The 72,089-nt window shown below is 44.7% G+C and overlaps 1 long non-coding RNA gene across 2 annotated transcripts; it reads left to right on the top strand.

Moving 5' to 3' along the window:
* Window positions 1–23,679: 23,679 nt before the first annotated feature.
* On the top strand, window positions 23,680–60,958 carry LOC137519686 (uncharacterized). 2 transcript variants are annotated; one of them, XR_011021082.1, is made up of 4 exons: window positions 23,680–23,736; window positions 35,567–35,800; window positions 38,717–38,803; window positions 60,742–60,958. It is a non-coding gene; the product is annotated as an uncharacterized lncRNA (long non-coding RNA). The 2 variants fall into 2 exon arrangements; XR_011021083.1 differs by lacking the exon at window positions 60,742–60,958 and adding an exon at window positions 49,885–50,154.
* The last annotated feature ends 11,131 nt before the right edge of the window (window positions 60,959–72,089 follow it).

Here is a 72,089-nt window from a genome sequence, read left to right as displayed (position 1 = left end):
CGTCAGATGAAGCGGAGATGCCGGCCAGAGCGGAGGGGGGCGCCGATCGTCGCTGGAACGGCAGGGAGGTGAGTGGATCCTCTTCTTTCCCCCCCTGCCGCCGCAGCTGTCAAACAGATCACTACGATCCGACGGCGATCGTAGTGATCGTGTGATCAGCAGCCATACGCGATGGCTGCTGATCACTCGGGGGAGATGTCGGCTGTCATATGACAGCTTAATCTCCCCCTCCGGGTGCGCACGATCGCGTCGGGAGCGGAAATTGCGGGCCGGCGTAGATCCTACGCCGCATCAGGCTAGAACAGCCACAAGTGCGGCGTAGGATCTCATTCACATGGTCCCGAAAAGGTTAAACACACACGTTATAGTGAAAACAAAAACACAAATGCGCTCGACACCCGGATATACCGGCTTAGCTCCCCCAGTAGTAGGAATAAACCAAAGTAAATGCTCAATACCTGGTTCGCCTCCTCTCCTTAGCAAACAAACAAAAACACAGAGGTGGCGCACTCAGGTATTGCGTGATGAATACAAATTAATTTGTATAAGATTTGTATATATCAAAATGTTGTATAGGTTGAACCCTCATAAACCTCAAACACTCTAAAATACTGTTTCAATCACAAAGTCCATATAGTGTATACACAGTCCACAATAGTGTCAGATTGGGCACTCTTCATTCCTTCCAAGTAAATGCTGAACAAGCTTTTCTGTTACCCTGTGCAAGAACGTACATCCAATTGCGTGGGCCAACTCCTGCAGGAAAGGCAGGTTGATAGTTTAGATCCTGCATATTCTGGTAGGCAAATGCATTATGCAAACGCTTTGCCATTTTAATTAGTCAGCAGACTTGAGGCAGCCAGTAATAAAGTCAGGAGTTGACTGGTCTGAGCACACATCCCTTTTTCTTTTGTGTAGCAAACACTGATTCTGCACTGAGGCCTTATACAGGGGGCAGTAGTGTATACTAGATGCCAGTAGTGGTGTGAAGGATTATTGGGTTATGGTTGGTGCACTACTAGGACCAGCAGACCTGTCTCCAACAGCTAACTTGTGCACTGGACACAGAGCAGCAACACAATAGCAAGAAAAACTATTTACTAGCCCTAAGAAGGACTTAGCAGTTGAGGAGAATGTGATAGCAGCAAGAATCTGCATGGAGGACACAGGCCTACCTAAAGGTGCGTACACGCATGCGACTATAGTCGTTTGAAACGATCGTTCCCTGATCGTTTCAAACGACGATCGTTTAAAAAAAGCAACCAACGATCATTAAGTCTAACGACGGACGAGCTAGATCGTTAAAGGGACTCCGAGCTCTGAAAAAAAAGGAAAGTTGTACTCACCAGGGGCTTTTTCCAGCCCAGTGCTGGTCAGGAGGTCCCATGCCGGCGTCCTGGCTCCTCTCCTTCTCCCCGCTCCGGAATGGCTGGCAGGCCGCAGCCCGGGCGACACTCTCCCGAGTGTCGGGCTGCTTCTTCCGCATATGACGCAGATTACGTCACACGCCGGCGCCTCGCGTCATCACGACGGCCGGTGTGAAAGTACTGCGCATGCGCGAACAACGCGCGCATGCGCAGTACTTTCACGCCGGCCGCCGTGATGACGCGAGGCGGCCGACGTGTGACGCAATCAGCGTCATATGCGGAAGAAGCAGCCCGACACTCGGGAGAGTGTCGCCCGGGCTGCGGCCTGCCAGCCATTCCGGAGCGGGGAGAAGGAGAGGAGCCAGGACGCCGGCGTGGGACCTCCCGACCAGCACTGAGCTGGAAAAAGCCCCTGGTGAGTACAACTTTCCTTTTTTTTCAGAGCTCGGAGTCCCTTTAAAAACGAACGATCGAGCTTGGCGGATTTTTACCAACGACGATTGTTTGCAAAAGTAGTACATCATTGGAAACGGTCGTTCGTACGAGGCTTGACATGCGCATTTCGCTATTTCTCCATGGAACTTCTCATTTTTATGCACAAGCGCAATAGTTGCTTTACATGATGTAACGTTCGTTCTAACAATCAGATCATTACACACAATTTAAAACTTAACTTTACTTAGATCGTTCTTTCATCAATTAAAAGTTCGTTCGTCGTTCTCACGAACGATCGTTGTCGCATGTGTGTACGTAGCATAACTCTCTCACTGTCAGTAGCACACTCTCCCTAATCTGCCCAGTACAGAAGCCTGCAAAATTGCTGCTGTGCTAGCTTTCTGATAGGTTTTGTGGGTGGGGGGCGGGCTGTCAAGGTGGGAGGGATAGCTGATTGGCTCCCATATGTCTGCTGTCTCTGGGGTGAGGGGTCAAAATTTGGCTCCATTGTAATGTATAGGGGCGAATGAAACACCCCGCGTGTTCGCCTGCAGGGGCGATCGCGAACACCCTTTGTTCACCGCAAACTATTCGGGCCATCTCTAGTTAACATAGCATTATATATCTAAAGACAGTATGCAGCCAGATTCTTGGTTAAGCATGAACCAGGAAGTCATTATATGTTTATGGTCAGTATACGGCCACCCAGCTGCAGTTGTGTTTAGAGGAGTAGGTTACCATGTGTCTCTCACCAGTATGTATCCTGACACCCCTGGCTGACTGTGGGTTAGTAAGTCATCATGTCTATGGTTTGTATGCAATCAAAACATTCTGACCAGTTATATCGGATCAGAATGACATCATGCATCTATTGTCAGTATACAGGTTAGGGTGGGGACCCCGAGAGAAGGCTGCACGCTGCGTCCCTGCTAACATGCTTCGCAGCGTGGAACCGATGTCTCTCTCAATAAGATAAGGGTAAGGTCCCCTAAAATAAGTTGAATAATGTGTAATGCATAGGTTTGCTTCCATTATTTGTATTGTGAGGTACATTAGTTCTTAATGTACCTGTTCTACTGCAATGAGCACAGTTGTGCCTTTGTGAGGCTTATTAGCCCTATGCAGTGAGTGTTTATCATTTTCAATATTTTTTATTGGAATTTCCAAAAAATTTTAACAATATGCCAAGACATATTAAAACAATATAAAAATAAACTTACTTTTTACATTACAGCAGTCCAATGAGAAATATACTGTTGATTTTTCAAATATACATTCAGTTTCAGTTATACATAAACAGTGTATAATAACTTTCCCTTATAAATCAATGGCTAGTATCTCTTAAGATGATTGCTGAGTTTAGTATACTTGTTGCTATTTAGTTCTTAAAAGGTTAAATATGTGCATCTCTACACGCAAGAATACGCATAAAAATACACGAGTGCAACCCAATGAGGTTTTACGCATAATAACGCGTAAGCGCGTAAAAAACGCGTCAAACGCCACTTAAACGCGCAAAAATCGCTAAACGCGCAGAAAACGCCTAGTAAACGCGTAAAAACCACGTAAATAGCGCGTAAATATGCAAATAGTGCAAATTTCAAGAAAAAAATGTTTAAATCAATTTTAAACCATAAATTTTTAAAGAAAGGATTGTTTATCTTTGTAGGCCTAATAGCACCTATCTTTCCAAAATAACCTAAATATCATTTTTGTTATTTTAAACAGTGATCCTGTTAGTTACATTCTAACGAATTCCTAAAATGTATTGTTAATTAAGGTTTAGTAGGAGCAGTACCTCTGGAGAATGGGGGTCTTAAATCCTCCCTACAGAGACTCCAGAGGACGCATCCTGTGAGTGTTTATCAGGTGCATCTTGGTTAGATGTGCGACCATTTCATTTTATCTCTTGTTGCATAATATTGTCAGTATACAGCCAGGCAATCCCTGGACAGCAAATCTTAGGGAAAATAATTATTTTGCAATATGGATTTTCTCAGCCAAATTCCACTGCTCTCTGCAAACAAAGCTGGCACCAGGCATATCTGCTCAATGCATAAATATGATCGCTGAACTGGAATAGGTTTGCTTATTTATGTCACAATCATTCTAAAGAACAAATGTGCATCTGTCACATCATCCAACTGCCATCCCATTTCTCAGGGTAGCGGTTGGGGATGGCCAACTAAAACGGTCTCCGGGGTGCCATAAACTTAAAACACAAGCTCATATGTGTAAAGAAGTTTCCATTTAATTTTCATCTAAGTCTATTAATGTTCCAATAACAGTGGAGAAAAGTAGACAATTAAGAGAGTTATGCAAAAGGATACATTTATGGAGGAAAATATCTTCCCTTACTAGACTTAATTCATACCATCTAAAATCTTTTATTAAGCAATCTTCTTAAAAGTTACAACATGTTAAAAGTCCACATGTGGGTGTGCACCATAGGATGACGCACAGGCGTTTCGGGCCGTCCTTGGTCCTTTCTCAAATCCTGACAGACCCACACTAACACAAGACTGCTAGTTACACTTATATAAAGTCCAAAGGAGGACCACATAGAGAACTGCTGCTTAGCATATATGCATATTCATAAGGTGTAAACCCACCAATCAGAGACCAAGTCCCATATATCGATGGTAAATATTCCTCATAGTGACCATAATGTTCACCCATAGTGTAAATATAGAAACCTATATAACCCGGACACTCACCAATAACATCCCACTTGTATGAAAATACCAGGGAAAATAGTTAATCTACGGCTCACCGTGTCCACGTCCTTTTAGCGCAATGCAGACAAAAATGACCAATCCAAATTCAGCCTACACACGTGATCCTTGCCCTAAGACTGCAGGCTCGGCGGACGCCGTCAGCGCTGTTCCTATTGGTGCCCCCGATTACCAGCGTAGGCCTTAGTTGAGTGGCCCCTGGGCGAATTTTTGCCTATAGGCGTGTCCAATGGGGACGCGGGGGGTGCAGATGGGTTCTCCCGATTAGCCATTATTAAGATCAGTCCTTGCACGGACGTTGTAGGCTGAATTTGGATTGGTCATTTTTGTCTGCATTGCGCTAAAAGGACGTGGACACGGTGAGCCGTAGATTCTATTTCCCTGGTATTTTCATACAAGTGGGATGTTATTGGTGAGTGTCCGGGTTATATAGGTTTCTATATTTACACTATGGGTGAACATTATGGTCACTATGAGGAATATTTACCATCGATATATGGGACTTGGTCTCTGATTGGTGGGTTTACACCTTATGAATATGCATATATGCTAAGCAGCAGTTCTCTATGTGGTCCTCCTTTGGACTTTATATAAGTGTAACTAGCAGTCTTGTGTTAGTGTGGGTCTGTCAGGATTTGAGAAAGGACCAAGGACGGCCCGAAACGCCTGTGCGTCATCCTATGGTGCACACCCACATGTGGACTTTTAACATGTTGTAACTTTTAAGAAGATTGCTTAATAAAAGATTTTAGATGGTGCGAATCTGATGGAGTAATTGAACAGAACACTTGTGACTCCAAAGGCGATTGCAGCACATCGACTTACCACCGGTGCAGTTACAATTACGCTATAAATAGACTTAATTCATATGCATTCAATTTTGATTACCTTCCAAAACTGTTTTGTCGTTGTTGTCATCATCATCAATTAACGTAGTAGCCATCACGCTACTTCACATTGTGCAGCAATGACAAGTAGCGCACGCTACGCAACAGGAGTGCGCGTAGCTTGGGTGGGCTGAATTTTATCTCACGCTGCAGCTTTATGGCAATTTGTGAATCAATTTAAAGGACTTCAAACAATTGCTGTATGGAGCAGTGGTAACCTTCCCCCATTTCATGTACAATGTACAAACTGCTCACCTTCAGCCAGTCAGCTGTCCTCCATTCCTCCTCACTCAGGACAGCAATGCCACCTCCTCCTTTCTGCTGTGCAAGTCAAGTGGCACCTTGCTGCTCTCCTGCCTCCCCCCTCACTTCCAAACTCCTCACACAGCATAACGAGCTGCTTTTCTTAATGATGACCTCTTCTTAGGCCTCTTTTCCATGGACTGTTGAACTGTGTGCTCAGCAAGCAGTGAGCAGTTATCAGGCAGAAACAAGCAGTTACCAGACAGCAGTGAGAGTTTGAGAGGCATTTCACTGCCTATCAACAGTCCGTGGAAAAGAGGCCTTACTCTGACTGCATGCTGTAAGTTTAAACACACAGTACAAACATGTCACCCCTATAATCTCTGCGCCTGACGCAAATGTTTCACCTTGCTTCAGGAGAGAACCGGCCCTGGATATGTGGAGAACTTTCCACTGACTGTGATGCTAAATACTGTATATCAATACATTTTATACATGAGCAGATAATACTCACATTCAATTCATCCAGTGATAGCTAATCAATTAGCTGACGACAAATTAATTAACTAGCGGTAGAGTACTAAAGGTTTTAATTGACTGGGATTCTGATCCAGGGATTCTGATTCTTGGCAGATCTTTGTAAGGCCTCTTTTCCACGGACAATTGAACTGTGTGCTCAGCAAGCAGTTACCAGGCAGCAGTGAGCAGTTACCAGGCAGTGACCAGCAGTTTCCAGGCAGTTGTGAGAGTTTGAGAGGCATTTCACTGCCTATCAACAGTCCGTGGAAAAGAGGCCTAAAGAAGAAGGAAGTAAATGGACCACAAAAGCATTTCTTTTGCATGAATTGCTTGTTTTCATGTGTACAGCATCATTAGAACGGTTCGTTATTCAAACCTTCCTGCAAAACCTATACAGCAGATTGGTTCCTTATCTCCCAACAATTTACTCTATGGCTCTGTTCACAGTTGTCAGTTGCATTGCAGAATAATTCTGCATGTCAACTCACTGCCCATACAATCCTATGGGCCTGTTCACAGTACTGCGTTGTAACTGATCACGTTATTCTACTGTAACTCACTGCATGCAGGCTTTGTATTAAAGTCTATGTTTAGTCTCCATTGCAGTTCACAGTCTTTATAACGCGTGCGTTTTTCAATTGACTACTGTGAACCTAGCCTATATCTGATGTGCGTACGCAGCTGAAAGCTGGATTCACAATATGCACATTGCATAACGCATGCGTTATAATATGTGAGACTGCAATGGACACTGTGCATTATACCATTCAAAGCCTGCCTGCAGTGAATAATGCAATCCATTACAACGCGATCCATTACAACGCAGAGATGTAAACAGCCCCATAGAATTTTAGAGACTGAAAACTAGCGTGCTACACCCCGCCAAGCCTGACACAAGTCCTGGTGCCTCTGATGAAGTGGGCGTGGCCCAAGACACGCGTCAGGCTCGGCAGGGTGTAGTGCGCTAGTTTGCGATCTCCATCCAGGTAGTATACCTTCCCCACAGCGTCTCATTCTTTACGGATAGAATATTATTTCCTTTTCACATGCTACTTGCTTTCTTCACCTCTTTCTATTTGTGGATGTCACTTCTCTATCTTATGCTTTCCCTTACTGGGGCGACTTTTCTATTCGCACTGTGCTCAGTGCGATACATTCCCTCCTATATCTTTGGTAGTTCTCTCTGCACAGCACTTTTATACATGCGCTGGTGCAGGCGCAGTTGGTTTTCACTATTGCTCCACTGCGCAGAGTAATATATGTATAATTGCACTTTTGCTATTTCTCTCTTCATTGAACACACGTACTATTCTGTGATTGTATATTCTAAAATGTTATTTTAATTTATGGTTGGTGTATCATGGGATTATTTATGAGATGTAATTCTATTAGAAGCAATTATTGTCATTATTACCCATATATCCTTGATGGTAGACACAAACCTATGCAATTATTGTGGCACTATACATTTATTATTGCGGCCATACCCCGCCCACTTTTACTTTTACAATTTTAAATAAAGATAACCTATTATTAGCATATCCTGGTGTGACCTTTTGGTCTTTCTCCTTTTGTTCAATTTGTCTATATTGACCTGTTGCACAGGATATTGTGGTATTTTACAATATAGTTCTGCATTAACGTTTGGTAGTGCTCACCTTTAGCTTATTGTTTGCCTAAAAGGCATTTTATGGATTATTGGCCGAATGGCTGTATACAATTAACTTTTTCTCCTGAGTTTTCTCCTTGGAGATAATTTTTCAACTTCAAATTCATCACTTTTTAGTGTAAAAAGTACCAAAAAGTAGGAGAAAAAAGTACTATCAAAATTATTTTGAGTATTTTTTTGCTTGGTGGTGGTTTAACCACTTCACCACTGAGGGCCTGTTTCCACTACACGCAGAATCTGCATGCAGAAAACTGACTCCAATGAATGCCTATGGGAAATCTGCATCAGAAAAATTGTGTTCAGTGGATACAGGCCCATAGGCATTCATTGGAGTCAGTTTTCTGCATGCAGATTCTGCGTGTAGTGGAAACAGGCCCTGAGGGGTTTTACCCCCTGAGCACCAGAGCAATTTTCACCTTTCAGCGCTCCTTCCATTCATTCGTCTATAACTTTCTTATTACTTATCGCAATGAAATGAACTATATCTTGTTTTTTTCCGCCACCAATTAGGCTTTCTTTAGGTGGGACATTATGCCAAGAAATATTTTATTCTAAATGTGTTTTAATGGGAAAATAGGAAAAATGTGGGGAAAAAAATTATTATTTTTCAGGTTTCGGCCATTATAGTTTTTAAATAATGCATGCTACTGTAATTAAAACCCATGAAATGTATTTGCCCTTTTGTCCCGGTTATAAAACCGTTTAAATTATGTCCCTATCACAATGTTTGGCGCCAATATTTTATTTGGAAATAAAGGTGCATTTTTTTCAATTTTCCGTCCATCCCTAATTACAAGCCCATAGTTTATAAAGTAACAGTGTTATACCCTCTTGACATAAATATTTAAAAAGTTCAGCCCCTAAGGTAACTATTTATGTATTTTTTTTAATTGTAAATTTTTTAATTTTTTTTTAATTACAAAAAAAAAAAAATGGGGAGTGTGGGAGGTAATGAGTTAATTTTTTGTGTAACACTCATTTATTTCTATGTGAAAAATGCTTAGGGTGTAGTATTACTATTTGGCCACAAGATGGCAACAGTAACTTTTTGTGTATTGCGACCTGCGAGCGTCCGCTCGCAGGAAGTAGTAGAAGGCTGTGAGTGTTTGTTTTTTCTCACAATGATCGCGCTGCCCATCGGAGAGCAGCGGATCATTGTGGGGCTTAGATCAACGAACGGGAATGGATTTCCCTGTTCATTGATCTCCGAGCGGGCGGCGGCGTGTTTACTAGCGGCAGGCGGCGTGTTTACGAGCGGGAGCGCGGGCAGCGGCGGGAACGCGGAAAGTACGGATTTCTCCGTCCCTGGGGGTTAAAGAATGGAAAAAGGGACGGAGAAATTCGTACGGGCGGGGGTAAAGTGGTTAAAAGGTATTCTAATAACAAGTTTGAAAATATCACCTAGGAGAAAAGTCAGGAGAAAAAGTTAATTGCATATGGGCGTTTGAAGAGAAAAGCGATATTGATCGGGCCCATAGTATGAATTGATCCTAAGGGTCTGTAATTGCTTATTGGATCAAAAATGTAAGGTCAGGCTGAGTTCACACAGAATAGATTGAGATTTGTATGCAAATTCCACAACCAGCATCTTTCAGTAACGCATCCTCCGCAATGCATGGTACCTCATGGCCAATCATTTGTAGTGTAGGGGCAATGTGCACGGTGTCCAGCAATGCACAGCTTGGTTTGCTGTCCACTGCGGACACAGCATGATGCTTTGACTAGACCCATTGAAGCATGTTGTTGTTCAATTTTAACTTACATTACAAGGCACCACAACTCGCCTAGAGTGAACCCTGAGGCTGCGTGCACACATAGCAGAAACGCTAGCGTAGTGGGAAACGCTGCTTTTATGCAGCAATGTTAGTCTATGGGACGCAGAAGAAGCTGCGTTTCACTGCTTTTGAATAGTATGCAATTCACAAACGCTGGTAGCGTTGCATAGTATGCAGGCTGGCTGCCAGAACGCACATAATGAAAGTCTATGGTAACACATATGCATTCTGTTTTTTAATGCGTTTTTTAATGCCTTTTTAATTAAAAAGTAAAGATCTCTGATGTGTTTCTGCTTCCTGTTGTCTTCCTAGTGATTTGCATACATAAAAAAAAGTGTACAAAACGCATATGCGTTTTCCATTAGCGAACCGGAAACGCATTAAAACGCACGCAAAATGCATGAAAATGCATCTGCATAAAAAAAAGCAAATGCAAAATGCTGCAAAAAAATCGCAAACGCACCATCCTAAAACGCTACTTTTTCCCGCTATGTCATATGTCAGCCCAGCCTTAATCTTATTCCACAAAAAGAGTAGTATGTGAGAAGTTTTATTTCTAAGGTATTAGGTGGTAGATTTAGATCTGAGCTTGCAGATGAAGGCATGGTGTTCAAAGTGCAGCAGTGCAGCTCAAACAAAACAAAGTAAACCAACCAAACTCATTTTTTACCGATGACATTGATAAATGTCTAAATGAATGGTTATTTTGCATAATACCTGGCAATTTGTCACACTGTTGTTTACAAATTGATTGTTACTATTTTCCCATAGAAAAGCATATACTGTGAATACTGCTTCTTGCTTTACTATCCTTTTTTACTGGCAAAAATATATACACTTATTGCCCCTCGAGTGAGCTGAGCATATTTATGGTACAGTAGATAAGATGTTTTACGTTGAATAAAGGTGGCCATACACTGGCAGATGGCCACCTGACGTGCACAAAAGATAGATCCCGCTCTGCTCGAAATCTAATCAGAGAGGGATCTATTCCTGCCACACACTGCAAATAGATATTTATTAGATTTCAGCTTGAAATCTTTAAAAAAAAAAATCTATGGAACTGTCACAGCAAGGATGCCTGAAGGGCCCCTCAGGTCTTCCCCATCTAATATTGTTCCCCAGGGCCCCTGCAGAGTGTTCACTGCGGAGTGTATAATCACTGGTGCACTCCCTCTTGTATCCTTCCACCTTCATCCCAGCCAGGGAGCCTGTTCTCTGTGACCCAGTGCATGAATGTAGTCATGTAACATGCTGCTAGGTCATATGAAATAGGCTGTCTGTGGGAATGAAGACAAAAAGACACAGGAAGGAGTTCGCTGGCAGACAGGAGAGTGTGCTCCCCTTTCTATGTTGTAAAAGGACCAGTTATGGATGAGGTACCACAGCAAACTTCTTCTTCTAAAGCAAAACTTGTACAAACTTTATTGATTAAAATCAGTGAATAATGGCGCACAGTGCCTATGCATAGAAATGGCGCCGCATTAAAAAGATACGCTTATCGCTATTTATCGTTAGTACTGCATAATAATGGCGCACAGGGAAAAAAAGAAGAAAAACGGCACACAGTAACGTTATTTATCAATAGTGGCACACACTAACGTTATTTATCAATAGTGGCACACACTAACGTTATTTATCAATAGCGCCCTACATAAGCCAAACTGCAGAAGTTATTTAACTGCAAAACGATGAATGGATTTAATGTAACACTGGCAAGGTTAGGGTTAGGCACCACCAGGGAGGTCTTAGGGTTAGGCATCACCAGGGGGGTGATTAGGGTTAGGCACCACCAGGGGGGTGGTTAGGGTTAGGCACCACCAGGGGGTTTAGGGGTTAGGGATAGGTACAGAGAGGGTTCTGTGTGTTAATGCTAAATAACAATAAGGCTTTAACGATAAATAACAATAAGGCTTTAACGATAAATAGCGATAAGCGGCAAACGGATTAGCGGCGACACCGTGCGCCATTATTCGCAGATGCCATTTTCAGATGGATGCCAAAAATATGTCAAAAATAGTGCTTCCATAAAGGTTTATCTTGAAAGGTTCAACCCTCATAAACAACAGAAAGGTTAAAGGACTCCATGAGATCAGGTTAATAATTTGGCTTGACGTTAGTGAGCAATAACATTATAGGCAGCAACATATGTTCATTTCGGGCAAGTCATGCCCTTCATCAGGCTTCTGTATTCATAAATATGTAAAATCAAAACCAACAAAATACAGATTAAACTATATTCTCAAGGGTAAGAAAAAAAGAAGGGAAGAAAGAACCAAGAACTCCAAGAAGAAAATGGAACACCAAGAATTGTAGATAAAGGTTGGTATGGACTGCACAAGGCTCCAAAAATCCTAGAAGCCTACATCCCAACTGATAAAAATAGTGTCAGTAAAGGTGTAGAGGAATGAAGCTGAGTATGGAAGGCTCACATGGGTCCACAATCATGGAACCTCCATTCCAGAAGAAAAGCTTCCCTGCCAACACTCATCAGAGTCCCCAGAGAAGCACCATTATATGGGGGGAAACCTGGGGGGTCCATCAGCCATCTGTCAATTTATCACTATCCTCTTTTGAGTGAGATGTTTCCTTCTGGAGCGGTCAATATTTTTTGGATGGAAATCGGTCAAAATGATTATCGGTCGGCCATGTTGATTCTGATTCTATTGTGGCATCGAACTCCGGCATATTGGATCATGGTGATTAAATTTGCCGGGAAAATCAATGTAATCAGTGTATGGGCACCTTGGGATTGACACATTGGGCTCTATTGGCAAAACTTCTTATAAATGACTTATCACCTAATAGATAGAAATAACCTTTCAGCACATTTACAAGCAAAATAATCACTCAGGGTAAGTTGTTCCTGATTAACTTCATTTCAATATTACTTTTTTTTTGCCTTAATTATATCATATTTTTGCTCTTTGGAAGCTTAAAAATGTAACATAGACAAGGTGAAAACTGGAAAACAGGTGAAAAAGCTTTGTGAATCATGCCCATTTAAAGTAGACCCAAATTAAAAATACAAGATTTCAGATATAAAATCTGCTATTTTATAAATTATAATAATAAATAGCAGCCTTTTTTCAGCTGCATGGTGACAAATATAAAATGTTTTACATTTATTGAAGGAACTCCTCCCTTCCTTTCATATTGCCGCGACAGAATCGGGCAGAATGGTGGAGTAGGTGTCGTCTGGCAAAGGAGGAATTGCTAATGGCTGCCACCTGTATAACCCTAGTTATGAAAAGAGAAGGGTGAAAAGCATGCACCGAAATGCTCATACGCTTGAAGGAGTGTTTATTTATCTTTGTATGTGGTGCAACTAAATATTTTGAATTAAAAAAATGTTTGGTTTGGGTCCGCTTTAAGAAAACTTAAAGAGACTCAGAAATGAGTCAAGTGGACATTTTTTTTTACTTACCCAGGGCTTCCTCCAGCCCCATAAGCATGGATGTGTCCCTTGTCGTCCTCCTGAGTGCCTCTGTTAGGGATCAATCTTCTCTGGTATACGGCTCAGTGACTTCAGCGGGGGCCCTTATGCGCATGTGCAGACCTTCTGCGTAAGCGCAGAAGACCCCGACTGACGTATCTCAGTCAGACTGAGCCGAGTACAGGGGGTTGATTTCAGCTGAACGGAGGATTCTGGGAGGACGGCAAGGGACGCATCCATGTTTATGGGTCTGGAGGAAGCCCTGGGTAAGTAAAAAAACGGCCACTTGACTCATCTCTGAGTTTCTTTAAGCTACGTATCCAAGTCACGACTTTTCAAAGGATATGTCTTGTGACTGGCAACAGGCGATCATTTCCGTGATCTTGTGACATGGGTACGTGAGTGCGATTACATGAACACATTTTTCGATGCACGCCGATTACCACCGTCACGGCTGATCAGATCTATAAGATCCCCGACGACTCCGCACAAAGCGCCACAATTGTTATAACTCTTGTTCAAGCACATTGTGCAACGTTGTGTTTTCCCACAGGTAGAAAGATGGATCAGGGAACGCTCGTTCATCACGTTGCTGGGTGTTCCCCGATCCATCTCAAGGTGAGTACAGGTCTGTACATCCAGCACCATGTAGGGATGGAAGTAAGTATGAGTGCGATTCATCAGGTTATTTATCATTACGCCTGATAAAGGAGCTCGCTGTATTCCCAACAGGTGTGACTGTAGTACCTACAGAAGCAAATACATCTTTATTCGGCTTTATAAGTTCTGCTGCAAGAATCTTATTTTCCTGGAGTACTTCAGCTGGCGCACATCCTCCTTTCCCTGTTTGTAGTAATTGTCCAGAGAGGCAATATACTGCTGGAATGCTTTCTTTTCCACCGACTTTCACATTATGCGCTTTGTTTGAGATTTTGGTTAAACAAATTACATTTTCTTATGTAGAGATAATCGTATTTCACAGGAGATTTTTCTCCGGCAAGGAAAAGTAGAAGCAAATGCTTTATTTTCTCGACGCTTTATTTAATTCTCGGTGAACAAAATCTCTTTTCTATTTTTTCCTCTGGAATTTGTATGCATGCAAGCTATACAAGAGAATGTACTGTATGCCTGAATTTCATACGCATTCTGGGAGAATTTTGACGTTAAAATGAATACAACTTTCAATATTGCTGAAAGGTATAACGTAACGCTAACTAAACTGGAAACGCGATCGCAGGGACATCAGAAAGTGCATAGAATGCACTCTCTGATGTTTCCATACATGTGCTGCGATTCACCACTGAATCGCAGCACACGGTTGCACGCATTTTGGGACGATTGCGCCCACTATCCCATTCATTATAATTATTGCAAGGATTACAAGTGCCTCCCCCAGGAGAATGACAATCGTGAAGAGGGTTCCACACACAGGCTGTATTCAGGACTATGCAATTTTTATTCTCCAGTCACACACAATAAACAGCATCTGACCGTTATCGCCATGGCAATAAAAATTGCATAGTCCTGAACACAGCCTGTGTGCGGAACCTTCTTCACGATTGTCTGATACTACTGCCATTAAGTTCCAGCACCAGCAATAGCTCTATTAGACCAGTCTGCAATTCTTTCGATTGGCCCCCAGGAGAATCACGTGCACGGCGCACGGCTCCTACGTTGCATAATGCAAACTAGCCCTTAGGCAGGGAACACACTTGACTGTTTTCGTATGCGTTTTCTGCACTGAAAAACTGAGAACTCATGTTAATCAATGGGCTAGTTCACACTTAGCCACTTAAGGGCCAGGCCAATTCTGGCAGATCTGTGCTGGGTGGGCTCTCCAGCCCCCAGCACAGATCCTGTTGCAGGCAGGGCGATTAGACTTCCCCCCTTTTTTCCCCACTAGGGGGATGTCCTGCTGGGGGGGGTCTGATCACCGCCGGCTACCTGCGTTTAGCGGGGGGGGGCTCCTCAAAGCCCCCCTCCGCAGCGATTCCCAGCCTCCTTTTCTTTCCCTCTCTCCCCTCCTCTCTCTGGGTGGCACAAGACTGCGATCCGTCCTGCGCCGCCTATGATAGGCTTCAGCCTATCAGATGCCGGTGATCCCCGCCCAATCAGAGGCCGGGGATCGCCAATCTCCTTTACGCCGCTGCTGCACAGCAGCGCCGTAGGATGTAAACACCGGGGATTTCTTCCCTGCGTGTTTACATTTCTCCTGCGAGCCGAGATCGGAGGCTCGCAGGCTGTTCATGGAGACATCCTCCGTGAACTGACATGGAAAGGCCGCTCGAACGAGCGGCCATTTCCATGTAATTCCACTTACAACCTGCCGCAGCCTATTGGCGTTAGGTGGTTGTTAAGTGTATTTTTTGTGCGCAGAAAAAAACATTCTGCATGATGACTGCACATTTTGTCAGTAAAAATGCCCCAACCCACAGCCTCTATTTTTAAAAAATGTAAGCAAAACTGTGGCAAACACTGATTCCCCCTCCCCCCCTCCTCCTCTGGTTAAAAGTACTCCATGCCCCCGCCCCCCCCCCCCCTTCCCCCAGCAGCCTCTAAAAGTAAAAGTGCTGTAACCTAGAGTGACCAGATTTTTGTGGGTCCAACCTGGGACAGGGAGGGGAGACGCGGTGAGGGGGGGGGTGGCAAAAAGTGGGGAGGACTGAGGAGCGCGCAGCGATGAAGACTGGGGGGGCGCGCCGCTGCGAAAAATGGGCGTGGCCACAACATTGTATGGGCGGAGCTAACATAATGATGTAACAGCGAGGCATAAGAAAGCAGTGTTTGCGCCATGATGTGGACAAACGAGACTTTGCATCATGGGTGTGCAGAAACTGTGTGATGCTAATAGTATACCGTAACCACAAAGCAGCAAACCTAGCCGTCTATGACCATTAAATAATAAATGCAGTAACAGTTACCCCGGACACCAGAAAATAAACGCTATGGGCAACATGTCAGCACAAAATAAACGCAATGCAGGCAACATGTCAGTATAAAATAAATGCAATGCGGGCAACATGTCAGTACAAAATAAACGCAATGCGGGCAAACATGTCAGTACAAAAAAAAAGCAATGCGGGCAACATGTCAGTACAAAATAAACGCAATGCGGGCAAACGTGTCAGTACAAAATAAACGCAATGCGGGCAAACATGTCAGTACAAAATAAACGCAATGCGGGCAACATGTCAGTATAAAATAAACGCAATGCGGGCAAACATGTCAGTACAAAATAAACGCAATGCGGGCAACATGTCAGTACAAAATAAACGCAATGTGGGCAAACATGTCAGTACAAAATAAACGCAATGCGGGCAACATGTCAGTACAAAATAAACGCAATGCGGGCAAACATTTTCACCAGAAAATTAACACAATGCGGGCAAACATTTCACCAGAAAATTAACGCAAAGCGGGCAAACATTTCACCAGAAAATAAACGCAATGCGGGCAAACATTTCACCAGAAAATAAAAGCAATGCGGGCAAACATTTCCCCAGAAAAGAAACGCAATGCGGGCAAACGTTTTACCAGAAAAGAAACGCAATGTGGGCAAACATTTCACCAGAAAATTAACACAATGCGGGCAAACATTTCCCCAGAAAAGAAACGCAATGCGGGCAAACATTTCACCAGAAAAGAAACGCAATGCTGACAAACATTTCACCAGAAAAGAAACGCAATGCGGGCAAACATTTCACCAGAAAAGAAACACAATGCGGGCAAACATTTCCCCAGAAAAGAAACGCAATGCGGGCAAACATTTCACCAGAAAAGAAACGCAATGCGGGCAAACATTTCACCAGAAAAGAAACATAATGGGAGCAAATTTCACCTGGAAAAGAAAGCATTTACTCACCTGGCAGAAGTCTCCGGCCTCTGGCGCGCTGCTCCCGGGACCACCTTCCTCCTGCTCGTCTCCCGCGCTGACAGAGCTACGGCAAGATGGCGCCCGAAGCCCTGTACTGGAGACACAAATAGTCTCCAGTACAGGGCTTCGGCAGCCATCTTGCCATAGCCCTGCTCGCCTGCCGGTGTCGGAACAGACACTGGAAGAAGGAGACTGGAGCGGGGCTGCGGGCAATGAACTGGCACGGCGTCTATAGACGCCGGTGCCAGTTCATGAGGATAGAGTGACCAGAGTCCCGAGGCCGGGACGTCCCGCTGCTGAAAGCGGGACGTTTCCTGGGACCTCATGCAGCCTGGGACAGCGGACCCCGAATCCGTGACGCGTCCCGGGCAATCCGGGACGTCTGGTCACTCTATGTAACCCCCCTTCCAGACCCCCAGCCTCTAAAAGTAAAAGTACTCACACCCCCAGTCTCTAAAAATGCTGACCCCTCCCCCAGCCTCTAAAAGTGCTCTGACCCCCCCCCCTCCCCCCAGCCTCTAAAAGTGCTCCTCCCCCCCCCCCCCTACCCCCAGCCTCTAAAGGTAAATGAGCTGGATTATTATTATTTTTTTTATAATGGATGCCTATAAATTTACTTTTCATAGGTTGCTACATAATCAAATACACCTTCCCTCCTCAAAAAAAAAAAAAAAAAAAGACTATCCTAACTTATGGAAGACAATTAAAGACTATTACTTATTTGCTGCAGACTTACCACTGAAATACTTCATGTTTTACCTCACTCTATGCATTTACCTCATGTTTTACCTCATGTTCGGAAATGGAGAAAAATCTTTCAGAATTGATAAAAGAAGAGGAAAATACCTCATGGGGGGCCCTATGCAATTCACTTTTTAACCCGAGTTTTCTCCTAGGAGATAATTTTTCATTTTGTATTTAAAATAACTTTCCAGTACTTTTTAACTAAAAAAGTGCTAAAAAGTAAATGAAAAAGTACTAACAAAATTATTTTTAGTCTTTTCTGGCTTTCTGGTGGTTTAAAATGCATTTTATTGACACATTTAAAAATATCACCTAGAAGAAAATTCAGGAGAAAAAGTTAATTGCATCTGGGCCGAGGTATTTTACCTACAAAAAAAATATTTACCTCACATAGCTACCAGAATTGAGCCCAATAGGCTCAATTCTGGTAGCTGTGCGAGGCGAAGTAATTAGCAGTCGGGAAAATACCTCACTCGTTATTTTTTTTTGCTTTGCCTAATTCTGGTACATTTTCCCACCTGCTGCTTATGGTCGCTAAATTACCGACATGCAGGCGGAAAACAGTGAGGTATTTTCCCGACTGCTGGAAGCCCCGGCCAGCCCGCCTCCTGAGGGTCCCAGAGCTGAGGAGGGGGGAACAGCGCAGGAAGGGGGGAAATTGTGCACAGAGCAGCGGGGAGGGGCGAAGCTTCCCCCCCTCCCTAACCTAGGGCCCCCCCCTTCCGCGCTCCCCCCCTCCCTCCAAATGTGCAGACAGCCAGCGGCAGCAGCGAGAAATCAATTACCAGCATGATCAGGGCAATAGCGCTGCGTGCCGCTGGGCTGGTCTCCGTCTCCTGCACTGACCTATCACGCTCTCGCAGGAAGTACTGCGAGAGCGTGATTGGTCAGTGGAGGAGACAGAGACAAGCCCAGCCCAGCGGCACGCAGCGCTATTGCTCTGATCATGCTGGTAAGGGATTTCTCGCTGCTGCCTCTGGCTGGCTGCACTTTTGGAGGGAGGGGCAAGCGCGGAAGGGGGGGCCCCTAGGTGAGGGAGGGGGGGGAGGCTTCCCCCTCCCCGCTCCTCTGTGCACAATTTCCCCCCTTCCTGCGCTGTGCCCCCCTCCTCAGTTCTGGGACCCCCACTAACTGGGGACCTGCCTTTGTAGGGAAATCTGCTGCCAATCTCGTCGCATTTGTGGGGAAATCTGCTGCCAATGAGATTGTATTTGTGGGAAAATCTGCTGCCAATCTCGTCGCATTTGTGGGGAAATCTGCTGCCAATAAGATTGTATTTGTGGGGATATCTGCTGCCAATCTCGTTGCATATGTGGGGAAATCTGCTGCCAATCTCATCGCATTTGTGGGGAAATCTGCTGCCAATAAGATTGTATTTGTGGGGATATCTGCTGCCAATATGATTGCATTTGTTGGAGAATCTGCTATCACTCTAATTGCATTTTGTGGTGAAACTGCTGCTAATTTTTTTTTTCTTGGGGTGGGGGGCGGCCGGCCCTCCACCATGTAGTCTGGAAAAAAAACGGCCCTCCGAGCCCGCAAAAGTTGGACAGCACTGTTTTAGATGATGGGGGTCGTGGGGGGTGGTAGGTCGGAGTATTTTTAGAGGCTGGGGGACGGGAATGAGTATGGTAGAGGTAGGTCTAATTATGTGAGGTAAAAGACATGCAAACACGCACCTTATTTCACTTCAGAATTCAAGTGTGAAGTATTTCACTACTAAATACCACACATTTTTAGTAGAAAATTACCACATGAATTACCTCATGAAATTACATGAGGTAAAACTTTACCTAAACTACCAGAATTCAAAAGTTGATTTCTCTCATGAGGTAGACCCAATTCCATGAGGTAATTATTTACTAAATGCTACCAAAATTGAGCCCTATAGTGTTTAATTCTCCAGCTAATAAAAGCAAAATAATCTTTGAACCTGCCTCTCATTTCAAGGACTGACACAAGATTTCTGGCCACTGGATAGTGAAACCCGAGTTTCCTCAAAGATGTACAGTACGATCTCTGTGTATTACAATGTTGTGTACACATGCAGACATTGTGGCATTAGCCACATGGGAGGCTTCCATTGTAAAAGATGCTTCAAAAATGTTTAAAAACCACACGTGAATGCAAAACTCGTGTTCTAACGGTTTGCAAGCAGAGAATTTTCTTTTTTTTTTATTTTTATATTTCTTCCTTTTACCGTTTTTTTTTTCCTGACTATTTTTCCCTGCTGATCCTTAAGCACAGCAACTGGGCTTTCCCTGAGGGAATACAGTCTGTGTAGACATCCTTCTCTGCCTATTCCATATAGGCCCTTAAGCTAACATTGAACAATTCTCAAAGAAAGAATATGTAACGTACAGAAATGTGGAAATCTTGAAAAATAACTCCAGTCTGCCAGTCAGTCTGAAAAAAAACTCTGCTTAATTTAGCCTCAAAATCTAGTTATTGGCCTGATATTTAACTGAGAGTCACACACTTCCCACTGTTAGTCTTTCATGAGGTTTTCATACAAAAGTAAAAGTATTGATTTCCTGAGCACATCTGCCAGTTTTTTTTTTTGACTAACACTGCCCACTAGAACGATATTTACATGTAAAGTGATTTTTGTAACAAAGACTGTTACATTTTATTCTGGCCTTTTCACTGTGGAGCCTGAACACTCTGACCCCTTTAACACTTCTGCAATTTGGTCGCAAATCCACAAAATTGGAGCAGACTCGATCGCGGTGCACTGCTGTAGTGCATTAAGAGAGTACAACATGAGCGATTCCACCAGAAGTGAGACGTACTCCAATGGTACGCTGTGCCTCACTGTTTGGCCGAAACACACAATTAACGTGTAGTGCAACCTTTCTGTACTGTCGTGCTGCGATTGAAAAACATTCACATTGCAGCAGCAAATAAAAAGTCTAAAAGGGGTCTTAAAGCGGTATCGTCACAATAAAAATCAAATTTCAACAGCAACTGGTCTGAGTGTATTAAGTGATAAAGATGCTAATCCTGCATTCAAAACTTTCAAAACGTTTTCTGCTGTTATGATTTGGAGTTATCATATACCTTAGGAGCACTGGCTCTTTAGTAGTCGGTGCCAAAGAATTGCATGCTGGGGGTTCTTTTTATCTATAATGTATTCCTCCTTTTTCCTTTATTTCCCTGTCAGCTGCTTATCTGAAACCTAGTCCCCTACTCACTTGTGTTTACAAGCAAGGCTGAGGCGACTCAGCGATTGGAGGAGACAAGAAAAAAAGTAAAGGGCAGAAATGACATCACGAGCTAGCCTTTACAGTGGGCAAAAGACATGGCCCCCACCAGGAACAGAATTCTCGTCATTTACTATATAACATTCACTGAAATCAAAACGTGGACAGTACAATACATGTGTTATGCAAGTAGATCAAGTATTTATCTACTTATATATGTGTTTTTTTCCCTGGAATAGTATGGCTGATCCTACTGCTTTAACGTGGTCTGAAACTCTGACATAACATTCAATAAAAATGTGTTTTCCTACTTTTTATTACTCATAAAGTTATCATATTTGCTTCTGTGCCCACCTAATTACAAGTTTCCAAAGTGTAGTTTTTCTTGCCCTGAAGCTGGCATTGCATATTATTCTTTTTCTATTATAACTTCTTTTTATTATATATTAAAATATTCTAATGAGCTATTCTGAACACTGTGTGTGCCTGAAGCAGAGACAGTTTCTCAGAGAGTGCTTGTTTACATTCCAGTGTTGATACATTTGTGTTTAACAAGTAAAAAAGATACTGTTATCTCCAGTTTGGTTGCGGATTTGAAGCTGAATAGCAGGAGAAAGTGCTTTGTTTACCTATTTCAGTGATGTTCTGCTAGAATTTTTTTCTGGGATAGTAGCTTTCAAGCTGTGAGGAATCTTTTAGAGCAAAGTAGAAATGCTGGCTTTCAGACCACTTTAAGGTAATGTTTAAGCCTATTCCAGACGCCTATCTGAATGCACAAACTAGTATTATTATTATTTATTATTATTATTATTTTTACTATCAACTAGCTGATGGCCCGGCATTGCGCGGGTATGTGCTTGGCTGGTGTTGGCTCCGCCCACTTTTTCTAACCCTAACACATAATTACTCAATGACCTAGTTTGCGAGCTTTGCGGTCTTTGGCATCAATAACTTGCATTGAAATGAAACAAATCTGATTGGCTGTGGCTCCACCCCCTTTTCTGAATTTGAACCCCAGTCACCCAATGACCAACTGTACCAGGTTTGAGGCTTGTGCCATTAACAGTGCAAGAATGGCAGCAATTAAATATTCCCTTTGAAAATCAATAGGTGAATTTTGATTGGCTTTTGTAGGCTCCACCCACTTTTCTGAATATTAATCCCAGTCACCTAGTGACCAACTGTGCAAAGTTTGATAACCCTGCCATAAACAGTGTAAGAATAGCTGCAGTTTACATTTTACCAGTGACATTTGTATTTGTCTACGCCCACTTTTTGAAAGAGAGAGAGAGAGATTGTATTTATAATATTAGTGAGAAGATTTACATAGCATCATAATTTTCCATGTGCTGAACAATGGAAGAAACAAACATGCAGACATTGGTATACATAACAATACAGACATTGGTGCATAATATAGAAGTGGTAGACAATGTAAGTTACAGTAAGGGCCTGTTTCAGCCGCATCACACCGCGCCCAAACTGTAACCAATGCACGGCAATGGAACGGTTTCCATTGCGTGCTGGTTATGTGGAGCGGTGTGGAGCGAACCGAGAATCTGCAGGATGTTCCAGATTCTCGCACAGCTGCAACCGCGTCCCGTCTCCTCCAGTCACTTCTGCATCGGTAGATGCACGCTCTCCCGATGCGCGCTCAGAATAGTGTGTATGAGCCCTTAAAGAGAACCTGATCTGAAAATAAAAAGTCAAAATAACCATACCCAGGTCATACTTACCTCCTGTGTAGTCTACTATTCAATCTCTTTCTCCTCTCCTGTGTCCCATTTGTGCACTGTGATCAATGGATTTCTCCATCCTCCATTTTAAAAATGGACATTACCCCCAACAGCTTCCTGGTCAGCACACTGTTAAACTGTAATATCACCCACTTGAGCCATAGGGAAACATGGACACTGCTTTGCACATTCAGTTGCAACTGACAGCTGCTGATATATAACTGACAGCAACTGGTATGTTTCAGTTCTGACAAAATATTGTCAGAACTGGAAGGGATCACTGTAAGAAGAAAATGGTGAACCTCTGAGAGGAACTGACGGTGAGGTTAGTATGTAATATTAATTTGCAGCTACATCATGTGTTTATTCGAGATGGCCCGTATGGTTCGCCGGCGAACGGTTCCCGGCGAACTTCCGGGGTTCGCGATCGCGGAGAAGCGCAAACTTTTCCGGAAGTTCGGTTCGCCCCCATAGTGCATCATGAGGGTCAACTTTGACCCTCTACATCACAGTCAGCAAGCACATTGTAGCCAATCAGGCTACACTCCCTCCTGGAGCCCAAACCCCCCCCCCCCTTATAAAAGGCAGGCAGCGTCAGGCTTTTCACTCACTCGTGTGCCTGCAGTAATTAGTGAAGGGATAGCTGCTGCAGACTCTCATAGGGAAATCTTAGTTAGGCTCTTGTAGGCTTCTTAGCTTGCTCCTTGCTTATTCTTATTGCTAAAAAAAGCACCCCACAACAGCTCTTTTGAGAGCTAAACTTGTTCTTGTGATCTATTTTTTTTTGTGTGTATGTCCCTCTGACACTTGTGTTGCTTTGACAACCTTGACATTAACAGAAGGTTTAAATTGTGGAACAGGATTCATGACACCTTATGTAACATGATTGATTTGGCTGGATTTCATGTATGGTTGCACTAACTTACTGGCTCCAGCCTGCTGATCACCTGACACCTAACGGATAAACAGTTACCAGCACAACTGTCATCTTCATGTTTCCCATTTTTCTGCATCAGTGTTTTGCTTCAGCTAACATCTGAAAATATGCCTGAAGAAGGGAACTAGATCCCAGAAAGCTTGCATCATTTAACTCTATTAGTTAGCCATTAAAAGGTTTTTTTTTTTTTTTTTTTACAAAACGTTTTTTTCTACCTATATAGACAGCATTGGTAATTCCTACTGTGTGTGCCACTGCCAGCCAGGCCCAGCACATTCGGTGACTACTACCTGTGTGTGTGTGACAGGTGCACATTGTAATACCCACTGCATATACCTACCTGTTGTTCACTGTGCACCCACCCACCTACGTGGGCGCACGCAGTGTCACTGTGCCTATCCGGTACCTGTCTGTGTGTGACAGGTGCACATTGTAATCCTCACTGCATATACCTACCTGTTGTTCACTGTGCACCCACCCACCTACGTGAGCGCACACAGTGTCACTGTGCCTATCCGGTACCTGTCTGTGTGTGACAGGTGCACATTGAACCTTCACAGCCACCCTCCTCCACTCCGCCTCTGACCTTGAGCAGTTCCTGCTCCTCTGCCCACAGCAGCCAGGTGTCTGTGAAGGAAATCTTTGAGCGGAAGAAGCCAATTTCTGCCAGTCACCCCCTTCCCCGGCGTCTGACAGCTGGCTTGGCGGAACTGTTAGCTCGCCAGCTGTTACCATACCAGCTGGTGGACTCTGAGGCCTTCCGTAAAGTTGTGGCCATTGGGACACCACGGTGGAAGATGCCAGGTCGCAATTATTTCTCCAAAAAGGTGATACCCAAACTGTACCATGAAGTTGAGAGGTAAGTAGTGTCATCTCTGGCACACAGCGCTGGGTCAAGGGTCCACCTGACCATGGATGCCTGGTCTGCCAAGCACGGTCAGGGCAGGTACATTACTTACACAGCCCATTGGATCAACCTGGTGACTGATGGCAAGGAGGGAGTACGTGGCTGTGCAGCGGACCAACTTGTGACATCTCCACGGCTTGCAGGTAGGCCTCCTGCCACCTCCTCTCCTCTTGCTACATGCTCTTCGCTGTCATCCTCCTCCTCGTCCTTGGCTGAGTGGCAGTTCATCTCTACTGGTGCTGCGATCTCCTCTCCAGCTACACAGCCCCAGCTCCCCAGGGCCTATGCTGCATGCCAGGTATGACTGTGTCACGCCATCTTAGACATGTCTTGCCTCAAAGCGGAGAGTCACACTGGACCAGCTCTCTTGGCTGCTCCTTACAAAGAGGTGGATCAGTGGCTGACCCCGCACCAGCTGGAGATCGGCAACGTGTGGTGTGACAACGGCAGCAATCTCATTTCCGCGTTGAATTTGGGAAAGCTGACACATGTACCCTGCATGGAACATGTGCTGAATCTAGTCATTCAAAAATTTGTGTCAAAGTACCCAGGCTTAGAGGACTTCCTGAAGCAGACCAGGAAGTTGTGTGGACATTTCAGGCGGTCTTACACGGCCATGGCACACTTTGCCGAGATTCAGAGATGCTAGAACAGGAGAAAGCCGTCACCCAGTACCTCTACAATTTCAGTAGAAGGACATAATCTGGGGAGATGGGGATGTTCTGGCCCAACAACTGGACACTGATGCGAAATGCATGCAGGCTCATGCGGCCGTTTGAGGAGGTGACCAACCTGGTGAGTCACAGTAAAGGCACCATCAGCGACTTGATCCCGTACGCTTACTTCCTGGAGCATGCCGTGCATAGAGTGGTGGATCAAGCAGTGGAGTAGTGTGAAGAGGAACAGTTACGGGAGGAAGCATTGTGGGATAAATTCTCAGCAGAAGCAGATGTTTCCTCAACACCTGTGGCAGAGGGGGGAGGAGGAGGAAGAGTCGTGTGGGGAGGAGGAGTTAGACTCGGATGATGAGGAAGGTGTTTCTTTGGAGGAGGAGGCGGCGTCAGAAGAAGAACCGCAGCAGGTGTCGCAGTGGGCTTGTGCTGCTGAACGTTCCTGTGGTATTGTTCGTGGCTGGGGGGAGGAGGAGGACTTACCTGACATCACTAAGGAAGAGCAAGAGGAGATGGATAGTATGTCTGGATCCAACTTTGTGCAGATGGCGTTTTTCATGCTGTCCAGCCTGTTGAGGGACCCCCGTATAAAAAAAACTCAAGGGGAATGAGCTGTACTGGGTGGCCACGCTACTAGACCCTCTGTATAGGCACAAAGTGGCGGACATGTTACCAACTCACCTGAAGGCAGAAAGGATGCAGCACTTGCAGACCAAGCTGGCAATTATGCTTTACAATGCGTTTAAGGGTGATGTCACAGCACAACGCAATAAAAGGTACCGCTGCCAGTAATCCTTCTCCCATGTCCACGCAGGCAAGGACAGGACACTCCAGCGATCTCATGGTGATGTCGGACATGCAGACATTCTTTTGTCCAAGCCTTAGCGCTTCCGGATCCACCCTCCACCAACGCCTGGACCGGCAAGTAGCCGACTACCTGGCCTAAAGTGTGGATGTAGACACTGTGAGCAGCGATGAACCCTTGGACTACTGGGTGCACAGGCTTGACCTGTGGCCAGAGCTGTCCCAATTTGCCATCCAACTTCTGTCTTGCCCTGCCTCAAGTGTCCTATCAGAAAGGACCTTCAGCGCAGCTGGAGGCATTGTCACTGAGAAGAGAAGTCGCCTAAGTCACAAAAGTGTTCAGTACCTCACCTTTATCAAAATGAATGAGGCATGGATCCCGGAGGCCTACTGCCCGCCCCAAGACTAAGTCCGTCCCCACACACAGCATCTCAGCCTGCAGGCCGTGTAACTGCCTGCCTCAAGACTAAGTCGCTCCCCACACAGCACCTCTGCCCGCAGGCTGCTTGACTGCCTTCTCCGCCACCACCAACAGGGTCCAGGACTCCAGGTGGATTCCTGAATTTTAAGGCCACTGCTAGCAGCGGCCGCTATAATTTTTCTGGTGCGTGTACATGCCTGCCTAATTTTTCTGGCTGCACTGCAGCTGCAACAACAACGCAAAAGGCATGTACATGTGCCATTTCCCCTTCGTGAGCATTACTTTGCCACGGTGAAGGGGCTTGCGTATCACAATGAAGCAATGACCGCCGGCTATATAAGTGTCTCGGGGGGGGGGGGGGGGGGGGCGTCACACCCATGATAAGGTCGTTGCTTCATTGTCGACAGACCAATTTTGATCAGCTGGACAGTCACTGTTCTGTCATTGAGCTACCACAGCCCAGCGACCATATTGGCTTGAAGACCGCCACGGCCTGCACTCTGCCCATTGTGCGCACCAGTCCAGCACAGCCGTCACTACACAAACAGCTGTTTGCGGTGCATTACACAGTGAGCTTGGTGTGTCAGTGTGAAGCAGTACTCTAATTACACTCCCTGATTAATGTATACACATGCAAGATGTTTTAAAGCACTTTAGGCCTCCAATTTAGCATTTACTGTGATTTCTGCCCTTAAAGGGAAGTTTCAGGGAGGGGATTAAAAAATAAAAATAAATTTCCACTTACCTGGGGCTTCCTCCAGCCCGTGGCAGGCTGGCGCGCTGACGTCATCGGACGTCCGCCGGGCTGTACTGCGCATGCGCAGAACTACTGCGCCTGCGCAGTACAGCCCGGCGGACGTCCGATGACGTTAGCGCGCCGGCGTGGGACGCAGAAGTGCCAGGAAATGGAGCGCAGAAGAGCCCGACCTGGCAGCTGGCCTGGCCAGGTCGGGTCGGGCACCGGAGACCACCGGGAGCCTGCGGAGCGGCGGCGAGGGCACCTCCTGCCTGCCACGGGCTGGAGGAAGACCCAGGTAAGTGGAAATTTATTTTTATTTTTTTAATCCCCTCCCTGAACCTTCCCTTTAAAACGCTGCTTTGCGTCAAATCCAGATTTTTCCTCGGGACTTTTGGCATCTATCCCACTCTGCCATGTCCCCCTCCAGGTTTAAACCCCTTGAAACATCTTTTCCATCAGTTTTCTGGCCAGTATAAGTGTTTCTAGTTTTCAAAGTTCGCCTCCCCATTGAAGTCTATTGCGGTTTGCGAAAGTTCACGCGAACCAAACTTTTGCTCGGTTCGCGAACCGAAAATCAGAGGTTCGGGCCATCTCTAGTGTTTATTATAATTTTTCTCGCTTCAGGTTCCCTTTAAACTGTAATATCGCCCACTAGAGCCATAGGGAAACCTGGACATTACTTGCTCATCAGTTGTCCTTTCAATTATAACTGACAGCAACTGATATATTTTAGTTCTGGCAAAATCTTGTCAGTACTGGAAGGAATCATTGTAAGAAGAAAATAGTGAGCTTCTGAGAGGAACTGACGTGAGGTAAGTATGTATTATTCATTTGCAGGTACAAAAAAAAAAAAGAAAATAAAAAATCCTGCTTAATCCTGCAGAATACAATACACATCATGGACTAGTAGCTCTCAAGCTTATTCTGAAGGCACACCTCTTCAAACAAGCATACAGTTTGCTATCTTAACTATTCAGACTTGTATGCAAATCTGCCTCCGTTTGAACCAGCTGTGAAAACATCAGCTGGCTCCTGAACTCAAATGTTGTCACCTTACCTAAAGCTGCCCACTAATGGTAGTGTAAACCCTTGTGCACCCGCATAACTAAAATCAGCTGAAGTGGCCGATAACGACCTGCTTAGCCAATAAGCGTGTTTGAAACGGCCCCCAGTCGCCATTCCGTAAGCGATCCACCTGGTGGATCAATTCAACTGAGCGATGGCCAACTTCTTTGTGCATGCCGCTCCCCCACCCGCAGCGTGACATCACACATGCACCACTCTGTCGTCCCTCTGCCCCCCCCCCCCCCCCCCCCACATAGCAACAGAACTCATTGTCAGCAACACAGCTGACACATACATGTATATGTTTTCTGCTTATGCCTTGATAAAGGGGACCTGATTGGCCCCGAAACAATTGTCGGCTGAGACAATTTGGTGTGTATTATATGTGTGCATTGGAACAATAAAGGCATGTTGTTCCTTGAAGACTGTGTGCGGATCCCTCCTTTGACATACATGTAAAGGCCCATCGATGTCACCTGAGGGGATCGGATCCCGATCCCCGATGGGCGACATGAGTCAAAGGTGAGCAGAGTAATAAATTGTAGGTAGTTAGTAGGGGAATAATTTTGACAGTAGTTAGTAGTACAACAGTCAAAGCAGGGTGAGACTTTTTTTTTACTTAACCCTGCAATCAAATTAAGCCACACTGTTTTTGAATGTATGCATAAAGCATGACAGTGCTGTATACATAAGTAAATAATAAAGTCTGATGTACTGAAAGGTAATTTAAAAGTCATCTTTTTGACATTGGTTAATCGAAGAGGTTGAACACAGATAAAAGCAAGCTCTATCACTAACTAGGAATGGTCAATGAGATTATTATTATGTATTATTCAGTATATAGTCTTGTCACTAACTGACCCTCAGAGGGGGGTCACAACCAATTTTAGGAAAAGCCAATTAACTTATCTGTTTGAATGATGGTCAATTAGATGCAAATAATTTTGTATGCAAATTTGTGCAGCTTGAAAATCCACAAATTGAATGCCACCTTGGAGAGATTTGATTGGCCTTTTTTAAACAGCATACATTTGCATAATCCCACATAAACTTAAAATGATTTGCATCTCCTTGACCATCCCTACCAGTGAGTGCCTACACCAGACATGGAAGACATCTGTGCCTGAGATGGGGCTTTAGTAAGGCCTCCTTTCCACAAACTGCTGATAGGCAGTGAAATGACTCTCAAACTCTCACTGCTGCGTGGTAACTGCTTGTAGCTGCCCGGTAGCTGCTCACTGCTGCTTGATAACTGCTTGCTGAGCATAGCACACGGCTCAATAGTCCATGGAAAGGAGGCCATAGTAATTTTAGGAAGAGTTTGAGAGACCGACACAGACATTTTTCTTTGGAAGAGGAGGCACTATGGGAGGTCAGGGCACAAACAGCAGCAGCCAGTAAACTGTATTACACAATGCCAGCAGCAGCGAGTAGAACAGGGGAGAATAGCCGTGGCAAAATAATGCTATTTATAGAGTATTTATGAATGTGTTTTGTTCAATATTTTACTCATTTGTAAAGTAAATAAGATAGCAGATAACAGTGAGCGTTTACTGTGCAGTGGACAGAATAGAAGAATGAGAAACGTGATATACCAAGATCCCAAATCCATATACATAGATCCCAAATATTGTATCATATAAACATTTTAAGTATTATTCACTTATGGCAGTGTGTGTTAGCCATAGATGCCATACTATGTCTATGAGAGAAGAGTTTTTTTTTCAGGTGATATCGTTTATTGGCTAACTGTAACGATTGGTGTCAGCAACACAGATTTTTCTGATTATTGGTGATCTGCAGTATCACCAATAATACAGATGCTATACCTGATTATGTGGTGATCTGCAGAATCACCAATAATACAAGTATAGCTAGACACAGGACACCCAATGTGGTATTGTGTTTGGTGCAACAGTAATAAGAGAAGTTATTTCCCGAGGAGCGGGAGACACAGACAATATTGCAGCCAAGGATGGATTCAGACTGCACTGCAGCCAGTGGACGCCTGAGCAGCAGGGACCACTGACGGTGATAAGGAGAATGATCACCTGAAGGGCAGGTGACCCAGGCTAAACAATAGCCTAGGATTCCCTGAGGAGCAGGAAATACAGACTATACTGCAGCCAAGAATTCTCTGAGGAGCAGGGAATTCAGATAGTACTGCAGCCAGTGGACACCTGAGGGGCAGGGACCACTGATTGGGCTGCAAGTGAGGTCACAGGGGGATTGAGTGATAAAGACTGTTCTACAGCCAAGGATTCCCTGTGGAGCAGGGAACCAGACTGTACTGCAGCCAGTGGACCCCTGAGGAGCAGGGACCACTGACTGTGCTGCAAGATGATCTCTTGTGGGGCAGGTGATCAACAGACACTATTTGCAGCTAACAGACACCTGAGGAACAGGTGTCACAGATAGTACAGTAAGACTGATCACCTAAGGGTTAGGTGACAGCCCTAAAGATTTCCCTTACTAGTGGTAGTCCCACTAGTGGGGATAGAAATGTCAGACAAGCAAGGTCAGCAACGAACGGACAGATACAGTACAGAGGCGGAAGACTGATTCGGTATCCATGTACAGGCAGAGTCGGCAACAGTAGACAGGCAGAAGTACCGAATCAGCAACCAAGAGAGTAGTCAGGAGAGCGAGAGATCATAACAGATAATACAGTAGTAATATAGCAATCCTAGTCTAGGTGTGAAGTCCTTGGTTTCAACACCTGGGAACTAGACTAACAGATGTACAATAGCTATATAGCAATAACCTGGTCTAGGTGTGAAGTCCTTGGTTTCAACACCTGGTAATTCGCAACAGCAGACAACTTGCAACTGACAGGCAAGCCCTATATATACCCAGAGCGCTGCACAGCGCCGCCCCAGTCACTCAGCCAATCCGGAGCATAGCTGGAGTCAGCTGATCGGCCTGATCAGCTGACTCCCTTTCTACTAGCATAAAGGTCCTGTCGCCTGGCGCGCACGCGTAGCTCTTAATCTGTGGTTCTCTAGAAGGACCAGGCGCACCAGCAGCATGTAGCTGCGTGGCAGAAGCAACCGGCTGGAACGCAGAGATGGCCGCCCTGCTGCTTGCCCATGCGGCGGCATCTCCGCTATCCTTTACACTAACTAAACATATTTTTGGATGCAAGCTCTCTAGATCAGGATGTTATTGCAATAATAACACCACACCTACCCGAGGATCAGAAAGGAGTGCTTCTGAAAGCTGAACATATATTTAATTAGTCCGTACAGCGTATTACCTTAAAGCAGCAGGGGCAGCCATACTATCCCAGGAAAAAAATACATAAATAAGTAGATAACTACTTACATAACATATGTTTTGTACTGTCCACATTTTGATTTCAGTAAATGTTATATAGTAAATATAGAGAATTCTGTTTCAGGCATTTTCCATCTTAACTCCCTCTGACTGAAGCCAATATTGATATCACTTCCTCCCTTACTTTTTTTTCTCTTAAAACTGCACTTTCATAGCTAGCTTTCTTTGTAAACACATGTGAGCACAGCATAGATCAGATTTATTCAGCTCACTGAACTGCCCTCAGCCAATCAGTGAGGAGCAGGGATGTGGGAGGGGTAATGACAAGTTTCCTTCTCATTGGCAAAGGAACAAATAGAGCCAGGCCTACTAAGATGAGATAAGATTTATTACAGCAGAAACATTTCTGAATGGATTGGAGTACTTGCAATGTAGGGTAAGGCTACAGGCTGCATAATAAACACAGAGCAGTGGGTAAATGGAATGTGATTTTGTGGCTGACAATCCCTCTTTAAAAAAAAAGTTTCCTTTCATTTACATACAGCAAATTAAATGTTTATGAGGAAAAACACCAGCGGAGACTTCTACGTTTTCCCTGCCTAATGTTTTGGTGTAAGTTCTGTAGTAGGAAGCTGTTTGAGACTAGCTGTGTTTTAAAGAATCAGATAGTTGTAAGTTTCATTCATGTGTTTAAAAAAAAACCTGTGAGTTTAAATAGTGAGACAAACAAATACCTCAGTAGAGGGAAACCTCTAGACTCTCCAGGGGCTTCATCCGTCTCCCCGACTCACCATTCTTGCACTGGTACCCCCAAGCTCGCCACCATGCTCCTGTGTGCCTGCGCAGCAACATTGAGCCACTTCTCAAGCTCAGCAAAAAAAGCTGTTCGGCTCTGAGCTAGCGTTGCGAGTCATCTGTGCCTGCGCAGTACGGCCAAGCTCAGTTGATAGGCTTGTGAGAGTCTTAGAGCTGAAACAGCAATGAGGAGGAAGATGGTGGAAGCCCATGGATTATCCAGTGGTCTCCCTCTATCTAGGTAAGTGCCCACTTGGGGCACATTTTTCACTACAGGTTTCCTTATTTATTTATTTATTTATTGTATTTATAAAATGCCAACATATTATATTATACACATATTATGACTTGGATTGGGAAAGGGATTGTGTGTGCTTAGAAAAGCGGTGGTGGTGGTCTTGGTGGTGGGATGGAGGTGGACAAACAATTAAAGAAAAATGAGCAACGTAAAATATATAAAACTAACCTCCCCCTAAGGGATATTTGTAAATGGTGTGCTCCCTAGTTACCCATGTGAATGCAGTCCACAATTTTGTGTGTCCCCGCTGCAGCTGCTGCAGTTTGAACTGCTCGCTGCGATCTCACCCCGACCGGCCACTGCAGTGCATGCTGGGCCATTAATGTGATTACATCTCCAGGCCTTCTAATCTTTTTCTGGAAGTAACAACGTCTACTATAAGCTTCTGAGGGTATGTTTCCACTACAATGGGCTGTATTAACAAAGAGCAGTTCAGTAAAATCATTTTGTTTGGTAAAATACATCAACTTACCAAACACACAAAGGGAAATACTCACTCCCAAACAGTTCTCTGCTGCTTATATAAAGCCTGCAGGCTGCTCATAAGCCAATCAGAAGTGCACACACACGTTACACCTAGTCTGCAGTAATCAATTAAGCAGAGGCTGAGCAAATAAGCCAGTCGTTAGAGAGGGCTTCAGTTGCATATAGACAATGGCTATATGGCCAGCAGGGGGCACCAGCGTGCAGGATATTCCCTCTCATCTGCCCCCCTCCTAACTAAACTGCATGGGAATCTACAATAAAATTAAAAACAATAGTGCACAAGCCAGCCTGGGGCCCCGGGAACACTTACTGCCCGGGGCCCCAGAACCAGCATGTAACACCATATGTGAGCGCAGTCAAGCCCTGGAGCTGCCACCACCAGGAGCCTGTCCCCGTTACCCGTTACCCCATCGCATCAAATCAGCATGAGAACGAAGCAGGGCTGTGTGACTCTCCCTGTTGGCTGCCTGGCTCTTCCCAAAGGCTGTCTGTCAAAGTTACCACACAGAGACAGCATCGATAGAGTGAGTTATCAACTGCTATGAGCTGGAGAAAAACACTGAACACTTTTGCCTGGTAAACCAAATGCGGAAAACTTTGTGAATTGCAATTTCTTGACATTTCCTGAGGGAATTACAGCACAAATTTACCTCACTAGTTGGTGATATTAATTTTCTGTGCAGTTTAGTGAATAGTAATTGGGGAAGGTGATCTGTAAAATCAGCTGTTTTAGCATTACCAAATGCAGCAATGCTTTGTGAATAGAGCCCATTCATGCAAATTTGCTTTTTTATGGATGCCTTATTGCATAAGTATGCAAATTTGCATGAGTATGCTTCTGTTTGTTGTATGCTAATTCACCTGCGTCATCGCTAAAATGTTTTACATTTTTTTCCCGTTTTGTTTTCCGTGTTTCTATTGACATACGTGAAAACGTGCAAATGATGCGTGCGAAAACACCATGCAGCATCCAAATTTTGTCTCAGTGCTGGTCCAGATTTCTTTCTGCATGCAAATTCTGGATAGTGGAAACAGGCCCATTGAAATACATTGCTATGCGAATTTGTGCGTGAAAAATTCACACAAATTTACATCCATTGGAAACAGACCCTGAGAGTAAGCTTTTCTTTTACCTGGACAGCTACATTGCTAGATGTTACATTTACGGTATTTGCAGTCAGATCAGCAGCTGTGTCCTCTCGCTGCTACATGAGATACAGTGAGGCATAGCAGCAGCCGACCTTGAATGTACTGTAGGTAAATAGAGTGTTTGTTAGTCGTGTTGCAATCTGAGAAAGAAAATACATCTGCAAAGACATTGTGGAGGATAAAGAGTGGCATTCTACAAGACATTTAAGTTTGTGCAAGGTTCTACCATTCAGTTAATATGTCTGTTCCTTCCTGTCACTAAGTTTGCTCTGTGGAACTGGAACATACATAACATGTTTAGCCTTTGGCTTTCTTCACTGATACACAGATGCATTTCTGAGTAACTACAATTTAGCGTTCCTCCCCACACCTTATACACTGAAGCGTGATCCATCCTATTTAAATACATTAGCCAAGCACTTTTTAAAGCGCTAGCATTTTTAAAAGCATTTGGAAGTGCTCTTGGTGTGCACCAGCCCTGAAACATAAGTAAGTGTAGACATTTGAAAAGGAACCTTAACTGAGAGTGATATGGATGTTTCCTGTTAACCAGCTGAGCGGTCTGGACGAGCTCAGCTCGTCCAACACCGCCAGCGGCTGCCGCTCAGGCCCTGCTGGGCCGATTTTAATGAAATAAAAAGCAGCACACGCAGCCGGCACTTTGCCAGCCGCGTGTGCTGCCTGATCGCCGCCGCTCTGCGGCGATTCGCCGCGAGCAGCGGCGAAAGAGGGCCCCCCTAGCCGCCTGAGCCCTGCGCAGCTGGAACAAAAAGTTCCGGCCAGCGCTAAGGGCTGGATCGGAGGCGGCTGACGTCAGGACGTCGGCTGACGTCGATGACGTCACTCCGCTCGTCGCTATGGCGACGATATAAGCAAAACAAGGAAGGCCGCTCATTGCGGCCTTCCTTGTTTATTATGGGCGCCGGAGGCGATCGGAAGAACGCCTCCGGAGCGCCCTCTAGTGGGCTTTCATGCAGCCAACTTTCAGTTGGCTGCATGAAATAGTTTTTTTTTTATTTAAAAAAAACCCTCCCGCAGCCACCCTGGCGATTTAATCAGAACGCCAGGGTGGTTAAACAATACCAGTTGCCTGGCAATCCAGCTGATCTCTGTGGCTGCAATAGTGGCTGAATCATACCCTGAAACAAGCATGCAGCTAATCCAGTCTGACTTCAGTCAGAGCACCTGATCTGCATGCTTGTTCAGGGGCTGTGGCTAAAAGTATTAGAGACACAGGATCAGCAGGCGATTCAGGCAACTGGTATTATTTTAAAAGGAAAAATCCATATCCTTCCCAGTTTAGGTTCCCTTTAATGCACCAGGAGTATACTAAACTAATGAAATTTCTGTTGATGATAATGTTTTGTTCTTTCTTGTTCTTCTCTGGTTGTTCAGATTTTCAAATCTACTGTTACTGTATGGGTACTCTACGGTTTAGTTGAGAGTTTGGCATGCGCAGTAGACCCGGATTTAACGCGACTGACCCAGTTACCGAGACTCAGGGTCGGACTGGGACACTAAAGGCCCACCAGGAAAGTTTCAGCTTGGGTAGTCTGCTCGTGATTGGACAAGCAAGAAGACCAGACCTGAACAGAGGCAGGCAGAGTGGAATGCAGGAAGTAGAAAGTAGTAAGTTGTTGCACGCTCGCCGCCGCTGCACATTCTAGCCTGGAGGGGGAGCGGCGAAGGGGGGCCCCCAGGTGAGTGAGAGGGGGGAGACTGTCCCCCCTCCCCGCTGCTCTGTGCCCGCCACTGCTCCTCCTTCCTGTGCTGTGCCCCCTCCTGCAATGCTCGGGCCCCCCGGGGGCCACTAAAAGGGAGGCCTACCGGGCAAAATCCCGAGCTCCCGCCAGCCCGGCCAATTGCTATGTTTGAAGGGACTATGTAACTACCTGTGCTGGGATACTGAGGGGGGCTCCCTATCCCAACACAGGCAGTTACATACTCCCTTCAAACATATCAAATAGCCTCAGAATCCTTCTGAAGCTATTTGCCCATATTGCTGTGCACTTGTCACTAGTGATGGGCCAGTGCTTGTCAGCAAGAGCAGAGCTGATGATCGTCAGTGTGGCTTCCTGTGGCAGGAGACGTTTCCCCCGGCTGGCTGGCTGCATAGCTGCACGCAGTAAATAATCTATTGATCTATCTAAATAATCTATTCTATCTATTGCAGTAGTAATCTATATCTGACCGTGCCTATCGTCTTCCCCATCAGCCTGAGCAGCCTCCATACACTTCCTGCTCCCACCCCCAGTTTTCACAGCCTTGAGGGGAGGAGATGCTGTTTCCTAATTTGCTGCTCTCCCCTTTAGCCACGCCTCTTCCTTTCCTCCCAGAACAATCTGACAGCCACGGCTGCGGGGCAGGCGGTCGCAATCTACCGGTAGATCGCGATCGACCTATTGGGCAACCCTGGCCTAGATGCTTGGTACACACAATGCAAGTCCCCCTCAGATAGATGGGTAGAATCGATTATTTCCGGGTCCGAACTGATTTCCGAATGTATAGAAGTGATCGGAAAATCGATCAGAAAAACTATCATAAATCAGATTAGACCTGTCGTTAATACCATGTATGAGACATTACACTGTTTCTTTGTTAAACCAATCTATATTTTTATAAGCAGCAACAAGTGGTATAGTGGACTGCACTGCATTAGTATTGCCTTCCTGAAAATGGTTATACCAATGCATGAGAAAAAGCATAATAAATTGTTTCCTGAATAGTAAATTCTCATTTTAAAGTTGATACCAGTAACACATTTAAAAGGGTTGAGACTGTGCAACAAAAATGAATCATCTCACAACTAAGGCTTCATTTGCATAAACATGTGCAAATGGGTGTGCGTTCAGAATGCATGCTATTGCATGCTATCTGCGTTGCACTGCTGACCCCATTCACTACTGTGAGGCAAGATTCACAGTGGTCAGCTGCATAACACACACGTTATTAGGTGTTATGAGTGTGAACTGCAATGGAGACTGGACAAAGACTTTAATACAAAGCCTACAGAGAATTGTATGGGCAGTGAGCTGACATGCAGAATTTTTCTGCAACGCAACTGACCACTGTGAACAGGACCTGAAGGGGTAAGTTCTGTGCTTTGCAGATATAAATGCAGCTGTGCAATATGGCAGCACACAGCCCTGCAGGGCACAAGGTTAGAACATCAAACAGTGCAGTCAATGTACTTCTAATGTCCTTACGTATTGCACACTATGCACATTTCCGAAATGCGTTCGGCAGTGCATGTCGAGTGAATGAGGCCAAACTACACTAACTGAAACAGGTCGGTAACATGATTCAGCATCAAAAGTACATCCCAGAGAAGCTTGAGTTCCTCATGATTAAAGATGGGGAATGGTATACAACTCTTTAAAGCAAACCTGACACGGAAAAAAAATTATAATGAATTGTAGGTGTAGTACGGATCATTAATAGAACATTGGTAGCAAATAAAAGAGTCTCACATTTTTATTTTCAGTTATATAGCTTTTTGTTTTATGTAACATTGCATCATACTGTCACAGTTGCACACTTACACACTTTTAACCACATTCCGTACCCCGGGACGATTAACTACATCCCTGCAAAAAAAAAAAAAAACATATCTCCTTGCAGGGACCTAGCTACTACTACAACAAAATGAAATAAAATATACAATTTAAAAAAAAAACATAAATAGTTACCTTAGGGCCTGAACTTTTTTAATATGTATGTCAAGAGGGTATATTACTGTTACTTTTTAAATTATGGGCTTGTAATAAGTGATGTAATAATTTATGGACGCAAAACTGAAACAATGCACCTTTCTTTCCAAATAAAATATTGTCGCCATACATTGGACTAGGGAAAAATTTTAAACGTTGCAATAACCGGGACAAATGGGCAAATAAAATTTTAATTACGGTAGCATGTCTTATTTTAAAACTATAATGGCCGAAAACTGAGAAATAATGCATTTTTTCCTATATTTCCTGCTAAAACATATTTAGAATAAAATAATTCTCAGCAAAAAGTACCCTTCAAAGAAAGCCTAATTGGTGGCGGAAAAAAACAAGATATAGATTGTTTTGTTGTGATAAGTAGTAATAAAGTTATTGGCGAATGAATGGAAGGAGTGCTGACAGGTGAAAATTGCTCTGGTTTTTTAATGGGAAAAACCCTTAGAGGTAAAGTGGTTAGGCTATAAAACAAAGCAGAAATAATGACCCTTTGAGCTTTCCTACAGTCAAACCTTATCTCAAGCTGTCTCTCACTGTTTCTTGGCTGTTTAAATGCTTCAGAAAACAGGACTTTATTTGATCATGTTGAAGCTCGTTTTCATAGATAAACTAAAGATGTTTAACGCTTCCTGTACTGAAAGACATTATGAGACTCTTTTCTTTGCTACTAATGTTTTATTTATTAACCCTACTACACATACAATTCATTATCTTATGAGTTTATTTTCACTTCAGGACCCTGCATGGACGTTTAATAATGCAACAATTTAATAATAAAATTCCTCAGTCTAAACTTGCATTGGTATTTCATCATCTGCAGGGGAGATCATTGCCGCAAACTAGAAGAGGGTCCCGGCCAAAGTACACGTTAAGTCCCTGGACCATCCTGAGTCTTCCCTCTGCATGGGTAAGTATGTGAAGTTTTTTTTTGTATTTTATATTTAAAGTTAACCTGAGATGAAAGACATCTCAGGTTTTATACTTACCTGGGGCTTCCTTAAGCCCCTTGAAGCCATTCAGTCCCTCACTGTCTCCCCGGTTGGCTCCTGTTCCCGCAGTATGTGGCTTGACATTGCCTACACCCATATGTTCGATCTGCTCACAGAGGGACTGTAATCCTTGTAGTGCCGGCTAATTGTAAAGTTTTTGAATTGACCCCTGCAGTATGGCCTGGCTGCACACGTGGCCCCATCAGTAGTACTCGGTCGGTACTACTTCTACTAGACTCAGCCTGACAACTGGGCCATATTGCATAGGATAGGAGCCACCCGGAAAGACCGTGAGGGACGAGTGGCCTCAACAGGGCTTAAGGAAGACCCAGGTAAGTATGGTACCTGAGACAGTGGCGGACACAGCCAGCAGTGGGCCCCTGTGCAAAATTGTAATTGTGGGCCCCCTATGACCTGCGGCGCGCGTAGCGCGCCGCGGCAAAATATGGGCGTGGCTACAACCTGCGGCGCGCGAAGCGCGCCGCGGCAAAAATTAGTGGACAGAACCTGCGGCGCGTAGCGCCGCGGCAAAAAAATGGGCGTGGCAATGACCGGATGAGGGCGGAGCTAACTGTAACTTAAAGCGAACCCGGGGTGAGGGTTTATTTCCTTTTAAACAATACTAGTTGCCTGGCGGCCCTGCTGATCTATTTGGCTGCAGTAATAAACTGAATTACACCAGCAACAAGCATGCAGCTAATCTTCTCAGTTCTGACAATATTGTCAGAAACCCCTGACCTGCTGCATGCTTGTTCAGGGTCTATGGTTGAAAGAATAAGAGGCAGAGGACCAGCACGGCAGCCAGGCAACTGGTATTGCTTAAAAGGAGAGAAATATGGCAGCCTCAATATTATTCTCACCTCAGGTTCCCTTGAAAAGTGCAACGCAAAGACAGTGGGCCCAAGTTTTGGTGACCCTTTCCCCAGAAAATTCACATAATTGTGCAGGTTTTCTCAAGAAAATACACATATATGCCCAGAAAATACGTGCAATCATGTCGGCAGATATGCCCAGAAAATACGTGCAATCATGTCGGCAGATATGCCCAGAAAATATGTGCAATCAAGTCGGCAGATATGCCCAGAAAATACGTGCAATCAAGTCGGCAGATATGCCCAGAAAATACGTGCAAACAAGTCGGCAGATATGCCCAGAAAATACGTGCAAACAAGTCGGCAGATATGCCCAGAAAATACATGCAATCAAGTCGGCAGATATGCCCAGAAAATACGTGCAAACAAGTCGGCAGATATGCCCAGAAAATACGTGCAATCATGTCGGCAGATATGCCCAGAAAATACATGCAATCATGTCGGCAGATTTGCGAAGAAAATACATGCAATCATGTGGCAGACCTGCCCAGAACATACACCTGCTAATATAAATAAAACAAAAACATTTACTCACCTGCAGCAGCAGACCTCCTGTCCCAGCCTCCATCCGGCGCGCAGCTCCCATGGGTGGTTGGGTGGATAGGTAGCCTAGTGGGTGGGTGAGTGGGTGGGTGGGTTGGTAGCCTGGTTGAGTGGGTGGGTAGGTAGCCTGGTGGGTGGGTGGGTAGGTAGCCGGGTGGGTAGGTAGCCTGGTGGGTGGGTGGGTAACTAGCCCGGTAGGTAGGTAGGTAGCCCGGTGGGTGGGTAGGTAGGTAGCCTGGTGGGTGCGTGGGTAGCCGGGTGGGTGGGTAGGTAGCCTGGTGGGTGGGCTGGTAACTAGCCCGGTAGGTAGCCGGGTGGGTGGTTAGGTAGGTAGCCGGGTGGGTGGTTAGGTAGGAAGCCTGGTGGGTGGGTAGCCGGGTGGGTGGGTAGGTAGGTAGCCGGGTGGGTGGTTAGGTAGGTAGCCGGGTGGGTAGGTAGGAAGCCTGGTGGGTGGGTAGGTAGCCGGGTGGGTAGGTAGGTAGCCGGGTGGGTAGGTAGGAAGCCTGGTGGGTGGGTAGGTAGCCTGGTGGGTGGGTAGGTAGGTAGCCTGGTGGGTGGGTAGGTAGCCTGGTGGGTAGGTAGGTAGCCGGGTGGGTAGGTAGGAAGCCTGGTGGGTGGGTAGGTAGCCTGGTGGGTGGGTAGGTAGGTAGCCTGGTGGGTGGGTAGGTAACCTGGTGGGTGGGTTGGTAACTAGCCCGGTAGGTAGCCGGGTGGGTGGTTAGGTAGGTAGCCAGGTGGGTGGTTAGGTAGGTAGCCGGGTGGGTGGTTAGGTAGGTAGCCGGGTAGCCGGGTGGGTGGGTAGGTAGCCTGGTGGGTGGGTTGGTAACTAGCCCGGTAGGTAGCCGGGTGGGTGGTTAGGTAGGTAGCCGGGTGGGTGGTTAGGTAGGTAGCCGGGTAGGTAGGTAGGTAGCCGGGTGGGTAGGTAGCCGGGTGGGTAGGTAGCCGGGTGGGTGGTCAGGTAGTTGAGTGGGTGGTTAGGTAGGAAGCCTGGTGGGTGGGTAGGTAGCCGGGTGGGTGGTTAGGTAGTTGGGTGGGTGGTTAGGTAGGAAGCCTGGTGGGTGGGTAGGTAGCCGGGTGGGTGGTTAGGTAGTCGGGTGGGTAGGTAGGTAGCCGGGTGGGTAGGTAGCCGGGTGGGTAGCTATCCGGGTGGGGGGCCCGACTCCTATCCTCCCTCCCTCCCTTCCTTCCTCACCTCGGGGGGCCCCCTCCCGATATGCGCGGCGGGAGAGTGAGCGGCAAATGCAGGAAGTCTTCAGGGCTCTCCAGGCATCCGCTAGAGGCCCAGCCGCTGAGTCTCCAATATGTCTCCAACTGGAGACATATTGGAGACCAAGCGGCTGGGCCTCTAGCGGATGCCTGGAGAGCCCTTCCTGCATTTGCCGCTCGCTCGCTCTCCCGCCGCGCATATCGGGAGGGGGCCCCCGAGGTGAGGGAGGGAGGGAGGATAGGAGTCGGGGGGCCCCCGGGAATAAAATAATAATAAAAAAAAAAAATATTAAAAAAAAAAAAAAAAGTACTTAATGCCATGGGCCCCTGAAGAAAACGGAACTTCAGGGGCCCTCGTGCGGCGGCACGGCCTGCACGGCCGTATGTCCGCCCCTGACCTGAGATGTTAATTTTATAATAGTGATGCCTGACTCAACCAAACTTCATTTCAGCCACCTTAACCTATTTTCCAGGAAACGGCACCACAGTAAATATTATTGCTCAATGTATTAAATTAAACTGCATTGCCATTCAGGTATAGCAAAAGTATAAACAGCATTTATTAAACATTAGTACAGATAGACAGCCAAAACCATCTAAAATCAATTAAAATTAGACCAAGTGGAGCGCTCCCACACATTCCACATGCAATCACTCATCCACCCAGACTGGAACCGGTACCATACACCAATTATCTTCAGAGAGGGGGAGAGTTAGTAAGTTTCATGCAGCAGCGTGAAATCATGCGTTAGTCTCTTCAGCTTGCAAGCGATACTCTCACCACTCTTCAGCACAATTGGATCTTCCAGCTGCAGACTTCCATCCTTCAACCGGGGTGTACTCAGGGGCCTGTTATGCAGGTGGCTAGGCATCCACGCGTGCATTGCAGCTCAACCCCACATGGTAGCATTCACGGGGGAACCACAACAGCCGCTGCACTGAACGCTAACTTTATGCCGGCTTTGCCGATTGGCGTCACCTGGGTCACGGGATACTGGCCCACCCACCTAGTATGGTACCTGAGATGTACCTGAGATGTGTTTAATCTCAGGTACCCTTTAAGTTATAGGATTGCTTTAAAAGTACAAGAAATGCTGCAGCTAAATTTTAAACATGCACCATCCCAACTTTTAAGAAATGTATTGTTGACGTCAAATTCAAAATAAGCTTATTTCTTTGTAAGAAAGAACAATATTTCTTCTTTTCAAAATTTGCTTTGTTGCTCTTGTACCATTGTCAATCAATAGTATGCTTTACATGATTTCCATTTTGTTTTCATTTACATTTTACACTGCATCCTAAGTTTTTTTGGAATTGCAGTTGTAAATCTCGTTTGATGTTACACAGCCCTTTTCCTCGGGATAGAATTATAAATAGTGTTTATGACTCACATTATTCTAAGATGCTGTACAGACCTTTAAAATGTCTTTATTTCTTGGGAGAAATCTTTCACATTTAAGTGAAAACACAGTTTCTGTGAAAAATGTCGATATCCCGTAACATCGTTATCATTTTCCCAAACCTGCAATTGTTTCTGTAGAATATTTTTATGAGATTTCCAAGCATCTAACTGCCAAAAGCTGGTGTAGAAATGATTATTTTAGCTGTGATGTATGCTATACTTTCCCCTTATTACAGCATAACTTAGCAGACCTGAGTCTTTAAAGAACACCTGTCATGGTTGAAAAATAGGAGCTTCTGTAGAGCAATGTTATGCGGTTTTCTCTGGTTATAATACTTTGTACACCGCTCAATGTAGAAGAAGTATGCAGACAAGATACATCTATGCGGCAAACCTTTGCTATCACAGAGCAGGCAATTATAAATAAACCTAGGCCAGGTTTGCAGGATCATTTATGTTCTACTATTTTTTAGGTATCAAAAAGGGTACGGAAATTGAAATAATGTTTGCCATGAAAGTGGTCTGAAACTCAGCATTTCTTCTTTGCTCTAAAAGATTATTTACAGCCTTAAACGTACATTCACAAAGCATTCACAGCATTCAAACAGTTAAACACAGCACTTTGTTCTGCAGTGGAAAGCTCCTTCAGCTTGTGATCCACATCCGAAGAGAAGATAACATTATCTTTTGTTTACATTCCTCTGTTGTTACAATTAGTTACAGCCAGCCACGGAACTGAAATGGAACTGTACTGAGCTGACAAGCATAGACAGATGAGAAATTTTCACTAGATAGCTGCTGTATTTATGTATTAAAATCTACTGTATGAATACAATGCAATGGCTGCTTTCATTGCATATAAACTGTACTTTGGGGCCATGTCATTGTAAACAAGCAATATTAGGTGTGTAGAAAAGCAAATATGGTAACTGAATGGGTAAAAAGTAGGAAAACATTTTTTTGTGAATGTTGCGTCAGAGTTTTATTCTACTTTAGAAACTGTAGTCAAAATAACATAAGGAATAACATTGTTCCTATTTTTTTTTCAATATTCATTTATAAATTATATATACATTTATAAGTGTTTTCCCATCTTAAAATCTTTCCTCTCCCTGATTTACTTTCTGAAATGTATCATAGACAGCAACATCTTTCTTACTGACAGGTGGTCTCTGCATTAATGTTTGTTTACTGAGAGATCTAAAGCCAGTGAAACTAATGCCTGGTCTCCCAGAAGGCTACGGGAAGGAGAATTCTGCATAATAAATAGCCTAGGCTAAGCCTCAGTGGGAGGGTGGGGCTACATACCAATATATACGGCAATATATACATATAGTAAGTGTTTCAGATGCTGAAACCAGGATATTCAATCTAAAAGTGGGTAGCCTTAATAATTGACTGCATTCTACTATATGTCATTACAGTTCCTCTTTAATTGCACTTTGCAGTGTTGAAGTGAAGTGTTAAATTTCACTTTACACAAGAATACGTCATGGGGAGCTGCTATTTAAAATTTCTTTCAAGATAAAGGTCTTATAAAGTTTATAGCTAGGATAATGGAACCAGTTTCTGTCTATACATAATTCAAATGAGAAAATAGTTGGGGAGGAACTTTTCTTCTTGCTAAAAAAGCCAGGAGGTAAAAATAACAAACGCTTTCTGAAGGTAACAGAGCAGTTTTATAACCCGCAACAATGAGCACAAGTCACCCACTAACATCGGGTTACCTTTCAATAACATGTTATAAAATGCCACCACTGGAAGTGCCGAGAAAGAAATACATTTTTTTCTTCCTTTTGACGTCTCATATTCAAGCCAAAGGAAGGTGGGTTGTTGACAATGCTCTTATTGATTTTCTTGTGACATTTTCATGCAATTATTTAACCTTTAAACAGATTGCACTTGGTAATTTTATGACTGTGGTCCTTGCCATATTGAGAACTGCAATATAATTCAATCAAACGTGTTTGTAGATCCTGGGTGATATATAAAATACTGTACATGGCCGATATGCATGGTCCACAGTACACCAAATTCAAAACTTATACTTTCCCCACCATTCTGTTTTCCACTTTAACTGATCCATTTTGATCCATTCTAAACATTTTCACATATTTTGTATCAGTTTTGTTCCAGTTTTGGTGTACAGCTAATCAAACTGAAATGGATGTGATGTCAACTTTTTTTTTTGAGGCGGATTGGAATCTGTACCAGTGATGAGCGAAAATGACGACACGCTTAATTTTCGCGCAAATGAGGTTAAATTTATTTTGTAATAAGTTTGTGATTTTCACAGCTTTTCATGCATTTTTCCCACTAAAATAAATATTTTCAGTTTTCACTGTAAAAATAAAGATTTTCCACGTTTTTGCAGTAAAAATAATGATTTTTGAGTTTTTGCGAATTTTCTCGAAATTGGAAATGCTCTTTTCAATGCGAAAATGACTTTGGTGAAAATAAACACGCAACAGTGGTCTGTACAGATATGTTTAGAAATTTTGGTCTTCTGGACATTCTTCTGGTCTGGGTGTCCTCTATCATACAGTGCAGGGTGCTCTTACACTGCAAATATTGGGTCCTCTACACAAATAATGTATAGTTGGCATTTTATTTTAAATAGATATCTCCTGGTATGCTCCTCCCCAACATGGTGCTGTCCAGAGGTGGAAAAGCAGGTCATTGTCATATATGCTGTCTGTTTGAGATGCCTGGTGTGAATGGGTGCACACATTTGTATTCATTTTCATTATTTCGGCATCTGATTTGTGTATGGTGTCCAGAAAAAATGGCACAGATTGGGAATTTGCATTCTGCTTGTGTTCCAGTTCCCGGAAAATGCCAGGTTGGATCCTATGCTTAAAAATGTCTGATAATCACAGTACCAGAGCAAGTCAATTACAGAAACAATCCAATAACACAGTCCAAAATTAGGCTAAAGCTCGTACACAGATAATCCACAGAAATCCAGCTATACTGCAGCCAAACCTGCAGTACATACTCTACACCACTAGAGGCACTATCTAAGAGAATAAGAGTAGGGACAAGCCACACCCCCTCATCTGTAGGAAGTCCTAGCCGTGCACAGCAGAAGTCATCCACCCAAGCTGGCTCTCAGAGGGTCCGAAACCGTCGTGGGAGCGAACAGAAGGTGAGTCCCTTACATATTATTATTATTATTATTATTATTATTATTAAGTATTTATATAGCGCCAACATCTTACGCAGCGCTGCACAGAGAATATAGTCTTGTCACTAACTGTCCCTCAGAGGAGCTCACAATCTAATCCCTACTATAGTCCTATGTCTATGTAGTGTAGTGTATGTATTGCAGTCTAGGGCCAATTTTAAGGAGAAGCCAATTAATTTTTCTGTATGTTTTTGGGATGTGGGAGGAAACCGGGGTGCCCGGAGGAAACCCACACAGACACGGGGAGAACATACAAACTCCTTGCATATGTTGACCAGGCTGGGATTCGAATCAGGGACCCAGCGCTGCAAGGGGAGAGCGCTAACCGCTACGCCACCGTGCTGCCCGTATATATGCCTTCTACAGGCTCTGCAGCATTGGCTCATGATGGGCTGGTCCTGCATAGGTGGCTCATGATGGGCTGGTCCTGCATAGGTACCTGATTAGTATGAAAAGGGAGGAGGCAGCTCCGACTTCATCTGTGTACTGATGCCTCAGTGAAGCCGGTCAATGGCGTTACGATCAGCCAGTCAGTATATTCACTTAGTTTTCCTTTCTAATACATAGATTTGGGAAGATTGTACAGTAAAGACTGTATAATTCACTTTATATTTGTGCCATAAAAATATATTGTATGTGGACAAGTTTCCAGAAGCAAAGGAAGTACTCTGTATCTACAGACTTGAGATTCTTAAAGGGTTCTGTACGCCCAAGGACACTATCACCAGCTGTCCCTGATCAGCAGAAGCCCCCACCCCACCCACATACACACACACACACTAATTGATCCCAGTAATCAATGTTGAGGGTGCCAATCGACTACAAATGATTGATTTGTCAATTGTCTTAACATAGTTTGGGTGAAAAAAAGACATCTATCGATCAAGTCCAACCAGAAAGAAAAAAAATACTGTCCTAAACTCACACATATTCCCATTGATCCAGGGTAAAAATGTTACAAGACCTGGGCCAAATGGACTTAAAAAGGGAAAAATTCCTTCCCGACTTCAGATGGCGGTCAAATAAATCCCTGGATCAACTCTCCCAGAAATTACCTAGTAATTATAGCCGTGGATACCCTTCAATGCAAGGAAAGCATCCAAGCCCTGCTTAATTGCAGATATAGGGCTTGATTCACAAAGCCGTGCAAACTGTTTAGCAGATCTTAACAACCATTACTGTGAAGGACCCCCATTCTAAATAGATGACATTTGTTTATAGATGTCATCACAGGAAGTACTTTGTTGTTGTAACTTCCTTGCTTCTTACAAGACTAGCAGCATGAATAAAGCAGCTCTGACTGAGTTGATTTGCAATCTGCACCTTCTCTGCATTATTGAACTAACAGAAACATGGTGTCAGAAGTCTGAAATACACACACCATCCAATCATCCAGCTGGAAAAGAAGCCTTCAGTATACAGAATAGAACTCAGTATTCAAGCAACCATGTATGCAAACACAATACCACCACCATCTGAGATGAAGATGTCTGGTGACCTGGCTACCAACTGGGAAACTTTCAAAGCTGAATTTCAGGACTTTATGTCAGCTTCCGGACTGCATAAGAAACCAGCAGAGGTACAGGCAGCCACTTCTCTGCATTATTGAACTAACAGAAACAACCTTGTCCGCTGTACAACCTTAGGGACAAAAAACTAATCTGCCAAGCTTTTGTATTGCCCTCTGTTGTACTTATACATGTTAATCATGTCACCTCTCAGTCGCCTTTTTTCCAAGCTAAATAAGCCCAGTTTGTCCAACTGATAAGAAAGATCTTCCATCCCTCTGATTAATTTTGTTACCTGTCTTGTACCCATTCTAGAAGGTCAATGTCCTTTCTATAGTGTGGTGCCCAAAACTGTATCCCATGCTCCAGATGTACCCTCCCAAGTGATTTATACTGAGGGAAAAGTATACTAGCATCTCAAAATTTAACTTCCCGTTTTATGCATCCCAGAATTATTCATTTATTTTGTGGATCAATTCCATCTGAAATAAGCAGATTGGTTATAACTTTTAATCAATTTATGGCTCCAATCCATACTTTATGATCATTTACTTCTCATCACAATTGTTAGATTGGAAGGTTAATCGTTCGGTAAAATTGTATCATTAACAGGTACCCGATGACCTTGGTGATGCTATAGTTAAAGCTCGGGTCATGGACAGTAAACTCCCCGTTTGCTGCTCCTCCATGCCCCGAGTCCTAGACACTTGCCTGACCCCTGTGGTTCACATGTTTGGCAGCTTGACTGCATGAGTGTGCCAGCCTGCTGCCCAACCCTTGCTTCCTGGTACCCTAGGCCATTGTCTTTGTGGCCTTGCCTAAAATCTGACCATGCGTTTGAGTCTCTTTTGGGAACTTTTTGTGACTACTTGGCAATCATTTTGATTTGACTGGGCATTTATATTTATGGTTCATTGCATTTTCATTCTTTGACATTATCATACGCTGTGCTGCCACCTGCTATTAATATTATTGGCCATTTTGTATCACAGCCACATTACACATACTGTTGCTGTGTTGCCACCTGTTTATGTTATTGGCAGTCATTGCATCACATCCACATTATACATATGGGAGTAGAAATGTGCTAATATCTATAGCAGCATCCTTGCCCAGTTATTTTTTTTATTACTATATGAATGTAAGTATTCTGATGGTTACAGATATTACTGTATTTAGATGCTTTTCACAGTGATTGCTTAAAGTGTACAGTAGCTGTTCCTTTACCATCATGATATATGTATAGCAAATCAGACACCATATAAATGTATCCACCAGTGAGAGTAGGAACTGGTTGAGTGACTTATGTCTGGACTGAGCTGTTTCACATTTAGGAGAGTTAGTGGATCCCCCCATTTAGGAAATCCCAGACACTGACATATTCAGATTGGATAAAAAGGTACTCCACACATATATATCCCATAGTGTGTGTGTATGTGCGTGTGTGTGCGTGCGTGCGTGCGTGCGTGCGTGTGGGTGTGTGTGTGTGTGTGTCACATACCATGTCCCTTAATTGTTTTGTTCTTGTTATTTTGGGTGGGGGATGGGGAATGTAGCACTCTATTATCTCTTTGCTGAAAATTGCTTTTTGATTTTATACAGTGGTGTGCAGACGATTTATTGCTTGTTTGAGTTTGTCATTACTCTGTTTATGCATGTTTGTGCCCTCTGCTGGCAGATACTGTGTGCTGCACACAAGAATCTTCTCTGAATGCCTTCTGACACCACACTAGTGAAAAGCTTAAAAGCATTCTTGATGTACTGTGCCAGTTACTATATTCCACGTACGCTTTTCATTTTGTTCCTGTTATGGCACCCAAACTTGTTTATGGCTCCTGTTTTTCTGTCTAAAATCCCAGTTATCTAAATGTTGTAGCAAGAGAATGGTCAGGAGGTGACTATGGTACATTGCTTGGGAAGGGGGAGACTTTTGCTACTATCCGAAGACCTAACAACAAAAGTTGTTTAGGTGATACCTTTAATGACTAACTACAAGATTCCTTTGCAAGCTTTCGAAACTTTAAGTTTCTTCTTCTTCTTCAGGCAATGGTTCAGAACTGGATCAGAACCATACAAAATACTGGACAGTATTTTGTATGGTTCTGATCCAGTTCTGAAACATGCCTGAAGAAGAAACTTAAAGTTTCAAAAGCTTGCAAAGGAATCTTGTACATTTAGTCAATAAAGGTATCACCTAAACAACTTTTGTTGTTATGTCTTCAGATTCTCTCCATGACTAATACCGGACCACAAGCAATTTTGCTCCTATGTCTTTTGTTAGGTACTCCACAGTGCTGAAAGGCATCCTCCCCCCTCTTCTGGACTTTTAGGCCACCTGCTTAGTCAGGGGTTCTGTTTGAAATATTAAAAAGGACCATGTTCCAGTCCTGGGACCACCCAAAGCCCGTTGACAAGGGCTTGTTAATGGAGTTTGGCCACACTGCACAGGTACAGAAGGCCCGAACCTGCTCAGTAGCGTGAAGCCAGAAATGCAGCAGCGCTCACTCACATATTTCTGAGGGTCACATCACTGGATTGGTGGTTGGGAGGAGGACACAGGAAGCCTCTGAAAGACCCAGAGGCTTCTCTCTACCAAGGTAAGTATCTGATTTTTTTTTTACCAATTAATCTCACAGGATTGCTTTAAATAGGGGTTTGCTCACTGTCATTTTAAGTTGTTAAACCTTTACTAATTGACCTAGTAGAAAAGCATATTGTAGATTGAGACATGGGTTTGATAATCACATAAACACCACTGTAATCCTACCATCTGTCTTTTTTTTTTAACTTGTTTTCCCAGCAAAACCTTAGGTTTCATTTGTGGTAAAACAAATGAAAAAATTTAATTGGGACATGCTTTCTCAGGTATTTCAATAGTAACTTTAATGGCAAAATACCATGCTTAGAGGATGTACAATTACCTTTTCATTGGAAACCAAAATCGTTACTGTGATGGAAGTGTGAGAAACAGTGCATGGCCACCTGTCCACATTTGGTTCCTCCATCCAACGGTAACCAGTAGCTGTCAAAATATATGCAGCTTTGAAACCCTTATGGACACAGTTAGTAAATGTGTAGACAGGTACTAAGAGAGAATTGATCCCATCTTTCTTCTTCAGACTGTGCCCTTTAGTGGTTGAAGAACTGGGAGCGTTTTTCTTCCTCAAACCTACTGGCAACTTCAAGGCCACTTGGCTGTAAAAACCTTAGTACTTTAGTTAAACCAAAATAATTCATGAGAAAATATTTGTGTATCAACATAATAACTTACCAAGCAAGAACTGTGTTAAAAAAATCAAAACCATGTTCAATTTTTTTTAACTGGTTCCAGAATGACGCAGTTGAAAACTATATCCTGCCTGTGGCTGTGTGGATCTGACAGGATGTAGATTTCAATAATGGTTGCTGCGCATTCCCACCACTAACGCCGGTCGTGCTGCTGTCTCCCCGCCGCAGATCACTCGCCCTGCCATCTATATGACGACAGAACTTTGTGAGCCGTTCAGGAGATGATTTAATTGGCTCCTGAACCTGTCATCACTGTAAGCCAATCCCATTGGCTTACATTGATTGACAGTGGCAGGAGCCAATGAAAGTGGCTCCTGACCTGCTTGCACAACTCTGCCGTCATAGAGACGGCAGAGAGAGGGACCTGCGGCGAGGACAGAGTGGCGTGACCTGCTAGAGCGGCGGATTGTTGCGGTGATTCATTGGTAAGAGCCGTTTTTACTATACTTTTTTTTAGTACTGTACTGTTTTTAGTCTCAATGTATCAATCAACATAAATAACTCTTTTTGGCCACAACTACATCTATAGGGAAAAATGCTCAAAGGGGTACTTACCTTAATAGAGGGAAGCCTCCCCATCTTCCTTCACCGTCCTGTTCCAGTCCTGCATCCCCTCAAAGACCGCCACCAAGCCCTTATCGATGACTCGCACACATGCACTTGCAAGGACCTGATTGGGCTTGGCTTTTTATGTCGAAACCTGTACAAGTCCGTACTATTGCACAGGCACAGTGTGGCCACGGGTCTTCGAGCTTCGGCGATCTCAGCACTTGAACAGTCTGGCAGATGAAGATGGAGAAAACCTCTTGTGGATCCCAAAGTAAATCTAGAAGTTTTTAATTTGCAAACAGGTTTGCTTTAAAGGACCACTATCATGAAAAATTTTAAATTGTAAAATATATGTAAACATATACAAATATATACATATCTTACAGTGCAAAATGAACAATAAATTACTTTTTTTCTATGTTGCTGTCACTCACAGTAGTTAGTAGTGTTGGGCGAACATCTAGATGTTCGGGTTCGGGCCGAACAGGCCGAACATGGCCGCGATGTTCGGGTGTTCGACCCGAACTCCGAACATAATGGAAGTCAATGGGGACCCGAACTTTTGTGGTTTGTAAAGCCTCCTTACATGCTACATACCCCAAATTTACAGGGTATGTGCACCTTGGGAGTGGGTACAAGAGGAAAAAAAAATTAGCAAAAAGAGCTTATAGTTTTTGAGAAAATCGATTTTAAAGTTTCAAAGGGAAAACTGTCTTTTAAATGCGGGAAATGTCTGTTTTCTTTGCACAGGTAACATGTTTTTTGTCGGCATGCAGTCATAAATGTAATACATATAAGAGGTTCCAGGAAAAGGGACCGGTAACGCTAACCCAGCAGCAGCACACGTGATGGAACAGGAGGAGGGTGGCGCAGGAGGAGAAGAAGGCCACGCTTTGTGAGACACAACAACCCCGGCCTTGCATGAGGGCAAGAAGCGTGCGGATAGCAGGCTTTGTACCGCCATGCAGTCATAAATGTAATAAAGATAAGTGGTTCAATAAACAGGGACCACGCGGCAACGCTAACCCAGCAGCAGCAGACGTGATGGAACAGGAGCAGGCGCAGGAGGAGAAGGCCACGCTTTGTGAGACACAACAACCCAGGCCTTGCATGAGGGCAAGAAGCGTGCGGATAGCATGCTTTGTACCGCCATGCAGTCATAAATGTAATAAAGATAAGTGGTTCAATAAACAGGGACCACGCGGCAACGCTAACCCAGCAGCAGCAGACGTGATGGAACAGGAGGAGGCGCAGGAGGAGAAGGCCACGCTTTGTGAGACACAACAACCCAGGCCTTGCATGAGGGCAAGAAGCGTGCGGATAGCATGCTTTGTACCGCCATGCAGTCATAAATGTAATAAAGATAAGTGGTTCAATAAACAGGGACCACGCGGCAACGCTAACCCAGCAGCAGCAGACGTGATGGAACAGGAGCAGGCGCAGGAGGAGAAGGCCACGCTTTGTGAGACACAACAACCCAGGCCTTGCATGAGGGCAAGAAGCGTGCGGATAGCATGCTTTGTACCGCCATGCAGTCATAAATGTAATAAAGATAAGTGGTTCAATAAACAGGGACCACGCGGCAACGCTAACCCAGCAGCAGCAGACGTGATGGAACAGGAGCAGGCGCAGGAGGAGAAGGCCACGCTTTGTGAGACACAACAACCCAGGCCTTGCATGTGGACAAAAAGCGTGCGGATATAGCAGCAATGCTTTTTGCCGCCATGCAGTCATAAATGTAATACAGATGAGAGGTTCAATAAACAGGGCCCGGAAACGCAACACCATCCCAGATGTTCATTGGTCATGTTACTTGGTTGGGGTCCTGGAGTGTTGCGTGGTCATTTCCAATCCAGGATTGATTCATTTTAATTTGAGTCAGACGGTCTGCATTTTCTGTAGAGAGGCGGATACGCCGATCTGTGACGATGCCTCCGGCAGCACTGAAACAGCGTTCCGACATAACGCTGGCTGCCGGGCAAGCCAGCACCTCTATTGCGTACATTGCCAGTTCGTGCCAGGTGTCTAGCTTCGATACCCAATAGTTGAAGGGTGCAGATGGATGGTTCGACACAGCTACGCCATCTGACATGTAGTCCTTGACCATCTTCTCCAGGCGATCGGTGTTGGAGGTGGATCTGCACGCTTGCTGTTCAGTGGGCTGCGGCTGCATGGGTGTCAGAAAATTTTCCCACTCCAAGGACACTGCCGATACCATTCCCTTTTGGGTACTAGCTGCGGCTTGCGTTGTTTGCTGCCCTCCTGGTCGTCCTGGGTTTGCGGAAGTCAGTCTGTCTGCGTACAACTGGCTAGAGGAGGGGGAGGATGTCAATCTCCTCTCTAAAGTCTCCACAAGGGCCTGCTGGTATTCTTCCATTTTGACCTGTCTGACTCTTTCTTCAAGCAGTTTTGGAACATTGTGTTTGTACCGTGGATCCAGAAGGGTATAAACCCAGTAATTGGTGTTGTCCAGAATGCGCACAATGCGTGGGTCACGTTCAATGCAGTCTAGCATGAATTGAGCCATGTGTGCCAGAGTCCTACCAGAATCCTCATCATCCTCTTGTGAGCGTTGTGATAGTTGTTGTGATGCATCATAGTCGTCACCTTCCTCCTGGTCTGCTTCTGCTGACCATTCGCGTTGAATTGTGGAAGTCCAACGTGCACCGCTCTGGCCCTCGTCAGTGGTGGCATGAAATTCCTGCTCCAACTCCAGCTGTTCCTCCTCCTCTTCTTCGTCATAGCTGCTGGGGCCAGCGTTCCCTGAGGCGGATGGCCTGATGTTGGTACCATCACGCTGATCGTTTTCTCCTTCAGATTCCCCCAGTTGCATCATGACAGCTGTTTCCTTGATTTTTAACATCGACCTCTTCAGTAAACACAGCAGTGGTATGGTAATGCTGACTGAAGAGTTGTCACTGCTCACAAGCAACGTGGATTGCTCAAAATTTTGGAGGACTTGGCAGAGGTCCAACATGTTGGCCCAATCGGATCCACAGAAGCTTGGCAGCTGGCCGGATGCGCCTCGGTACTGCGCCGTCATGTACTGGACCACTGCACTCTTCTGCTCGCAAAAGCGGGCTAGCATGTGCAGCGTAGAATTCCAGCGCGTAGGGACATCACACAGCAAGCGATGGTGGGGGAGATTGAAGCGCTCCTGCATCTTGGCGAGTGCCCCCGAAGCAGTACTGGAATTTCTACAATGTTTGGACACTCGACGCACCTTCAACAGCAGATCGGGCACGCCTGGGTATGTCCTCAGGAACCGCTGAACTACTAGGTTCATCACGTGCGCCAGGCAAGGGATGTGTGTCAGCTTAGCCAACCTTAAAGCGCGAATGAGATTACTCCCATTATCACACACAACCATGCCCGGTTTCAGGTCCAGCGGTGCCAGCCACAAATCCGTCTGTTCCTTTATTCCCCTCCAAATTTCCTCCCCTGTGTGCTGCTTATCCCCAAGGCAGATTAGCTTCAGCAACGCTTGCTGACGCATGCCAACAGCTGTGCTGCACTGCTTCCACGATCCTACTGCTGCTGGGTTAGCGTTTCCGGATGAGGTACAGCTTTGAGATGCGTTGGAGGAGAAGGAGTCAGAGAGGTAGGTGCTGCTGTTATCCAGTGGGAGGGACGGCGGTGCAGCTGTTTGTGGCGTGGGCAACACCCGTGCCGTAGCAGGTGAGGAATCGCTGCCAGGCTCCACAAGGTTCACCCAGTGCGCGGTAAGGGAGATGTATCGACCCTGGCCGAACGCACTCGTCCAGGTGTCAGTGGTGAGGTGAACCTTGCAGGCAACGGCATTCTTCAAGCTTCGGGTTATTTTGCTGACCACGTGCTCATGCAACTCAGGCACTGCAGAGCGCGCAAAGTGGTAGCGGCTGGGAACCACGTAACGTGGGATGGCCACTGACATCATGCCCTTGAAGCTGTTTGTCTCCACCAATCGATATGGCAGCATTTCGCAGGCCAGAAGCTTGGCTATGCTGGCTGTTACTGCCACGGCCCGGGGGTCATTTGCTGGCAATTTCCTCTTGCGCTCAAACATCTCCGACACAGACAACTGAACCGTAGCGCTGCACACGGAAGGGCTGTTGGTTGTTGTGTTTGATGAACACTGGGAGACCTCAAGAGCACTACTCCGGAAAGTGACAGTGTCAGCGTCGTCTGATGTTTGTGAATGTTGTGAACCACGCAATGGCTGGGCTACTGCTGCTGCTGAGGCGGGTCTGGTGGTGAGTCTGGTGAACCCAAGGGAGGCAGTGTTGTTTCTGGTACCCTGTCCTGACGCGTTTGCCCAAAGAGTGGGATGTTTGGATAGCATGTGACGGCTCATGCTGGTGGTGGAGAGGTTGTTAATATTTTTCCCCCTGCTCAGGCGGGTCTTGCACACCTTGCAAATCGCCATGGTAACATCCTCAGTGCAGTCTTCAAAGAAAGCCCAGACTTTGGAGCACCTGCCTCCTTGCTGGCGATTTCTGTTTGCTCCTCTTTTGCCTCTCACTTGAACTTCCACGCTTGTGGTGCCTGAAATTGCGCGCCGCCTACCTTGTGGCACAAGGCGAACTCGTGCAGCAGTGTGTTCTTCAACAGACTCATCTGTGCTGCTGCTACGACGGCGATGTTCTCGTTCACAAACAAAATCTGGGTCTCTGTCCACATTGTCCATACCCTCCTCTTCCATCTCCTCAAACTCGTCATATGTCATTGTGGGCCACCGCCGTGGAGTAGAGCTCCCCACAACAACCTCTGCGCAGCACACTCCAACGTCGTCTTCCAGATCTTGTCGGCCGACCTCCTGCAATTGCAACCCCTCCTGCCCAAATTGCTCTGGGATTTGGGTTTCCGAGTCCTCTTCGGACTCGCCTTGTATTTCAGTGCGCGGTGCATTTCCCACAGTTAACGGTTGTGAATCCAGGCACAACATTTCTGGCTGTTCCTCCATTGACCTTTGAAAGGTGGAAGTTTGTTGGGCTGGGAATAGCTCCTGCGAATACCCCATTGTGTCCTGAGGTAATTCATCGGACTGGTTATCTGGCAGTTGTGTGCGTGGTGTCGCTGCCGGTTGTGTCAGCTTTGTGCCCACTGGCTCCTTGTAACTGGCTGAGGACTCGGACCTCGTGCGTGATGTGCTGGTGCTGCTTAACCCACTGCTGGACGCTTGAGAGGTCATCCAAGTAATTATCTGGTCCTGTTCTTTTGGATTTGTGAGGGTTGTTGTCCTGGACAACATGGGCGGTATTGAGTGGGTTTTCTTGGGTGCTCCCCTGTGGCCTGTACGTGAACCGTCAGGGGAAACACCTCTTCCCTTGCCCCTCCCTCTTTCACCGGATTTCTTCCTCATTTCACTTATCCTTACAGTACACGCTGACTGGCAGCAGTACAGTGGCAGTACAGAAATGCTATACAGTACCACTATTCCCAGCAGCGACACAGAGCACAATGCTATACAGTGACGGGTGAGCGGTGTACCACTATTCCCAGCAGCGACACAGAGCACAATGCTATACAGTGACGGGTGAGCGGTGTACCACTATTCCCAGCAGCGACACAGAGCACAATGCTATACAGTGGCGAACGAGCGGTGTACCACTATTCCCAGCAGACACAGAACAGTACACAGAATGCTATATAGTGTGGCTGAACGAGCGGTGTACCACTATTCCCAGCAGACACAGAACAGTACACAGAATGCTATATAGTGTGGCTGAACGAGCGGTGTACTACTGTTCCCAGCAGACACAGAACAGTACACAGAATGCTATATAGTGTGGCTGAACGAGCGGTGTACTACTGTTCCCAGCAGACACAGAACAGTACACAGAATGCTATATAGTGTGGCTGAACGAGCGGTGTACTACTGTTCCCAGCAGACACAGAACAGTACACAGAATGCTATATAGTGTGGCTGAACGAGCGGTGTACCACTGTTCCCAGCAGACACAGAACAGTACACAGAATGCTATATAGTGTGGCTGAACGAGCGGTGTACCACTGTTCCCAGCAGACACAGAACAGTACACAGAATGCTATATAGTGTGGCTGAACGAGCGGTGTACCACTGTTCCCAGCAGACACAGAACAGTACACAGAATGCTATATAGTGTGGCTGAACGAGCGGTGTACCACTATTCCCAGCAGACACAGAACAGTACACAGAATGCTATATAGTGTGGCTGAACGAGCGGTGTACTACTGTTCCCAGCAGACACAGAACAGTACACAGAATGCTATATAGTGTGGCTGAACGAGCGGTGTACTACTGTTCCCAGCAGACACAGAACAGTACACAGAATGCTATATAGTGTGGCTGAACGAGCGGTGTACCACTATTCCCAGCAGACACAGAACAGTACACAGAATGCTATATAGTGTGGCTGAACGAGCGGTGTACTACTGTTCCCAGCAGACACAGAACAGTACACAGAATGCTATATAGTGTGGCTGAACGAGCGGTGTACTACTGTTCCCAGCAGACACAGAACAGTACACAGAATGCTATATAGTGTGGCTGAACGAGCGGTGTACTACTGTTCCCAGCAGACACAGAACAGTACACAGAATGCTATATAGTGTGGCTGAACGAGCGGTGTACTACTGTTCCCAGCAGACACAGAACAGTACACAGAATGCTATATAGTGTGGCTGAACGAGCGGTGTACCACTATTCCCAGCAGACACAGAACAGTACACAGAATGCTATATAGTGTGGCTGAACGAGCGGTGTACTACTGTTCCCAGCAGACACAGAACAGTACACAGAATGCTATATAGTGTGGCTGAACGAGCGGTGTACTACTGTTCCCAGCAGACACAGAACAGTACACAGAATGCTATATAGTGTGGCTGAACGAGCGGTGTACTACTGTTCCCAGCAGACACAGAACAGTACACAGAATGCTATATAGTGTGGCTGAACGAGCGGTGTACCACTGTTCCCAGCAGACACAGAACAGTACACAGAATGCTATATAGTGTGGCTGAACGAGCGGTGTACCACTGTTCCCAGCAGACACAGAACAGTACACAGAATGCTATATAGTGTGGCTGAACGAGCGGTGTACTACTGTTCCCAGCAGTGACACACAATGACTGGGGGGGACCCTGGCTAGCGTGGCTGGAGCGCGAACTACCCTGCCTGCCTACCCAAAGCTAAACCCACAGACAAATGGCGGAGATATGACGTAGTTCGGGTATTTATTTACCCGAACCACGTGACAGTTCGGCCAATCAGAGCGCGTTCGGGTCCGAACCACGTGACCCGTTCGGCCAATCACAGCGCTAGCCGAACGTTCGGGGAACGTTCGGCCATGCGCTCTTAGTTCGGCCATATGGCCGAACGGTTTGGCCGAGCACCGTCAGGTGTTCGGCCGAACTCGAACATCACCCGAACAGGGTGATGTTCTGCAGAACCCGAACAGTGGCGAACACTGTTCGCCCAACACTAGTAGTTAGTAGAAATCTGGCTGAACTGACATGTTTTTTTACTAGTCCATATCTTCATGGAGGATTCCCAGTATCTAATGTAGTCTTTACAAAAGCCCTCTTTGGAAAGGATCTATTCAAAAATGCAGACCCCCCCCCCTCTCCCCTATGAGGAGATGGACTAGTCCAAAACCTGTCCATACTGTCAGATTTCTACTACCTACTGTAAGTGACAGCAACATAGGAGGAAAGTAATTTATAGCACATTTTACTCTGAGAGAAATATACTTTTTTATGTTGTTTTTTCATGTATTTTAAATTGTACAATTTAATAATGGTCCTTTTAAGGCCAAGAAAAAAACCCAGTAATATTAATAATTAAAATATGTCATAACGCCGCCCAGAGGCCTTATCCCCACCAACAGACCCACCCCTCTCCTCTGATTGCAGATCTCACAGGCATATCCCAGTCTACCTGTTGATAACAGGCTAGAGACTGAGATCCCTACCTCTACCTTTCAATATAAGTAAACTCAGGACAAGGCTAGAATTTGCTCTACGAACACCTCAAGCAAAGGACTACCTTACTCCACCTAGATGCAGAAGAAGATATAGATAGATACTTCTATCACCCGGTCGAAAGGCTTAGCCTACAGACCAGACGCTTTATGTTACTCTATCATAATTTCTTTCTCTGAAATTTCATGTTGTACTAACAAATATTCAGGTCATACTGATTGATTGTTATTTGTTGACATAGACATATGGAAAGGTTAAAACAACTAACGGTAATGTCTGAAAAATAAGTTAACAAATGTTGTTTCTTGTATATTCAATGTTTACTGTTGAAAAACCAATAAAAAATATGGAAAAAAAAATGTCATAATGTCCAATGTGGTATTACTACCCTTTAAGACAATTTGCCATGAAGAAAACACCTGCATGGTTAGTCTAATGGAAGCAGCTATTCCCCAGCTGAGCCACATAAGAGTTATGTGACATATGTAGCTAGATCTAGTTATTATTACCCTTAAACTAATATATAGATCGAGGTGGGGAGTGCCTATTTGAAACAGTGCTTAATCACATGGCTGCTGTGCCTCACATCAGGTTTCCTTTGAATTCCTACATGGTCCTTCCTAGAAAGCAAATATTGTACTTTTGTTTGTCATGTTATGATTTTAGTAACAACTCCCACTTATATTGTTCCATACAAGGTACTTCTGGGCTCCGTCTCCAAGCAACCATTCACAATTCCTCGCTATTAATTTCAGCCTCAGTGCATGATTTACAGGATTCACATCTTTACGTAATAGAATATTATCTATCAAAGACAGCGTAGGAATCTATAGGCTGTCTAGACTTCCCTTTTCTCTATTTGATTTTCACAGTAATGTGAAATTTCACATTTGTTGGAAAAAACAAGCAATCCCCTCATTTAAGATTTATACATTATAATGATGTTTGCAAAGATTATTTCAGCTTTTTTTGCCTCTGCTTTATGTAGTGAGGAAAAAACCAGGCAGCCATCCCACAGCATACCTAATGGGGAAATGCCTGAAGTGTGCAGCAGGGTTTTCTGATTACTTCAGGTGTATAGCAGGAACAGCCTTGATGTTTCTGGCTCTGACCAGCTAATTATTCGTACAGGAATATGCAAATTACCAGTATCACTGGGCAAAGACGGACAGATTTCATGGTTGTGAAAAATTGCCATATGAGTTTCACGACAGTTTTAGATATGCAAAGGTAGCTGTGATATCCAAAAGTGAAATTTCATTTCAAAGCAAAGCTTTTCTTACATGGACTTCAAATATACAGTATGTGACATTACCTTTTACTCATAGCTGACTTTTACTGTCTGTTTTTTTCCGCTTAGGAGCTGCCAGGAGCTTTCTTCAAAAATCCAAAAGATCTGGAGCACCTCTGGGCACCAAGGAGAGAGAAGGAGAGTAGAATCAGAATCGGTTTTATTCGCCAAGCATGACTGGGTCATGCCCGTTATTGTTTTTGGCACATACATGAAACATATAGGGCACAAAGTAGGAGGAAGACAAAAACAGATTAAAGAGTAACTGTCAGGCTGCAAAAGCTAATTTAAACCTCTATTCTCCTGTGTTAAACAGTTTAGAAGGAAGCCAAAAAGGCAATACTGAAGTTAAAAATCTCTCTTACTTTTAATGTGTGCTTATCAGCAAAGCTGTTAGACCCAAGCTCTCAAAAGGACGAGAGGCCGCATACCATACTGCAAAGCATTCTGGGGCTGCTTGGGTACTCCCCTCTGCTGCTAGTGAGAAAGTACAGGCTCAAGTTACAACAGAGTAGCAGTGAAAAATCTCTGGGCAGAGTACACTGCAGGAGCCCGCTATTGTTCCTAGCCACATGGCTAATTAATATTCACTGCACAGTAGTGTTATTCATTACGGATCTTTTGTGTGAGTGAATCATCAGGAAGCAGGGAGGACATGACCACACATTTGGCTTCATAGGAGACAGACAAACATGGAACCTGCCATGAGCTGTCAGGAGCATCATTCTCTGCAAATACTATATAAAAATTCTGTGAAATCCAAATGTGGACAGTGAAATGCATATGTAATGTAAGTACAGCCAATGTTTAGCTACTGATATACAGTGGTGTGAAAAACTATTTGCCCCCTTCCTGATTTCTTATTCTTTTGCATGTTTGTCACACTTAAATGTTTCTGCTCATCAAAAACCATTAACTATTAGTCAAAGATAACATAATTGAACACAAAATGCAGTTTTAAATGATGTTTTTTATTATTTAGTGAGAAAAAAAACTCCAAATCTACATGGCCCTGTGTGAAAAAGTGATTGCCCCCCTTGTTAAAAAATAACTTAACTGTGGTTTATCACACCTGAGTTCAATTTCTGTAGTCACCCCCAGGCCTGATTACTGCCACACCTGTTTCAATCAAGAAATCACTTAAATAGGAGCTATCTGACACAGAGAAGTAGACCAAAAGCACCTCAAAAGCTAGACATCCAAAGAAATTCAGGAACAAATGAGAACAAAAGTACTGTAATTGAGATCTTCCAGTCTGGTAAAGGTTATAAAGCCATTTCTAAAGCTTTGGGACTCCAGCGAACCACAGTGAACGCCATTATCCACAAATGGCAAAAACATGGAACAGTGATGAACCTTCCCAGGAGTGGCCGGCCGACCCAAATTACCCCAAGAGCGCAGAGAAAACTCATCCGAGAGGCCACAAAAGACCCCAGGACAACATCTAAAGAACTGCAGGCCTCACTTGCCTCAATTAATGTCAGTGTTCACGACTCCACCATAAGAAAGAGACTGGGCAAAAAAGGCCTGCATGGCAGATATCCAAGGCACAAACCACTTTTAAGCAAAAAAGAACATTAAGGCTCGTCTCAATTTTGCTAAAAAAACATCTCAAGGATTGCTAAGACTTTTGGGAAAATACCTTGTGGACCGACGAGACAAAAGTTGAACTTTTTGGAAGGTGCGTGTCCCGTTACATCTGGCGTAGAAGTAACACAGCATTTCAGCAAAAGAACATCATACCAACAGTAAAATATGGTGGTGGTAGTGTGATGGTCTGGGGTTGTTTTGCTGCTTCAGGACCTGGAAGGCTTGCTGTGATAGATGGAACCATGAATTCTACTGTCTACCAAAAAATCCTGAAGGAGAATGTCCGGCCTTCTGTTCGTCAACTCAAGCTGAAGCGATCTTGGGTGCTGCAGCAGGACAATGACCCAAAACACACCAGAAAATCCACCTCTGAATGGCTGAAGAAAAACAAAATGAAGACTTTGGAGTGGCCTAGTCAAAGTCCTGACCTGAATCCTATTGAGATGTTGTGGCATGACCTCAAAAAGGCGGTTCATGCTAGAAAACCCTCAAATAAAGCTGAATTACAACAATTCTGCAAAGATGAGTGGCCCAACATTCCTCCAGAGCGCTGTAAAAGACTCGTTGCAAGTTATCGCAAACGCTTGATTGCAGTTATTGCTGCTAAGGGTGGCCCAACCAGTTATTAGGTTCAGGGGGCAATTTCTTTTTCACACAGGGCCATGTAGGTTTTGAGTTTTTTTTTCTCACTAAATAATAAAAACCATCAGTTAAAACTGCATTTTGTGTTCAATTATGTTATCTTTGACTAATAGTTAACGGTTTTTGATGAGCAGAAACATTTAAGTGTGACAAACATGCAAAAGAATAAGAAATCAGGAAGGGGGCAAATAGTTTTTCACACCACTGTATGTGTTTTTTCTCTCTGAGACCCTATACCTAACAGCTCCTCTTTAACAATAATGGCAGCTGTGGTACAACAAAGCAATAAAAACAGGTTAACAATAAATGTAACAGTCGCTGGGTTGCAGCATCAATGGCCGCAGCCTGGGGGGGAGAAAAGAGAGGGTGACCAAAGTGTGTGTTTGTGTGGGGGGTGGGGGGGGTTGTGGAAAGAGTTCAAGAGTTTGACAGTGGAGGGAAAAAAGTGTTCCTATACCTTGAAGTCTTGGGGGAGATAGCCTGGAGTCTCTGGCCTGATGGGAGCCACCTGAAGCAATGGAAGTCTGGGTGTGAGAGGTCAATGGCAATCCTCATGGCTTTGGAGCACATTCTAGAGTAGTGAAAGAGGTCAAGAGGGGGAAGGGGTTTCCCAGTTATCTTCTCTGCTGATTTCATGATACTCTGAAATCTGTATCAGTTGCTGGCCATCAGGGCCGGATTTGTACTTTCCAGCACCCTAGGCCGGCTGTCAATAACCGCCCCCCCCCCCCCATTCTGTCCAACTCTGACTAGTGATCACTGGGTTACATGGGCTCCTGTCTGTTTTGCTGCTTTGCCCCCTCCCCCCCCCCCCCCCGTTCAAAGAAGCAGTGCATGCTCTGTCCACTCCATGTAATTTTGCACTCCAGCCTGGATGCACAGCAGCCGATAGTGTTCTGGGCTTGCATAATTCAGAAATGATGCTCATATATGAGCAGCACTTGTCAATTACACATACCCATAACACTCCAAGCCTCAGCTGCTGTGCACATGCATACAGGAGTGCATAATAACAAGAAGCCCGAGAGGACAGAAAATGCGCTGCTTCTTTGTCCTTTGTGCGACTTGCTTCAGTCAGAGTCACAAACAGGTGATAGTGCAGCGCAAAGGAGAGAAACCCATCCAAAGCAGAACAGGTAAGTAGAAGCATCCAACACTACAGACGCTGGCATAGATGTCGTATAATACTAGGTACACACGATGCAATTCTGACAGATTTACTGTCAGATCGATTGTTTACAATGTCTGATCTGATTTCCGATCAATTTTTCCAATCGATTTTCCGTTCATTTCTATGAAAAAAATCATTCAGAAAATCTATCGGATAGCAGACATGGGACATGTTGGAAATAGTTGATCTGACAGTAAATCTGTCAGAAAATTGCATCATGTGTATCTAGCATAAGCTCTGGTGTACTTTACACAGTGACAATTTAGCACTTGGGACAAGTTAAGACAGATCTCAATCAGTCAGCAGGAAGTTTTTACGTTTTGTAATAGAATGATAATATTTATTGGCTAACCAAAAGAAAATAGTGAGCCTTTGGCTAATGAGTCATCTTCAGACTTTGTTCCTGTATACAAGATGTAAGATATTGGGGAACCCAGATATATAAAGTCAGCAGGAGATGCATACATTGTTTTGTAAATATAAATAAATGTAATACAGTTGTCATTCTGTTTCAAAACATCCTGCTTTCACTGATGGCTAACACAGAACAATGCTTTGCTGCTTCTAAAACATGTCAGGAAAGAGTTAAACTGTAGCAAAGAGAGAATGTTGCTGTCAGGAAAGAAAACAAACCATTAATTTAACAGGTCTCAGGTCTTTAACAGCTCTGACCAAGTAATAAAACATCAGTCTGGGGGAGAGGAGAGCTGATAATTCCTGTCCGTGAATGCGTGCTGCATAAAGAAACTAATCTGAACTCAAAAGTTCTACTACTTGAGCCCATATATTTTTCTTCTCACAACAGCTTGTATGTCCCCACTCATTATACTAAGGACAAGATCCTCAGATGACAACATATGCTGACTGTCATCACACACACTCTGCAGTGAGAGAGATGCAGGGATCTCTGGAATTCAGGCAGAATAGAGCAAAGCAGAAGTGATTTACTTTGACATGTGACCTCTTATCTCTCCAAGTCCTGCGCCCTGCTGAATTTTATCGCCCTAGGCCTTGACCTTTGTGGCCTTTCCAGAAATCCGGCCCTGCTGGCCATGGAGCCTCCGTACCAGACCAGGATGGATGAACAGAGGACAAGATTTGATGACGGCGGAGTAGAAGGATATTGGAAGCCCCTGAGCCATGCCAAACTTCTTTAGTTGGCAGAGGAAGGATAGTCTCTGCTGGGCTTTTGAATAACTCCTTGAAGAATCTGAAGCGAAATTTAAAAAAATAAATAAAAAATGCAGAAGTCAGTAGATGTAACTAATACTAATTAAATAAGGCCATTACCACATCTCTGCTGCCTTCCATTTGTCCACAATTCTGTAAAGAAAAATCGGTGTTTCCTGGACAAAGATGGCTGCGACCCCAGAAGTGTTTCCGGGCCACGGCATCACCTTCTGTGTGGTCACGCACATGTGCACATGCGCGTGTGCAAAGCCATGCGCACGCTGCATGTCATAGCACGCAACCCTGCTCCTTCCTCACAGTGCCTGAAGAGGGATGGATGCATGCGCAGTTCTGTATGCATATTGGAGCGTGGCATTAATTAGAAATGGGGCAGAATGGGGGCAGAAATGGGTGGAAATTGGCAGTGATTGACACAGGGAGAGGTAGAGCTACTGTGAACTACTCTGCCTCTTCATGGGAGCAAATTCTGCGACCCAGTGGGTCATAGAGAAATGAAAGCAGATTCTGTGGATGTGGGGGACTCGTTCAGAGGCAGGAATACTGAAGAAGATCAAGAAAGTACTCAATAGGATTGAAGCTTAAACAAAGAAAAAAAATTGCTTCAGACTTTCTTTAAGGCTTTATTTTTGTTACTGCACAGATGTAAGCCAGCCATATCTTCCTGCTGCAACAGTTGGCTGACTTTATAAAAGTAGGCGGGGCAAGCAACTGGACATCAGTTGAAACCAAAGCTTAAAAGAATGAATGCTGAGAGCTGTTTCTCTACCTGCCCCTGGGACTACCAGCAGGGTCGGGCTGAGACAGAGGTGAGAGAGGGTCCAGCCTTAGGGTGCAGTACAGAGGGGATCCCACAGCTCACTCAGCTATCTTTCCCTTATTGTATTTGAAGCAGAGAGAAATAAGAAAAAGGGATACATGGCAATGACTGCAAGCCAGATAACTCAAGATTAAGGTGTTGGTGGGTTGGGGGCCCTGGGACGCCTCTAAGTCTAAGACCAATCAGTGTGTAACGGCTGGGGTGGGAGGAATGGAGGGGCACACTTTGGTGTCTCAGCCTTGGGTGCTGGAGGACCTTGTCCCAGCTCTGACTACCAGTTTTCATATAAATCCACTACACTGTAACGATCTGCTAGGGTGTGGGCACTAGCAGACAGACAATACCAGACATTCTCTCAACGGGATTGTCTACAGACAGTGTCAGTTGAAGGCAGCACTAACACTGAGTACAGATAATAAGACTAGTCAGGCAATCAGGGTCGGTAACAGATCTGACAGATATGGTACAAAATCTGCAGGCAAATACAAAGTAGTAAACAGGCAGAAGTCGGCAACAATCAGATGTGCAAAGGTACAGAATTGGCAGGCAAGAGCTAAGTGAGTGTTCAGGCAGAGGTCGGCAACAGATCAGATTGGCAAAGGTACAGAATCGATAGGCAAGGAGTAGCCAGAGAAACAAGCAGAAGTCAAACACAGTATATCAATCAGTAATAATAATAATAGGCTAGCTAGTGTGGAATCCCCGGGGTCCTGCCGGTTCAAAGCACACAAGGATCTGACTAAGGTCTGAAGCCTTCACTACGAAGTGTTAGCTAGAGCAGACAGTGAGCAAGTGTCAGCACAGCTCTTAAATAGCCTGGGTAAGCAGGCAACCACGCCCCTAAGCCGCTTGGCCAATCACAAGACATCCAAAACGATCCAGCACCGCTCTTTTATCCAGAAATTGCTTTATTGGGTCTTACAAAATATACATTAAAAGCTCTTACCTTGTGTTGGGGTGGGATATTGTCCGCTGGGGGCCTTTTTCCTTAGCCTGTTAGATTAATCCCTTGCCTTTCGGCACTTTTGAGGGTAGAGGGGTGTTGCTTTATTAAGGGGGGACGTGGATATCCTGTGAGTCCTATGGTATTGCGGATTTTTGTCTGCGTCGTTTCCGCGTGTTTTTCCGCGTACATTGCGGCTGTTTTTACGCATCACAGTGGCGGCAGGACGGCGCTGTATACATCATTCCGTTGGTCTAACAGTCATGTGACTTTTTGTTGCCATAGTGACGGCGGGCAGCGCTTCTGCAGCGATAATTTTACTCTTTTTTCCCATCATAGTGTGGATGGGGATATTTTGAATATACCCTGGGACTCTGGGACCTCCTATCCCCGCTTTGGGATCTTTTAGATGTTTGGTTACCATCCCTGATCAGGTATAAGATATTGATTGTGTCTGTTTACTTTGTGACATCATTTTTGTTTGACCAATGGAGTGGGGGGGGGTGTGACCCTGTGAGGTCAGTCCCTGCAGTTCCCCATCAGGTCCAATCATTTACATGCTGATTGTGATTGGTTACCATGCTTTTATGTGAGACTATATAAGCTGTGAATTTGCACTTGCACAGTTGGCTGTGTGGCGTGAACAAGGACCATGGAGGTCTGAAACGGTGGACCGTAGCCACTATGCAGCTTTTAATGTATATTTTGTAAGACCCAATAAAGCAATTTCTGGATAAAAGAGCGGTGCTGGATCTTTTTGGATGTCTTGGATCATATACCTGGATGGTACATGGGTGGATCCGTTGCACGCTTGACCCCTGAATCATTGGAGTGCTATCCTATCTTCCTTTTGGGCTTGGCCAATCAGGCACTGGAGGTGGAGCCATCAGTGTCAGCTGACAGGTGATCAGCTAGCAACCAAGAAAAACAGCAATGACCTCAAAGAAACCGCACCAGAGCAGCATATATCAGAAAATTAATTACATCCTTTATTGAAATTATAAACAATTAAAAACAATTAAAACAAAGTGGGGGGGGGGGGGGGTGTACAACCCACAATATCGGAGAACCAGGAAAATTACAAAGCGCTAGTAATAACCATATTGATCCTTAAAATACATGAATATAACACTAAAAGTGCATAACATTGTTGTGACACATACTACAACATGACTGCGTAAAAACATATGTGCAAATAGCATTCACAGATGCACGCAAAAACAAAGCAATTCAAAAGGGATATCAAAGTGTGAAAAGAGGGGTAGCAACCCCTAAAAGGTAGTATCAAAAGTGGAAGAAGGTTATGGAAAGGGAAACCAATCACAGTGATAAAAATAATTAGAAAGCCACCAAGCAGTGAAAAGTGTTGAAGGTGAAAATTGCAGACTGTGAAAGGAGCAAGAGATAAGTGAGGTCAGCAACTAAGTGAATAAGATCCTACCGGTAAGTATCTCCACGGGTCCCCACTGCCGCTGTCGCGATTCGCCACGCTATGTGGCTTTCTCAAATACTGTATTTTGTTAGGTGATCAGCTGACACGCTTCCTTAGAGTATAAGAAGGGCGTCGCCGACAGCGCATGTGTCCACCCTCATTTGCAGTCTGAGAATCATGTGGCCGGATCTCTGCATGAACGCTGCTGACACCATCCCTGACAATGCGGGCAGCCGCACCGGAAGTCCCAGATGCGCTGCCAGCGGAGGCAGCAGAAACTGACATGGTAAATGCAGGATTACTGACATACACTTTATGAAGGTCCCAGAAACAGATAGTGAGAGAAAATCCCTGCAATGACCCAGACTGCACCCTCCCCCTCCCAGCCCCAGAGACAAAGTTTCTAGCGTACACTACACTTAAATTAGATTTTTTTTTTAAATTCCTGATAACACTCAGCTCACCACCTCCCCTCTTCCTCCTCTTCTGTTCTCCTCAGGAAGCTCCTGGTCCTGGTAGAGCACCTTTGAGACTTGTTGCAGATGAGACAACTATTCCAACGCCCCTGCTAGGACCTTCCATTCATTAATTTCAATGTTTCCATTTTCCCTATTACCATATTTAATAATAGCAACAGTTACAGCCCTGGCATGTGGATTGTTTGTTGTTGTTTTTTTACTCATGCCACTGTCAATTACTGAACTGTGAAAATAACTGCTCCATAAAGACTGGCACTGACATTCATTATAGTAACGGAACAGCTTTTCACTTACAATTACATGAGAAAAGTGCTGGTCCTCTGATTGCACATTACTGCCGTTAGAGCAGGAAGGGTAAAGTAGCGCATTAATCTTGCAAAGCAGAAAGAACTGCAGAGATCTGTATTGCTAGTGACAGGACACATTTAGGATAAAATACCCTTTGTGTTTTTCTATCTTTTTTGTTGTCCAAGTAATTATTGGTGCCTTGACCACTGTTGTCTTGCCAATGAATAAAGATATTTGTGCGCTATTAAAACTATATGCAGAATTTTCATGTCTTCCTTTGTTAAACACTGTGAAGCAGTTCATTGTATTTCCCACCCTCTCTACAAGCTCATTATCTTCCTTTGAAAGGGAGATACCAGCAGTTTAATATGGCATTTATTCTGCTAATAATATAAGCACAATTGCTATAGTTTCATTGTAAAGGGATAATTATCACCGCCAATTATGACTTCATATAATTAAAGACTGTAAATGACCACGGGCCCCTTGCACTAAAGTTCAGTAACGATGAGGTAACGTGCCCATAAATTACTGTTGCCTCCCACATCTTACTGGGTGCTTGATTAAATTTGCTAATGTAGATTTATCTCACTTGCGAGCAGGTGAAAAATGACCACTAGGTTTTCAAGGACAGGATTTTTTTCTAATAAGGTAGACAATGAGCAGGAGGAGATGCCATGAGTGTGTAGGTTCATCTCAGTTCTGTATGTCAAGACCTTGTGGTCTTTCAGCAGAAGGAGATGCTTTGCAAGGGGGCAGCAATAGCCCCTAACCATCACACACACACAAAACTCTTTGGTTAGGCTCTTCATCATTTGTGGGCCTCAAAATGAACAACTGGGGCTACTGTTGCTATTTGATCACTTTAATCTATATATATAATAGGCTAAGTGCCTCAACCTTCAAGCAAGAAGAAGAAGTAGCGCCCTGCCCCCAGGGCCGGTCCAAGCAAGAAGAAGGGGCTGGTCCAAGCAAGAAGAATATGTAGTGCCATATCAAACCAAGGGCAAAGAGGGATAATTTGCATATTCAGTACATTGTGGGTAACCACAAATGTTCACTTATAGCTGAATTATTGCAGATTTGCTTCTGTTTTAAGAAGGAAAATTACACCAAGCTTTGCTTTTTTTTTAGTAGGAGGGCTTTTTGGTCTCTTTTACCCTCCTATACATTCTTAGAAGTTTGGGAGCTGCTTGGATACTCTGTTGTACTGATCCAAGCCCTATCCCCATACAGCCCTATCAATCCCTGCTATGTACTGATGAGGACTAAATGGCTGAAATAGGCTGTCACATGTGGATTTGATATGACTGTGTAAAACTTAAAGCTATAGGCTTGCTTGACTTATCAAGGGTGAAAAGGATTAATTTGCATATTTAGTAGTGGTGCATTGTGGGTAACCACAAATGTTCACTTATAGCTGAATTATTGCAGATTTGCTTCTGTTTAAGAAAGGCAAAATACACCAAGCTTTGCTTTTTTTAGTAGGAGGTCTTTTTGGTCCCGTTTAACCCCCTATACATTCCGAGTGGTTTGGGTCACCCTGAGCTGCTTGGTTACTCTTGTACTGGTCCAAGCCCTATCTCATACAGCTGTATCAATCCCTGCCATGTACTGATGAGGACCAAAAGTCTGAAACAGGCTGTCTACATGTGGGTTTGATATGACTGTGTAAAATTTAAAGCTATATGCTTGCTTGGCTTATCTGAGGTAATTTGCATATTTAGTAGCAGTGCATTGTGGGTAACCACAAATGTTCACTTATAGCTGAATTATTGCAGATTTCCTTCTGTTTTAAAAAGGCAAATTACACCAATACAGTGTGCAGCATTGCAGAAAGTGACGACAGTGGAACACGGAAGAGGTGAGTCATCCCCGCCCGCTGCCTCTTACTAATAGTGGCGGCTGCTACTGTGCTTAAGCAGGAGGGGGCGCGCACATGGGGGACCCAGGTGAGGGGGGGGGGTTTCCTGCTGAGCTTAAGCTGGAGGGGGAGTGCACATGGGGGACCCAGGTGAGGGGGTTCCTGCTGAGCTTAAGCTGGAGGTAGAGCACACATGGGGGACCCAGTTGAGGGGGGGTCCAACCCCCCTCCCCACTGCTGTGACCAATACCCCCTTCCTGCCCTCTACCCTCTTATGCGGCGTATGCTACGCCGTGGGTCGGCTAGTAATAGATAAACTCCCTCCATGAATATTGTAAGGAGAACAGAGGCGCCAAAAGTGGCTGGACTGAAGTTTGTTGCTATTTCGATTTCAGCAGCTTTCTGCAGGCTTTTTCTGTGTTGTTTGTTGAAGACTTTCATCTTGGTTGCAGCGCGGAGTCTTCTGGTTTTATCAAATTGATTGTAGCCTTCTTCTTCCTTCATGACTGAAGAAATGCAGCAGCAAGAATCTCTTATCTTCAAGTTCTGGTCCTCATCTGGTATAATTCTGATGACGCTGATGTAACGCTAGTGTATTCTTAAATTGTGGGATTATATCAGCTGAATGCCACAGCTTGACATCAGCAGACACAGGTAGTATTGTTTCTTCAAATCAAGAAAGAAGAAGGTTGCAATCATGATAAGAAGATTAGGGGACACTGTGCTGCAAAAAATAAAAATAAATTAAAAAATACAAGATGTTACAAGTCAATCAAAGGGGCTGCAATCAACATTCAAAACCAAAAGATACTGCTACAATGAAGATGGCAAAAGGCTTTAAAACTGCTAGACATATTTACCTGTGCTTGCAAGACTTTTCTAATTGAATGTTATTAAGAAAATGTAATTTCATGTAAATGTTCAGCCAGCTATTGCTTTCAAAACTTGCCTGAAGCTGAAATTGCATTTATTTGCCAGTCTGGAGTCTGTACTGTCTTTG

The sequence above is a fragment of the Hyperolius riggenbachi genome, chromosome 5 (genome assembly GCF_040937935.1).
Source record: "Hyperolius riggenbachi isolate aHypRig1 chromosome 5, aHypRig1.pri, whole genome shotgun sequence".
Lineage (NCBI taxonomy): Eukaryota > Metazoa > Chordata > Amphibia > Anura > Hyperoliidae > Hyperolius > Hyperolius riggenbachi.
Note: the sequence above shows the minus strand (reverse complement) of the source record. Positions and strands in the feature narration are given on the sequence as shown.